Here is a 72,089-nt window from a genome sequence, read left to right as displayed (position 1 = left end):
AATAACTTCTGCCGTTGATGTAATGTCAGCAGAAGTGTCGCTCAATAACATTTGTTTTAAAAGGCAAGAAATTCTTATTAACAAATGGTTGACGGAGGTCGACGTAATTAATAATAGAATAAGTGAAGCCTGTGAAAAGCCGATATCAATTTAGAAGATAGCGGTATGTTGGAAGACGAAAAGTTACAGGCGGAGTTCGTTTACAACATATTCAAAAGGCTCACTGAACTGGAAGAGAATATTTCTCCTTCCAATAAAGAATCTGTCCTAGTACAAAATCCACAAATGCCACTCGCAGCCGCGTGCGTTTCAGCCCCACGGTTGCAGTGTGCTAAATTTAGTGGCATAAGAGCTGGTAAATTTGAATTTAAAAATTTCCTAGCTCAATTTGAGAATTGTGTGGACGCCGTACATTCAAAAAAAGCCAAATTATCACTTTTAAAAAGTTTTTTGACAGGTTACGCGGCTCAGTTAGTGTCTCACCTCTCGTTAGAAGATGAAAACTTTGAAGTGGCCATCAATTTATTGAGAAAGGAGTTTTTGGATATTCCTCTCATTATCGATGAAATTTTTAAACAACTGCTGGGTAATACTCCTAAATATGACCCAGAGTTTGCTAACATAAAAAGTTTTTTGTCAGAAATAAAGGCTGACCTAGCTGAACTAAAGACTTCGTATGGTCTGGATTTTTTTGAAGAAAACACTCCTGGCTACGAATTGATTAGCCATGTGATTTTTTCGAAATTACCCCCAACTCTTCAAAAAGAGATAATAAGAAAATTTGATAGTAACTATCCAAAAATTAATCAGATCTTTGATAGTTATAATGAGGTCATAAAAACCTTGATAAAAACGAGTTAAAAAAAAACTCCGAATTCCCACCAAGACAATTTCAAATCTAGGGAAGGAAATTATAATAAAAATAATAATGTAAGGAAGGGTGTCCCAACGCTGGAAAACTTTGCTATTAAATCTAGCAAAGTTACTAAGCATTGCAGATTTTGCAGCGTCAATGGACACACTATGAACCATTGTCCAAAATATTTTTCCCTTGAGTCGAGACGTTCTAGGTGTAGAGAAATGGGCTTATGCCTCCTTTGTACAAGTGCCAATCATAGAACAGAAGACTGCTATGGCAAAGGAAATAAATTACCTCGGAGATGTGCACATTGTAAATCCCGAGGCCACGTTACCCCACTTTGTAATGAAACAGATAAGGGTGGAAACAGTCCAACTGCTTCCACGCACGTGTGTGCTAACACTAGCATGCAGGAACAACCTTACATTTTGCCGATAGTGGCAATTACTGTTTTTAAAGGAAAACGAAAATATAGATTTAACTGCCTCTTTGATACAGGCAGTCAAAGAACCTATTTCTCCAGGAATGTTATTGAAAGATTAGGGTGTTATAAATCTCTCCTCACTCCAGTTGAATACGAGGTAAAAACCTTTTTAGGGTCGCAAACAAAAAAATTGAACCAACTTGTAGTGGGGATAGAGGTAACTAAGGGTAGTTCCTTGTCTCTACCAGTTCTTATCGATGATGAATTCGATATGAACTTAAGATTTGATAATTTTAAGTCTGTAAAGAAAAATTTAATTAATTTGAATTATACCCTGGCCTTTTTGCACGAAAAAAATGACATTCGTGTACATGGCCTTTTAGGCATTGATGTGATTCAATTCATGAAGAACATCAAAATGATAGACTGCATGCAGGGCTCTGCATGGGAGTTTCCTGCAGGCATTTCCCCGTTTGGCAATTGCCAACATTTTTTGTATGATAAACAGTGTAATCCTAAGAAGATTAAGAATAAGGATCTCCACAATTATCATGCCATAGTCTCCAAATACTCTACGTGCTCAGACATTAGGGTAAATTTTGTAATGAACCCGATAAAGAGCTACCCTGATCCCCTTGCTGAAATATTTGATGAGAGTCAAGTAGAAAGAAATTTAGAGAAAATGTTTGATGTAGATTCTCTAGGTATATCATCGGAAGACGAGGCTACTTGTAATTATGACAGAAGTAAAATTATGGAATTTGAAAATTCCATTGAATTTAAAAATAATGCGTATCATGTAAAACTCCCGTGGCATGATGACAAAATCAAGTCTGTACCTTCCAATCACAGAATTGCACTTTCAGTGCTAAACGGAGTAGTTTATGCTGCAAATTCAAAATCTTCTAATGATGTACCAAATACTAATAGCTCATCTGTTCCAATGAAACAACGTCCTAAAAGGACTAAAAATTTAAAAGGTAGTAAAAACTCTCTTACTAACCCCTATATATACTATTAAATTCAGTTTATCTAAAACAATCTTCACATACCTTAGCTTATAGGTACTTATTGTAAAAAAGAAGAAAAAATAATAACTGTTAATGATATCCTACCTTATTATTGAAGGGATGAAATCTCTATAGTCCTATTGGTGCACCAAAATGAGAATTTTTACATACAAAATAAATCACTACACTCACTTCTTTCAAACCTTTAAGCTCTTTGTGAATACAATCTTCACCTCTTCTATATTCTAGTATGTTTGCCTTAAAAAAAAAAAATCAATTTTCCTGTGAACTTTATTATTGGCTATGTTTGCCTTTAAAAAACTCTATTTTTCCTGTGGACTTTATTATTGGCTATGTTTGCCTTCAAAAAACAAAATCAATTTTCCTGTGAACTTTATTATTGGCTATGTTTGCCTTGGAAAAAAAAAATCAATTTTCCTATGAACTTTATTATTGGCTATGTTTGCCTTAAAAAAAAAAATCTTTTTCCTGTGAACTTTATTATTGGCTATGTTTGCCTTAAAAAAATCAATTTTCCTGTGAACCTTATTATTGGCTATGTTGGCCTTAAAAAAAATCAATTTTCCTATGAACTTTATTATTGGCTATGTTTGCCTTAAAAAATCAATTTTCCTGTGAACTTTATTATTGGCTATGTTTGCCTTAAAAAAATCAATTTTCCTGTGAACTTTATTATTGGCTATGTTGCCTTAAAAAAAAAATCAATTTTCCTGTGAACCTTATTATTGGCTATGTTTGCCTTAAAAAAAAATCAATTTTCCTATGAACTTTACTATGGGCCGTATTTGCCTTCAAAGGGAGGCAAATCCAAGTTTCTGCGACCTTTCATTATGGGATAGTTTGCCTTACAATAAGCCTGCTATGAACCTCCAGCTTAAAAGCATAAGGACCTGTAACTGCAGAGAATTATGTTGCAATGATTTCATATTGCAATTTTGTTTTGGGGGAGAATATTGGAATTATTACGGAGTCACTAGTGTGGTGCCCTGTGATTGGATGAAAAACAACCAATCACGGGCTGCCATTCTAGTTTCCTCCCCGACCCCTATTTGCGCGGCCCCTTCGAACTTTCGGCCTCTTTTGCGGTTGGGACCTGATTGCGAGTACATCCATTTCGCCAGCTCTCCGCCACCAGAAATACGGGATGCACGTGGAGTCCAAGCCGTAATAGCAGCACAGAATAAGGCCGCACCTTTTCTCTTTCATACCAACTAAGGACACAGGAAAGATTTAATTGATAAACGGACACATCACATTTGTGAGATAAGTTTCCCGCAAACCCAATTGTTTGCAACACCTTTATTTTCCTTTTTGTAAATACAGTTTTTTATAACATTTAACTCTGTGTTTGTGTTTCCTTTCTTCTTGACGTCGTCACATTACTTTGTTACCTCAAACGTTTGGGAAATCCCAATACCCTTGGCACGTCACTGTTATTCGTGGCCTTGAACGATGCATTTTGAAGGTGCAAGCAATGGCCTGTTCTCATAACTTAGATCAGTAGAGAGCATGAGTTATACAGTGGCGCATCTCCAATCTCACTTATTGGACATTGTGTCACTTTCAGAAATGATAGAAGTCGCCTAACGCTCTTTGGATTTGTACTTAACTGACCAACTAGTGGATGGTCTGCACAAATAATAGAAAACCGGGTTTCATCAAACGGAAATGGAATCATGTCTTCTTTTCTAGGGCGACAATTTTATCATTCCATCCTATAATATTTCATTTATAATTGAACCAAACATATACAAAAACAGTCGAATCGTCATTAAATTGACATTCTTTATGTTTATCATAACATTTTGACAAATTTTGAATAAAAAAAATATTTTCAGTTAAAGTTATAATTATTTTTAACTTAGTCGGAAATACTAGTAATATAATAAAGTAATAATAAAATGAGGAACGTTATTAGAAGCACCCCAAACGATTTCCTAACATTTAGATTATATCAGGTGAAATAACTGAATCTAAAATAAAATAGGTGCTAGTGCACTTACTGATCCGCGCTATTTTTTAAATCGTATTTCCAAGTTTTAATGTTTTATGATGTTTTTTTATTCAATTGTATTGTTATAGTATAGAATAGGTACAAAACACCCTCCTCTCCCCATGTTAAGAATGGCTTTTTTAAAATAATAACGTTATGATTTCAGCACGGATCAATAAGTACACTAGTACCATAAAGTAAATTCGAAAATTTCTTTTAATAAATTTTTATTTGCCAACCAACGAATTTATTTTCTCCCGAAAGCAAAAAACGTAATTAAAAAAAAAAATCTAGAGAAGTATAGATATAAAAATAAAAGATCAAAAAACAAGGGAGACAAATCCCAGGTGTTTATTTATTATTTTTCTTTTCAAAGGTTCGTTTTATATCTTAAAAGCAAGAACAGAAAACCTTTTCATAAATACACGTTAATTGCTTTGTTTACTAGTCATCGGAATATTCATTGAAATGAAAATAAAATAAAAACTAAAATTAATTTTTGTTAAAGAAAATGTGTATATTACAGTTGAAATGATTACACTCTAAAATAGTTCGTTAAAAAAATGTTAGCTTCTTTTATTTATATTTTCTTCTTTTTTTCTTTTAGAATTTTTCGAGATGAGGCTTCATAATTTGTGTATTCATTTTTTTTTGTTTTGCAGACTGTTATCCTCATCTTCATAACTGTTGTTTCATCAGATTTCGGGCAACTCATCCTCTGGCCTTCTTTAAGCGGTTAACTGCTATAACATTGCTGAGTTTTATAACTGTATCCCCAGTAATTACTGCCTTCCATAATTGTCGTCTCATCACAGGCCCCTTGTGGCACAGTGGATAGTGGCATTGAATCTCTATGATTCCAAGTGAGCATTGTCTGAAGCGGTTCAATCCCACCCAAAATAGGCCAGAGGATTAGTTGGCAAAAACATAGTGAGAAAGCAACAACTATGGAAGGCAGTACTTACTAGAGATAAGTTACAAGACTTAGCATTCCTATCCTGTTGCGATAACCTGCCGCCTATTTCTCTGATGTCAAACAACTTTAAGGTAACAAAGTTTCCTCATTTCAAAGTAGACAAGTAGACGACGCATTTATTTCAGTTGTGTAAACTGCACAAGTGTTCAAATGAACGTTGTTAGTATGAGCACAGTTCATAAACACGTCGAATTTCTTTTCAAATTTCGACACTTGTGTAGTTTACACGATTTTAACGTTTAACGTCTTTTTATATTTTATTATACTGTTAGAAAGCCAGCCAACAAATATTACCGTGACAATTGTGCAGTTTATAAACCGTGCTGTTCAGAGAATAAGGTGTCCAAAACATGGTGAAACAACAATGAAGATGAGGGTAACAGTCCAAAGAATGAATTCTTTTATTTAAACAAGTACTTTATTGTACAAAAGAGGAGACATTGAGCAAGTTCCCATGGAACTTCCATGGAGTCCACAATAACTCGTATAATTAGTCGTATAAAATAGTTATCCATGGAAATAAATTTAATTGTATTTTTTAATTCCTAAATAATAAATTGTTGTTTTTGTAATTGTTTTAAAAGTTGTCAATCATATAAGATCAGATTTAGATTAGTTGAATATTTACAGAATTTAATCCAAAAAGAATTATTAGCGTTGTGCTTTGTACCATATGAATTCCTGTCACTAGAATATATGCAGAGCACGTACGGCATATTTAATTAACATCGCTAGCATGTAGTATTGTGAATACGTCTTCTGCTTGTTCCCCTACTTAATAAAGTAACTTGCAATTTTATCTGTTTACTGTTCTTTTCGGTGCAAAATGACTGATTGATGACAGAAGGATTCCACTTTATTACGAACCAACTAAAAATCTAGAACATAAGAATTAAAACGAGAAAAAATAACGTTTCTTAATTTTTTAGATCAGGATTGGTTATTCACATTATTTGAATTAATCAAACTTTTCGACCATTCTTGGCCTTTTGGACAAGATCAAAGTGTAGTATCTGTTCTTCAGATGCTGCACTTCATTTTCTTGTTCTCTTTTGGTGGAGGAGAAATCCTTCACGACTGAGACAATTTTTATTTTTGTACCTTTTCTCCACGTTAAAAAACGACCCTGGTGTCTAACTCTGTCCAGTGGGGAGGCATAGTAAATAGGTACAATGTTTTGGTTGATGTAACCCCCGACCTTTTTCAGGTGTATCTTGTCAAACTCAGGAATTTTTCTGTTGAACTTGGGAATTTGAATGGGATTTCGAATGGAACCCTTTATTTACTTCGTGGGGATAGCATTCTCTTGCTCCATCAGGATAGAGGTCTGTAGCTTCTGCCTATAGGTGTTAAGTAATTTGAAATTCTACTGTTTGGTCGCCTTCACTGAGAATTGAACCTTGAATATTCTCCTGGAGGTTGAAGGTTCAATTCACAGTGTGGGCAACCTAAAAATACAATTGCAAATTACTTAACACCTATAACCAGTCATGGTTGATGCAACAAGAGCATACTACCCTCGGGAAGTAAATAAAGGGTTCTGTCTGAAATTCCATCCAAATTCCTGAGTTTGACAGAAATTTCCCAAGTTTGACAAGATACACCTGAAGGTCAGAGGTTACATCGACTGAAATGTTGTGAAAATCACACTCAAGATGAGAACAGTAGTCTGATGAATCCAAATAATACAAGAATATGTTAAAAAATTAAAGATATTTTACAAAAAGCAAAAATAATAGAGGATTTTAAAAATTAATGACAATAAAAAAAACTTACTTGAAAAATTAATGATGGAATTTTTAAAACAACAAGAGAAATTACTTCAAAAGTGGAAAAGTTAGAGAAAGAATGCCAACAAGATTTCAGAAACCTTCAAGAAAATATTGAATAACAGGAAAAAAGATTTGAGAAACTGCTATAACAGTTTAGCAAAAATGGAAATGATTCAACCAACTCGATAATAAGTTCAGTCTGTAATTTTATTTACAAACCATAAGTTACATTTGAAGCATACTTCCACAGATACCAAGATATTTTTTAAAAGACTTTAAAAACTAGATCATCAAGAATAAAATAGTTTCATATTAGGAAAATTTGGGCTAGTAAAACATAAAAAATTTGCAAAATTTCTCCTGTCAAGAAACAATAAAAATATTAATGCAAAAAAGCTCACTATTTAATACTTGTTGGCAATGCCTTAAGCTAATGAAAAAGATTTGCCTGATTACACACCAAAGGCCAGTGAACAGACGCCATGAATAGTTCTGGTTAAATGAGATAAAGTTCGACATGTTTAATATTCATACTAGTCTTAAATCAGAGAAAAACAAAGATGGAGAAGAATCAAAATATTATTTTCTAAAATTTTACAGAATGCCAAAGAATTCTAAATTTGAGAGTTGGCAATGTAAAAATCGAAAGAACATATTGTAATAAGGCACGAGGTAATAAAAATACTTATTTTAAAATTATCTGTGTTATGGCTGTGCGAAACAATGTTTATGTCAAGATTGTCCATATAAAAACAAAGAATTGTATGCTTGTGGATTCCAAGGACATAAATTCTCTCACTGTAGGCACAAAGCAAATCATAAAAACATTATGAGAGAATAGGTTAAAAATAGAAAAACATATATTAATATCGGTCGCATGAATAAAATATATTAATATTAGTCTCAATAATAAAACATTAATATTGGTCTTAATAATAATACATATGAATATTGGTCTCAATAATAATACATATGAATATCAGTCTCAGTAATAATACATATGAATATCAGTCTCAGTAATAATACATATTAATATCGGTCTCAGTAATAATACACATTACTATCAGTCTCAATAATAAAACATTAATATTGGTTTCAATAGTAACACATATTAATATTGGTCTCAATAATAATATATATTAATATCGGTCTCAATAAAAAAACATTAATATCAGTCTCAATACTAATATATATTAATATCGGTCTCAATAATAAAACATATATAAACATCGGTCTCCATAAAAACATTAATAATAAAACGTTTATTAATATCGGTTCCAATGAAACATATATTAATATCGGTCGTCAGTGGAAGAGAAAAAGAATTTAAAGTGTTTGTCATGTGAAATTCACAGAATTAATTGCAAACAAATTGGAATGAAGACTTCGATCTATTTAACATTTCAAGAAGTAATTTCTGCAATAAAATAGATGATATTGATAAATTCAGATAAGCTAAAAGAGAGTTAAAAGAAAGGTTCTCAAAATTTATTTCAGAAGTACTTGGATTTTGTTATAAATCTAAAGCAAAGTTCGAATACCCTATATGTTGGTAGAAACAATTGATAAGGAAGTAGAACGACTAGAAAAGTAGAGTGTAATAGAAAAATACACTATAACACCTACTGTGTATGTATTGAAAATACTAAAATCAGAATTTGTGCTGATTATTCTACTGATCTTAATAATTGCTTGAAAGAAACAATCCTCACCCAACATTTTTACAAAACAATGGTGGACGAATATTTTCTAAATTACATTTGTCAGAAGTATGTTATTAAATTCCATCGAAAAAAAGTGTGTCAAATTAGCAACCATTAATACACATAAAAGAATTATTTCATGACTACAAAAGTGGAGTGTAATAGAAAAACACTACAGCTCTTGTGCAGCCCCTAATATGTATGTAAAGAAAAAAAATCAAATCAGAATTTGTATTGATTATTCTACTGATCTTAGTGATTGTTTGAAATAAATTATTCCCTCCCAACAGCAGAAGACATTTTTACAAAACAAAACGATGGACAAATATTTTCTAAATTACATTTGTCAGAGGCATTTTTTTTTTCAAATTCTATGGAAGAAAAGTATGTCGAATTAGCAACCATTAACAGACATAAAAGAATCATTTAAAATAAAAAAAAATTCAATATAGAATTAAAAGTTGAAACTGCCACCTTCCAACAAACGATGGATACACTGTTAGTGAACTTCTCAATCACTTATTTAGATAATATTCTAATAAAAAGCGAAAATTATGCAAAGTATGTCATGGAAGTATTAAAAAATAAAAGAATTTAATTTCAAACTGAGTATGGAAAATGTAAATTTCTACAAAAAATCAAATATCAAGGACAATAATTGATGAAAACAGTAGGACTCCTTATTCAAAATAAGAAAACACAATAAAGTAAATGCTGGCACTAACGTGGCATCATTACCATATTTGGATTTAGCAAATTAATATAATAGCTATATACCAAAGAGCCATATTTTATCAACCCCATAGAATCATTTGCTAAAAAAATAGGAAGTGGTGTTGGACAGTCAAAAGATATTTGTTCAATTAAAAACTGCATTAACGTCAGATTTTGCTTTAACACATTTCAACCCCAATAAAAATATGTTGGAAGTGATGCAAAAAATTTGGGTTTAAGGGCAGTTTTGTTACACAAAAAAGATAATATCAAATTAAAACCGATCCAACACGTTTCCAGGGTGCTACTCCTGCTGAAGGCATGAGAACTACAAAATAATACATAAATGACACTCTGTACAAGAATACGTTTTTCCCTAGAGTATGTTTGCATATAGAAAACCAAGTTTAACTGGTTAGGTTAAAATTTTATCATGTAGTTAAGTTTTGATGTAGAACATTTTTTTTTACTTTATTACTCCTGGTGAAAGCATGAGTACTACAAACATATAAATGACACACTCTACAAGAAAATATTCTTTAGCATGTGTGTCCTCATAATTAATTAATCTATAAGAATGTGGCTTTATATATTATTTTTTATTTGAATACTTTGAGGAGTAATTTGCGTATTTATTTGTGCACTGTTGTTCATAATTTCTGTTGTTTCCCCACGTTTCGGCCAACTCATCCCCTAGCCTTCTTCAGGTGATTAATTGTAATGGGATAAAAATACTGCATCTCATAACTGTACCCACAGTAATTACTGCCTTCCATAGTTGTTGTTGTATCACATTTTGGCCAACTAAACTTTAGGCATGCTTTGGATGCGATTGAAACTGCTATCTTCAAACAATATTCACCTGGAACTGTAGATATTCAACGCCTCTATCCACTGCGCCATGGGTCTCAAAGCGCAATCAAGATTAGATTTTTGGTTTTATAAGTCCAAGTTTCGATTCTTATCTGATCTTCTTTTGTTGGGGCTGCACTGAATGGTATTAAATGGTATTATATATTATTTTTTTATTGGCATCCTTTTGAGATGAGTATTTTGTGTATTTTATTTATTTATTTGTAGGCTTATCCTCATCTTCATAGTTGTTGTTTCCCCACATTTAAGCCAACTTATCCTATTGCTTTCTTCAGGTGATTAAATAATCACGCGATAAGAATGCTATTCCTTGCAACTGTATCCCCAATAATTACTGCCTTCCATAGTTGTTGTTTCAACAATAATGTGGCTATTCACTAGAGTGCATTCTCATATGATTAACTAGTGTTGATTTCCAACTAAATGCAGAACCACAAACATTACAAGAATATGGCGTTTCTCGACTGTGTGTTCGCATATGTGCAACTAAATTTGATGATCTGTTAAAAGACGAACCACATACTTCACAAGAATATGGTTTTTCTCCAGTATGTGTTCGCATATGTGTAACTAATGTTGATGATCGACTGAAAGACGAACCACAAACATTACAAGAATATGGCTTTTCTCCACTATGTGTTCTCATATGATTAACCAAGGTTATTTTCTTGCTGAACGAAGATCCACAAACATTACAAGAATATGGCTTTTCACCAGTGTGTGTTCTCATATGCTCAACTAAGTTGTCCTTAACACTAAAAGATGAATTACACACTGTACATGAATATGGTTTTTCTCCACTATGTGTACGTGCATGCTTCATTAAATTTCCTTTCTCACTGAAAGCCAAATCGCAAACCGTACAAGAATATCGCTTTTCACCAGTGTGTGTTCGTGCATGTCTTAACAAAGTTGCTTTCTGACTAAAAGATGAATCACATACTGTACAATGATATGGTTTTTCTCCAGTGTGTATTCGCAAATGTTTAACTAAATTTCCCTTCTCACTAAAAGAAGCAGAACAGACTTCACAAGAAAATGGCTTGTGTCCAGTATGTGTTCGCATGTGTGATAACAGATTTGCATTTTGATTAAAGGAAGCAGCACATACAGTGCAAGAATATGGTTTCTCTCCAGTGTGTATTCGTATATGTTTGACTAAATTTCCATTATCACTAAAAGAAGCAGCACAAACTGTACAAGAAAATGGCCTTTCTCCGGTGTGCGCCCGCATGTGTCTCAACAAATGTGCTTTCTGATTAAAAGACGAATCACACACTTCACAAGAATATGGTTTTTCTCCCGTGTGTATTCGCGTATGTGCAACTAAATGTGATGACCTATTAAAGTTCGAGCCACACACAGTACAGGAAAACGACTTTTCTTCAGTATTTCTTTGCATGTCTGCAACTGATGTATGATTCATTGACGTTTTGTACCAGAATGTTTGTTACATATGAACCTCTTTCTTTTCTTGCTAATACAACATTCACACTATGAAATACGTATTCAAATATTAAAGGTTTACACCTATTAATCATTGAATTAGTAAAAAAGTTGACAACATAATTTTCATCTCTACAATTGACCAGTTAAATATGTTATTGGACATCTTTTTTTGTAGTCTTACCAGATTCCAGTAGAAGAATTGGTCAAGCCTAACAAAATATCTACGAGAGAAAACAGCACTTGAAGAAACTGTACAATTCTTTGCATAAGCCAGCGTGTAGCTATAACAAGGATATCTTATTTGGGTATTGAATATTTAATCAGAGTTTGTAGATGGAAGTATTCTCATGCCAGCTTGTCGTGAAAAAGAGAAACATCAGACAGTGTCTAGTAGGCATTTAAAATTCAGTCTCCACTGTGTATTTAAATATGTTGGAACAAATTTGCTTTGTGACTAAAATAGTGACACAATCTTCACATGAATATGGCAGAGTGTGTTTGTATAAGTGCGAAAATGTTGGATTCAGTTGAATCAGAAAGTCCACATATTTGACAAGAATATGGATTCTTCTATCTTTTCTGCCAAATTTGACTCATAGTTAAGAGTTTTATGTGATGTGTATTTGCTTGTTTTGTCTTACTTAGAGGTTTTTGAAAAGGTCGATCAAAAAGGTTTCATATGCAGGTTGTTTCTGTAGAGATATTTAAGCCATTTGATACTTTACCATGATGAACGTTCATAAACATATGCAATGGTATGAATAGTAAGAAAAGATAAACATTCTTCATTGCCATAATAATATGGATGTTCAAGAAAAGGCATGTATTGTACAAGAATAAGCTTTTTCTCCAGTATATATTGTCGCCATGGAATTAAGCGATTATTTGGGTATATTTTTATAGCATATCAACCATTTTCGGATTATTTAATGCTATTAATATTGGAAAAAACTTGTAATGCTTAAGGTTATTTATATCTTTAGTTATTTATTCGTCAAGTTCCATTTTATTTTGTAGATAGAAAATTGTTTTCGTGTTTTAATTTTGCAGAACATGACTGACTTTTGCAAGGGGAAATGAAAAAACAATAACATTAATAAATCAGGAAGCCAGTATCATAAGACAATGATCTCGTAGCACAAGTTGAATTAATTGAAAGCAATCATATTGTCTCTGTTACATTCATAGAGATAGTGCTTGAATCTTTTTGTGGTAGATTGATAAAGTTGTTACTTGTTATTATATGCACAATAATTTCCTCATTGTAATCTTTGACATTCTTCTCATGTTTTGACAAAAACGATGATCCATTAGAATTCCCCAAGAATATAATATTCATCAAACAGGAACATCTGTAAGAAAAGAATGCAATTTCATTATTTACAATCCGATTCATATATTCAGTTTATTATAATCATCATGAATTTGAAATCAATGTCACAATTTGATGTTTATTCTAACAAATTATACTAAATTGTTTAAGTGAGAAAAATATTTTATGCTATTTTTGTTATTGATGTAATATAATTCCTATTTATTATTATTGTCATTTTTAACATAACTCTTTTACTATATTCATAATTATTATTATAATTCTTATTTATTATAATCATAATATTTACTTATTATCATAATTTTTATTTACTATAATCAATTTTATTATAATTATAACTCTTATTTATTATACTTATAATTCTTATAATCATTTTTTACATAATTTTTATTAATTATCAAAATTTTTATTACTATCATAATTCTTATTATAATCATAATTTTATTTATTACAATCATAATTTTTATTTATTTTAATCATGATTCTTATTCTAATCAAAATTCTTCTTGAAGAATTTCATTTCAAAACGTATTTTAATCATGATTCTTCTTCTTATTATTATCAAAATTCTTAGGTATAATAATAATTCTTCAACTGACCAGGAATTAACTCTAGAAAATTATACTAAACTGTTTAATTGTGCAGGGTATAGCGAATAAAATTGTTAATTACAAAATATTAAAGAGTCCATAATACTGACACACGTTAAACTTAATACATTACATTAAATTAACTTAAGGTTAATGTGCGTAAGGTGGTAGTGTAGTGATCATTAACAGTGTAGATTGGGTAGAATTTGGATTATTTAAGGGGAGAGCTCAACAAGAACTTGTTCACATTGGACTTGAAGGCTACCATATTGCAATCGGCCAGGAAGCATGCTAATGGAAAAATATTCCACAGGTGGGCAGTTCTAGGAAGAAAACTTTGTTCATGTAATCTGCGCTTAGATTTAGCAGCAAATAGAGAGTGGGGAAAATTGTTAGTAGTGGTTGTAGTTTGGCATGGGAGAGCATAGAATGGAGCTCAGACGAGTACTTGCCATGAAAATAATGATAGAGTAGAGACAGGCTCACAATGTCTCTTCTGTGGGAAAGAGGTTGCAAGGAAAAGAAAAGCACATCACTTACTAGGTTTCAAAGCTAGTTTTGAACTCTATCAAAGCTAGTTTTGAACTCTATCTGACCAAATGTGGCAACAGTACTCCATTTTAGAATGTGTGTCATCATTCTTTTAAGCTCAAAGCAGAAATACATCTTTTCTATAAATTTGTGGTTTCTCGTCCATGTGTCATGATTGAATTGCAGAGTGATTCTTACAAATGATAAAATGCAAATGACTATGATTAATGATGATGAAAACACTTGACATTTTTTTGTGTGAGAATTTTTTTTATTCTGTGCCGATTTCTTGAAACTGACTCCACAACCTTGTTTCTTGTCTAAATTTTGACAAAAATTACCTCTTGGATTTTAAGTACCATGTTATATCGCCAACGATAGAAATCTAAAACAAAAATGTTCTTCTCCACTTGAATTTGACTTGCTTCAACCCAAGACAAAGCTCAGGACAAATTAAAAGAGTTGTGTAGATCGAAAAATATAGTAATATTGAATATTTAACGATAGCAACTAGTGCAATGAGTTTAGATATGGAGACGTATAAGAAGGTTATAGCAATACAGGAAACCCACTGTTATATTGATGTAACGTATGAGCAAAAATGGACAAACAAAAGAAGTTCTTATTTATAATGTAATTTTATTCAACTTCATATATCCATTTATTTTTCAAGATAATCACAATATAAATCAGTAAATATGAACTTACTGTTTGATATAACCGGGATGGTGGAGGTCTTAATATTTCGAAGATTATCATCTCTTTTTCAAAAGAAAAGTGATCAAAGAATGTCCTTAAAAGAAAAAGAATCTAAATACCATAAGGTAGAAATGGATGTGGGAGTGGGACAGCTGTAAAGCAGAAAAGGATTTTGCTTTATTTAGATTACGATAGATCATTCCATTTTTTTTATTTATTCATTTATTTCATTTAATCTTTTTTATTATCTTTATAAATTATTTACTGATTTATTTCCTATGATTTTAGCAAATGCACTATTGGTTATTATTTAAATTCTTACGGAAACTGTGTGGTGCTGTGAATCTGTAATGGATACTGTTTAATGTTAAACCTATTAAGTCTTTATATGTGTGCATCAATAAAATATGCTGATCTCATTCATATATATATATATATATATATATATATATATATATATATATATTGAATCAGTTAAAATCTCTGTGTTTCAATTGTAATATGCTATTCAATGTTTATAGAATGGCCGTTGTCATAGCAATATGTTATGAAATTAATTTAATCTAATAATGAGTTTATTTTAGTATGCTTGAATGAGCTGGTTGAATACTTGACAGAGTTCGTCTTTTCTGATAGTATGTTTCAGTCTTTCTACTTTCTTTTTTAAGCAGTGATTTTTCCATGTAAACATAATAATTTAATATATTCAATCACCAAATTGTTGACAACGAGAGGGATAACTTTAAAATGGTAATAATATTGAATATTTGAACAAGGTGATGTGTTAATCTCTTGATAGAGTTTGTTTTCTGAAAGTTGTTTAAAAGGTCAAAAAAAATTAAATTAAGTTCCATAAGTATCACAAACATTTTCGATTTTTTAGAAATAAATTTTAAAGTTAAAAATACTTGAACCTCTCTACATAAAAAGTCGACAACCTGCAATTAATAATATTGCCTAACAACCTAGTAATCCAGTCAAAATATGGTTTGACCCTGAATAAATTCCAAGAAAGCGTTTTATGATTTTTTTTATTACTATTATAGGTGGGGGACAATATACTAAAGGTTTTCCAAAATCTGATCACTGCAAAGGTCCTAACTATGACGTCATAAAACAATGACAGCCAGTGCACTAAAAATAACCAATATTTCAAAACTGTAACAGTTCCTTACAGAAGTGTTTGCATTTTTTATACTATATATTTTGATATAACAACTTTTATACAAAGTTTTATACTAACTACATGAACAGACAAGGTCATGACATCATCATTGGTGTCATGACATACATGTACATTTCTAATTATAGAATACACAGTGCATTTTAAGACATATCTCATCACTGAATAACCCTGTCAGTTCAACAGTCACTATTTTCATCATCAATCACTGCTTCTTCATTCATATCGTAACAATGCCCTTCTTGACATGATCCACACCCTGTGAACAGATAAGCAAATGTCTTTTACAAGTGTACAGAGGTGTACTACAGCCACCAAAACAGTTGAGCAAATTATTTTCAGAAGTGTTTCTGGCACAGGTGAAGTATCTATCATCACTGGAACTGGAATTGTTCTGCAATTCTCATACCCATGGCCTCGCTATTATCTATCCAAAGCATCACTTGGAGGTAACTCCAAAGGGCATGCTACTTTGTTGCAAAGGAGATCAGTAGCAGTCGTTCAGGTGTAACAAAGCTTTTGGCTGAACCAACATTTTGACAGAGACTAGAATACTTCATTGCAGATAGATTGTCTCTAGGCTTGCCCTCAAACAATGACTCCATCGCTTTACACCCCACATCTTCAATTTCAGCTGCTTTTTCTTAGGTGTGAAAAAAATCTTAGCACAGTTCTTTAAGACAGTCTCCCTTCAAAACCTTGTGTAGAGCAGATGTTTTTTTTTTTATTCCAAAAACCGTGAAAGTGGTAATGTATCCAGTGAATGCATGTAGGAACAGAATACTGTTGCAGACATCATATCCACTCAACTTCTTCATAACCTTTATGTCATATACTGCTGCAGGACTCCCTTTGAGAAAGGCTAAAGCTTGTTATCATCAGTTATTGACATATGATGAAGTAACACTACCAATAGATCTGTATCTTCACCAAGGACATTAGTACTTTTGTTAGATGACATTGGCACTGCTGTCTTAAAAATCTCCACATTTGCATACCCCTTTAATTGTATGATGTGGCAAGCTTTCTCCTTCATGCATTGTGAAATGAGATTGATAAGAGACTGTTTTTCACATTCCTAAGAAAATCTTGCTTTTTTCTGACACATTTTATTCCTTTGCCAGTGTTCACTTTGTTACTTGTTCGATTTTAGCAGCATTCCAGATGGGTAATGTCCTCAGAGTTTGGTCCTCCAATGTAACCATCAAATTTTATCATAGCCCTACCATAGTGCTTTAGTGTGACAGAGGCATAGTCATCAGCAATTAAACAATGCCTTTCCTTCTGACCAGTTCAGTCGGAAGAGAACCTCCATCAAGAACGTTATGTTCCACTTCTGGTAAATCCTTGAGTAATGCATCATTTAAACGCTGTTCTTTTATAGCAGCCATCAGTTGTGCTTTGATTTGTGTGACAGATATTTTGCCTCAAAGAGGGATGGTAGTTAAAGGTAGGCGGACTTCACATAGTTCCCATGCCCAGCAGCTGCAAAAATGGGCAAATATCCGGCTACAGCATGAAGGTGCATCAGCCAGGATCCTGTATGATCAGCCTAGATAAGCTCTCTTGCAATTCCTACCATATGTTGATAATTCAGCTATAGTTTACTGGTGAGAGAGTGAGTGGATAATTCATTTCTTTTGGTGGACAAGAGGTGAACAATTTCATTAAAACAGGTAGAAGTGATGACCGAATTCAAGTTACTATCTCATGTCAGTGTTTGAGCATACAACTGCTCAAGGTCTTGCAAAACTACGATAACAGCAAAGTACTTTGCAACTTGTGCAAGACACTGATTAAGGAAATGATTGTGAACTGCACACTGAACTGCCTTTCCAGTTATGATGTGTTCAACAGACTTTTCAGCATAAATTGTTCCCAAGATCTCTTTGATTCCACTCCCATCGAATAACGTTCCTATGGCACCCATAAGATTCATCAATGTGTGGAAATTCTTGAGCATCAGGACAACATCTCAAACTGGGTTATCTTCATGTTTGATTTCTGACGCTTTCCAGTAGAGTAGCTGATTGAATGTAACAACTGCAGCAGACTGGTGTTTATCAGCAAGGTTGCATAGATACTCAAGAGTGGAGAAGCTGCATAACTTATCTCCAGAATACATGTTAATATGGGCAGGAAAATTACTGAAGATGACCCTGGATGATCAGTTTTTATGTAGTATGTGCATCATTCCATTCCAGCTCAGTGCAGGCTGTTCAAAGCATAAAGGCATCTTCCACAATACATCAACCTGATGGTCAATGGCACCGAGAAATGGCAAGGGCTTAAATGTTATGTTTCAGTGCCTGTGTTTTGCGAAATGGTATTCCCTTACATCAACTCTGCATTGTTTAACTATCTCATAGTCTAAAGTCTTCCATCGGAGTGCCTTCCTGAAGTTACAGTAGCTACCATCCCCATGTTGTGGAATATCCACCTCCCATTTAACGTGATAATATTACAGCAGTCTGTCTATGGTACCCCTGAGTACATCCTGGTAAACTTTTAGTGTTTTTCCCAACATGCAATACTATAAAAAGAAAAAAAAAGAAAATGCGTTCTTGGAATTTGTTCAGAGTAAAAGTTTTTTTCATATTTTGACTGGACAATATTAATAATATTTTCAAATGTTTAGCATAATAGCATATTTATGATGTGACTCTAATTCTGACAATTTCTCTCTCTATCTCTGCCTAATTCTAAACTAAAATTAAGCTGTAAACATTCCCATGGCCAATATGGCATGTCTCCAAATTCTGCCTTGTATCTGTTTTGAGATTCCTTGCTCTTTTATCTTTTTTGTTCATTCACCTTTTTCTTTGGTGTTCTGTTTTAAATTCCCAATTCTGATACCATTTCTAATTTTTTTTTTTTTAACTTTCTCAATATTTAATTAGAGATTTGTTACTTGAAAAACATGTTTTTTAAATACTGTAGAACCCTATGTGATATCCTTATTTACTTTTGCAAAATGTAAAATGTACACTGGGGATTGGGGGGGGGGACATATCTTACATGAATAAATCTTTCCAAATATTTTAAAGGATGTAGTCAATTTTGTTTGTTTAAAAATCTTGGTTGTGTTAATGGTCCTGATCAAAATTTAGTATAAAAAATGTCATTGTGAAAAGTCATACAAAACAGTAAGATCATAATTTTTATCTTATTAAAACGACAATTTTGTTTTAAATCAACATCAATGCATAAAACCCTTAAAATATCTTTAAGTTTCCTATTTTGGTTAATACTTATCCCAAAGACCTAGGAATTAGTTTACATTTTATTTAAATTTTTAGTTTCATTTTATTTTTTAAAAAATACAAACTAACTACTGACATATAGCCGAGTGGTCCTAGACGTTGTATCAAAGTTTACAGTAACCCAAAGGTGCTGAGCTCAATCCTGAACGAAGGCAGTGAAAAGTAACATTCAAAACAGAGAATCAGCAACTATGTCCCAGAGCCTAGCTGGAGTCTGAACACGGTACCCCCGTAATAATAAAGGGTTGGGTTCGAGACTCCTAACAAACGGTTCCCCAGTTCGATACAAAACACCTGATGAAGGCCGGAGGGCAAAATGGCCGAAACGTTGTGACGATAACAACCAATATGAGGAAGTCAGTCCGACAATCTCAAAGAATACAAACTGTATTAAATTCTGAGTATAATGATCACAGAGCTTGTACTCCAGCCTCATAAGTTTCCTCTTACCATTTGTTAAAATCTTTGAATCATTGATAAATCCAGAGATAGTTTACCTCGTTAATGCTAAACATCTTTCTGGCCAACAAAATTGGTTTAGTCAAGCTCGTTCAATTACTAATGTTCATATTTGAATGCATACACCATTTAGTTGAATGAAAAAGATAAATTAACTAGTTTTAAAGAAATCTACAAACAAAAAAAATCAATTATAAAAATACAATATTAACAGAAATAATAAACACTAAACATTTTTACAATTTCGATTCAAAAATAGTGTAACATAAAATCTACTTTCTCTAAAGGTTAGGAAGTGGTTTGAGATTTTTTATATCTGCAGTTTCGATTTTGTGGAATAAGTTTGTAAAATAATAAAAATGTGAATGGAGTTGGGATTTCTTATTGTTAAAAAAGTATTAAGTTCTAATCAAATTTCATGTGTTTTTACTTGAACATAAATATAAATTTAGATTAAAATAATATTATTACAAATCAAAATATTTGAAGCTAAGATTAAAATAATTATTCAACATTGAAGTGAAAAACTATCGAATTACGTCAAAAGAAATACTAGTTTACAAAATGACAAAAATAAATAGTGGAATGTGTTACCGATTTGTACTTACAATTTTCTGAATTCTTGTGATTGTTCTGAAAAATGGTAAAAACTATACAAACATTCACGATAGGAATGTACGGATTCATGGCTAGGAAAAAAAGAACATCAGCACTCCCTACCTCCCTTCAACTATCTAATGTCATTTTCATACAGCCTTTCGACTTTCTGATATTTTGGGCTTCCATAGAATGCATTCTTAGATGACTTCGTTTGGTTTGTTTGTACAGTCAGAATATCACTTTGAGGGGCTAATTAGCTATTTTGTTACAAATAAGGTGTTTTTTTTTTATTTAATTTAATATCTTGGATTTTACTAATTGTCTTTGAAATAGACCCAGAAAATTAATATTTATCTTTTAAAGGATTTTTAAAATGAATTTATTTAGCTTAAAAATTTAGCTGAACTTGTCAGTTTCCAAATGTTGCCGTGAAAACATTTTTCATTATAACTTGTGTTTTCATGCATACAAATATTTATTTCATTTGGAAATACTTTAGGCTTTAATCTTTCAAAAGATAATCGGAAACCTATAAAAAATTATAATAAACCAGCTTTCAAAACTATGCCCCCCTATCTTTTATCTGCCATTATTGCCTATACCTTGCAGTTCAGTAATAAATATTAGTAATAATACAAATTACATGGCAATATATATATATATATATATATATATATATATATATATATATATAGGATCTGCCAAACGATTATGAAAAATGGACCACATGTTTCCATGACGTCAGAGTTCTGTTAACTATACGAACTATAGAAAAGCAGAAGCGACTTAATCATTTTTTTAAAACCTTTGTTTATCTTCTTCAAACTGCAATTAATAATTAATCTTTGTTATAATTTTGTTAGGTTTTAAGATTTACACAGTTTAATGATTAATAATATTATAAACATTTGTATATTAAATATGAAATACGGTTTTACTGAATGTTCATTTGGTTACCTAGAGGCTTCCATATTTTGTTTGGTAAAAAGAGACAAACAAAATATGAGGGTGAGGGGGGGGGCTACAAAATACATAATATTTGTGCAATAATATTTTCAAATTGGTTAAAATAGCTGACAAGAGCCATGTTTATGTATAAACTTAATATTTAAAAAAATTTAAACACAATTAATTAAAAATCTATGTTATAATGGAACATTTCGAAATAATGGAATTTTAATCGTCTTAATCTTTTAAAAATTAATTAATTCTTAGGAAGTTTCTTTTGCTTGGCAGTTCAACTGATTATAGTATGTATTACTTCGAAAAAAGCTCTTTATAAAAACATAATATTAAATTTAAATCATTTTTTTAATTGCAACTTCACGGTAATTTTTTGTTCAATACGTGTATTTAAATTTTTAAAAAATAAATATGTATAACTTATTTGAACTCTTATGTTTCATAATAAATAGAAATGTCGATAGATTTAAATATATTTTGTTAAAATTTTGAAAAAATAAATATGGAGGGACACGCACTAAAAAAAAATATTTTTCCTTGTATATTTCACGGAAACTGCATTTTATATGTAATTTAATTCTAAAATGGATAAGTATTGAAAATTTTACGAAAATCTGACCATTAGTTGATTTTTGCTAGATTTATTAAACACGGGTATGTTTTCACATTTGAAATGCTTACGACATGGGAACATTATTTTAAAACGCCAATTATGTAAACACAATTTTCGTCTCGCAACTTCATTATTTTTGTACGATGAAAATATTTTTTTAATTATTACTAGTTTATTTTGCCTTTCTTTTAAATGGTACAAAAGTTATATTGATAATATTAATTTATAATAAAGTTACATCGTTTTACATATAGGGGGTGTAATTCTGTGGTAAGTTTTGGAGGTGCCTACATTTATATATATACACCATTCGGTACGGACCAAACTATGAAAGATCAGATAATAAATAAATATGAATTTATAAGACCAAAAAAATTCAACCTTGATCACTCTTCAGTGTTGCAGTGGATAGAGACGTTGAACCTCTATGATTTCAGTTGAGAATTGTCTGAAGATAGCGGTTTCAATCCTACCCAAAGCTGGCCAGAGGCTTACTTGGCTAAAAACGTGGTGAGATGACAACAACTATGGATGGCAGTAATTGCTGAGAATGCAGTTAGGAGATTTGAAGTTCCTATCCCATCGCAGTTACAAAGGCCAGAGAAATAGTTGGCCAAAATGTTGTGAAAAAATGATTAAAAAAGATGAGGATAATAGTCCGCAATTAATAAAATTATATGGAAGTAGAAAAAGATTAATTACCGTGACAGTAGGAACCAATTGTAAAAAGAGAAAGGGTAGCCAAGCTTGTCAGAAACAATCCATTTTATAACATGGTCCAAAGACCACATGATTACCCATTAATATAAAAACAATCACAACGAAGAAGGCGCTTTTGCATCTGTCTCTCCAAACCAGAAGCCATTGAATTTAAGTAAGTCTTTCTTATATAAATGGGATAAGGATGGGTTTCTAAATAATAAGTTTATTATTTCAGCACGGTCTGTATTCTGCATTAGTGCCAAAAAAGGAAATTTGCAAAAACATTCAAAGGCCAAATTAAATAACAAGAAAGTACAAAAATTAAATATTAACTTGTTTACATTTTGTTTTTACCAAAAGAAAAGATTAATTGCATGCTTGAAATAGAAGTCAATGAAAATCCAGGCTGACTAGTGCATCATTTATAAAACAAAGAAATTGCTATCAATATTGAAAATTTATTTTAAATTGTGTAATGGATTTATTTTTATGTGATGTTTTAAGTGTATCAGAATTGGCCAATAATGCCGTATATGAAACTTACTATCTTTCGAAGCTTATAACTACTTGAAAAATGTAAATCAAACCCTATTTTTTTTAAATAATAAGTTTAATAGCAAATCATGCAATATTTGTTTTTTTTTTAAATCGGTTTTCTTTAAAAATATTTAAAGAAAATCAACGAAATGTTGCTTACTTCAATTATCAAAAATATATATAAATTCCAAAAAATCACTTACCTATAAAAAATTCTATTCAATGTGTATTTCCATTGCTCATTGTTAAAAATTTATCCATATTTATACTTATAGTCCATGTCCTTTTTAAATAAAATACTTTTTTAAACAAGGATTTAAAAAAAAAATGCCAACTCAGATTTTTTTAATGTTCTAATAAAGGGAGACAAATCTGATTTTTTTCACGATTATCTTACGGTGACATTTAAACGCCATAATTAATATCTCTTTTTATTGCGTGCTGTTAACCAAAATTAGTATTTTTGAGTCTCCGTAGGTGAAAAAAGCACACATTCACTTATAAGTTTTTGCCGTTAATCGAAAAAACCCAATCGACTGAATTTTTTAATGAAATACACCAGTTTTTGATTATTATATTTTATTTCTACTTTATCAAGTGAATTTTTTTTTAATATCTAAAAAAAGAAAACATTAAATGAAATAGAAAAAATTCTCGTCAGCATCCGATATTTACTTGACGATATAAGCATAACATCAGCTTTCATGTAAAAAAAAAAAAAAAAGAGAAAATCAACATGGTTTAAAAAAAACAAGGCTGATAGCCATTAGTCGTGTGCTCTCATGTAATGAATGAATGCGTGAATGTAGGATCGACATTAAATTCTTAAAGATAAACTAAAATGACCGAAAAATGGGCTGAAATGACTTAAATAAATAAAAAGTAAATGATTTAGAATGACTTTAATGAACTTAAGGATGAATTGAATGACCTTAAGAATGACTTGAATGCTTAAAAAATAAGTAGAATCCTTCAAAAACAACTTGAAGGATCTGGAGAATGACTTGAATGGCTTTGAGACTGACTGGTTGTAAAATGAGTGATCATTTTACATTAAATAAATACGGAAAAGTGATCTCCCACTTTATATCACAAAGTTACAAACATAAGTACAGCATGTAGTAAGAAAAGGGTATTTATTTGCTCCCCCACCAAGCAAATTAGGCACTAGGCCGATTTTTAATGTGAGGAGTGAAGGGGAAATGGGGACTAGCTCCCCAGGGGCTTGGGGAGCTGGATAGTGACGATTGGTATGAAGGGTTGCACCTACATTGACCAATGTCTTATATGTGGGGTTGCCCCTACATATGGTTTTTGCTTGCAGTATCTGCCGGAACAGATACTACAATTTGATCTTTATATTTAATTTATTTTGTTTAAAGAAAAAATTACAATTAAAAAAATTCAGATATAAAATTAAAAAATTTAAAAAAGTAAAATCTCCAAAAGACAAAACAAATTTAGGCACAAGGCCCTATAAGATCTGGGGAGGGGAGTGTTGCAGGGTCTTTGTAGCTAAAGTAAAAATTGGAGTCTTTGGCGACTTTACTCTTGACTGGCAACATTTACCACAATACCTCATTCACTCTGTGGACTCTAAACTAACTAATGAAAACCCGAACGTTTTTGCAAAAAAGATTTATATACAATTTCTGTGTGTGTGTGTGTGTGTGTGTGTGTGTGTGCATTTTTTTTTAAATAAAATGTGTGTGTGTGTGTGTGTGTGTGTGTGTGTGTGTGAAAAAAGTACAATTCATTGGAAAATAAAAAGTTCTTGAATTTGGAAGAAAAAAACCGTTTGTGTTGGGGAGTGGGAAATCTAGAAGAAATATACATAAAATAAGATTTCCTAGTGCATTGTTAGTAAGGTCCCTCCCTGAGCTAATCTAGAAAGTTAGATTGCCTACTGTTTTCCGGGGCACCGAAAACAAGCGGGAAGATCCCTAGTGGGGATTGGGAAGAATTCATATCGGGTGTAGGGAGTAAAATAAATAGATTGTTAAAAAAAAGGGGAATATATTAGGTGGTGACCTTCGAGTAGGGGTTGACCAGGGGGGGAAAAAACAAAAAGATAGGGGGGGGGTAGTGGTAGGGTAGCCTCGGAAGGTTCTCTAGTGCCAAAAAACAATTAATCGGGGGACAGGATCTCATTTGTACCACCAGTCAAGAGTCTCTTTACTTTTTATTTGTCTAACCTAGCGGGATGGGCTCCGTAGGACCCAGTACCGCATGTGCCATGCCTATGGTGGTAACACAAATTCAAACTTGGCGCCTCGTCAGATGCACAAGCTAGCATCATGCACCCACCTTTTGTCAAAGGCCACTTGAGGCAACCTCTTCCAATCGCATCTGATCTTTACTTTAAGCAGATGTTTAAAGTAGACGATCAGATCCCGATCCAGAACAGATATCCCTTCGCAGACTTGCTTGAGGCGTGCGATCCATATGACCATCCTCGCTACTGCTAGTATCGCTAGAAAAAACATTCTTTTCTCCCTAGGCAGCAGCGGATCAATGTTCTCCACAAAATATGATTCGTCAAGTTCAAGCTAGCACTTAGCATCGATGCGAGCCGTTACCTCATTGACGTACTCTAGGAGGGTCTTGAGCCTGCTGCAGCGGAAAAAGGCATGACCGGCCGTTTCTCTCATGTCTTCATCGCAGCACAGGCAGTAGACCCGGGTTTCTTCATTGTAAAGGTTGAGTTCCTCAAGGAGGGGCAGTGCGTTCCGGACAAGTCGCCAGGTAAGGGAAAATTCCGAATTTGTAAGAAAGTCCCCTCCCGGCGCCCAACTCCACTGGGAGCGAACCTCCTCCAACAACATCCCCGTCCATTTCACTAGCGGTTCCTTTTTGCTACGCCCCCACTAGCTCCCGATAGGCCTGTTCCTAGACTGTTTGAGGACACTGGTCCCCGGCAATGCTCCAAGTGCAGACCAGCATTCAGCATAGAATATTTGTTCCCCCCTCGGTCGAAGCACGGTGGAGACCGAGGGGTCAGGTGTGAGATTGGAAAATGAACTTTCAACCGCAGTGACCCATGGAACATCTACGTACAACGAACGGCTCAGGAAGGCCAACCTCTCTGCGTGCTTGTGACACAGGAGATCAGGCAGTCCTAAGCCTCCCTCGCTCAGATTTCAAACACAGACCTCTCTGCAAACATAATGCTTACCCTCGTTCCACAAGAGTGTGTCGAGGTGCTCCTGTAAGCTGATTCGGCATTTTGCAGGGAAGGGAAGTAGAGACAGACGGTAAAGGATGAGCAGAAAGACGTATGTAGCACACGCCTCTGCCCAACCCTTCAAGGACAATTTCCTTCGAACCCAAGTCTTAACAGAGGATTCGACCTTGGCCTCTACTTCCGACCAGTTTTTCTTCAGCTGGAGAACCGGTCCGAACCACACACCAAGGATCCGGACCGGGCCGTCGGTCCAACTGAAGATGCCTGGAAGCAAATTTATTCCAGTCCAGGCACCCAACCGCAGACCCACCAACTTACTGCGATTAAAGACGGCCCCCGTAACTTCTTCGTATCAAGCGAGCGCCTCGGTGACCACTTGAATGTCCGTGGGGCAAGACACGAACACGGTGACGTCATCGGCAAATGCGGAAACTCTGGCCCGTGTGCCTCCAGGAAGAGCTATCCTGTGCAGGACTGGTGTAGTCGCCTCGTCCCTTAGCTTGCGAAGGAGGGGTTCCAACGCCAGGACGTACAAGAGAGGCGACTGCGGACAACCCTGTCGTACCGACCGGGAGACGGCGAAAGACTCCAACAGCTTACCGTTGATCTGCACCGCTACCATCGGCCTGTCGTACAGTACAGAGATCCACTTGCGGAAGTCCGGATTAAATCCGGCGGCCTCCAGCACAGATCCCAGGAACCTATGATCCACCCTATCGAAAGCCTTGAACTGATCCAAACTGATCAGCAGGGCCTCTGCGTCGTCTTCTGTCCCCTCTATGATCGTGCGTATCAGATGAAGATTGTCCTGAATCGATCTCCCCTTCACAGCATAGCTCTGGTCTGGTTTGATCAAGTCAGTGATGACAACCTGCAACCGATTCGCAAGAACCTTGTCCAAAATCTTTAACTCTGTGTTTAGCAGAGTCAAGGGCCTAAAATCATCTAAATCTTCTTCCCCACCATGTTGTTGACCTTTCCTCAGCAATGTGATCACTCCCTTGGTCACCTGCCCAGGGATGGAGCCCTGAACAAACCAATGGTTGAACATATCCTTCAGAATAGGGACCAACAATGGCGACAGCCTCAAGTAGAATTCATAGGGTAGACCATCAAGCCCCGGGGACTTGTTGCAGCCGACCTGCTTCAACGCAGTAATGATCTCATGTTCCGCGACAAGACCATCACAGCTAGCCGCTCGAGCCGCCATGAGGCGGGGCGAGTCGGCTAAATAGCTGCCAAACTCTTCGACCCTGAGTCTGGGTAGTTGGGTGAAGCGCACCGATAGATGCTTTCGAAACCCCTCACAAATCTCCCGCGTCGACATAAGGGCGTGCCCTTCCAGGTCGTTTACCTTTCGAATGTACCTGTCCGAGCCACGCCTTAGAGCAGCCTTACGCTCAACAGCATCTACATTAACAGCCTCGTTCGAGACTTTCATTAGCCTAGCCCTAACTATCTGGCCCTTGTACTGCTCGCTAGCCAAGCGGTTGAGGTCTTGTTTTGCTAGCGCTATCTCTAGGGGGTCCCCCCCTCCACTGCCCGGGTCAGCCTATTCTCTATATGCTTCTTGGCCTTAGCCTTATCTAGTGCGAGGCGTTGGCTGTACTGGACTGAGAAGCGTCTAATCTTAGCCTTGAGACTAACACACCACTTATTCCCGGTAACCGCCCCCACTAATGCCCGTTGGATTATCTCTGTAACCTTCAACCGGTAGTCCTCCAGCTCCAACAAGGTGCTATTGAACTTCCAGTATCCGGCCAGTCTAGGCCTATAGCTCAAGTTCAGACGGGCCATAACTATTTTATGGTCTGAATGTCCTAAAAAGTGGAACATGGGGCAAGATAGGAAATCTATATTGCCTCTTCTGACTAACATCCGATCCAAGTAAGTACTTGGATAGGAAGGCTTATTAGGATGCCACGTCCACATCTCCTGCCCCGGGTGATCCAGGCGAAATCTATCGACCAGGTCGCATGAAGCCATCAGGTCAGACAGACTGCTGTCGCACCACACTGACCCGCTAGTCCCCCCGATCTTATCTATCTTGGGATCAAGGATGGCATTCCAATCACCCATTAAGACTACCCTCTCCGGATCATCTATAAAACCCTCCACCCGTCGAAAGAAGGAAGCCCTCTCCACAGCGGAATTAGGCGCGTAAACTGCGATTATCCGAAACACACTGCTATTCACGGCAACACTTTGATCTTGGTCAAAAGGCCAAGAAAAGCTTAAAAAGCTAAGAACAGCATCTATTAACAACAGACCTTTGATCTTAACCAAAAAGGCCAAGCACAAAAGTGTTACGGACAGACCGACCGACCGACCGACCGACTTATAGAGTCGCTTGCACATGACTAAAAAAAGGTTTTACACTTTAGACTCTACAGGTAAATTTTCAAAAACACTTCTTTTTTTTGTTGTTGTTTTAAATTAGAATATTTTATTTATTGATCTTTTATCTTCAATTTGTGATATATAAAACTTCGGTGGGTAAATTAATTATTTAAATTTTAATAGACATTTCAAAATGGGGGGGTTACAAAAAAAAGTTTTTCTAAAATATTATAATCAGTTTATTGGAAAGAACATAAAATTTCACATTGACCCTGAAAATATCGTAAAAATTGAACGAATAGAAGAATTTTGATAAATTTTTAAATTTTAAAAATTGAAAAAAAATTCACTCGTAAAATTCAATTGATTTAATATGTAAAAAAAAAATGGCTGGTTGAACACGCACCGGCATTGGTAAATTTATACAAATACCGTGACAGCGAATTAGTAGAAAAAAATGTACCCTAACCCTAACCCTAACCCAGTTTTCAGATTCGTGTTCAGCACACCGAAACGTAACAGAATACTACGTAAAAGATTTTACTAATTCGCTGTCACGGTGTTTGTATAATAATACCCCGGCATTTTGTAAACACTGTTTTTTTTTTTAATGAAAATAATATTTCTATTATTTTTTAAACAACTTTAATAGTTTATTTTGGAAGTATATTCCATACAGAAAATAAACAATCCACTTTAAAAAGAGAAATTACGATTTTTTTTTTAAATATTTTATTCGCAGTTTTCTGTTAGGGTGCAAAAAATTCCCAAAAAATTTTGATACACATCTTCTTGGCCTTGGGACAAGCTGCACTTCTATTTCTTGTTCTCTTTCGTTGGAGGAGAAATCCTTCACGACTGAGACAATTTTTATTTTTGTACCTTTTCTCCACGTTAAAAAACGACCCTGGTGTCTAACTCTGTCCCGTGGGGAGGCATAGTAAATAGGTACACCTAGTGATGTTTTAAGTATGGGGTTATCTTAATCACATACATCTCACAAACGTTTTGTACATATTTTAGGTCATTACATTTAAACTTAAAGTACATAATAACCAAACTGCGTATTTGTAACGATTTCTAATGTCAATATTGTCCGCAGGGTATAGATAAAACCAAAAAAAAAAAAAAAGAAGAAAAAATTGACTGAAAACGACTATATAAAATTACCAGTCTTTGTTTACATTTAAACTTGTGGTGTTGACTCATTATCAAAAGTAATAAAATGGCTTAGATGTGCCGTTGTATATATAAAAAAAAGAACATCAAAAAGCAATAAAATTTAAGTAATACTTACCTTTTATTTAGCAAACAGGAAAAACCCGTTTATAAGATTGCTTAAATAAAACGAAACGTGTTTCATGAGTGAAAGTCTAAAGTTTAGATGGCGGCCGGGAAAGTAGGTTCGCATAAAATTAAAGCGCAGCTACGTATTGGCAACGACTTTTAATGTAAAATTCTTCGCATTGCAAAGATTTATTTTTTAAATTCGATTGATGACGATTGTATAAAATTATTTATTTATTTAAAAATTTTTTTTTTTTTTTTTTTACAAAGGTGTCACCACTTATTAAGGCGCGAAAGCCACTCGAGGATAAGGGTTAATAAGCGTACAGTAGTCAATGGGACAATATCCTAGTAATCATTAGTAGTGGAAATTTGGTAAATTGGATTACTTTAGGGGATGGCTCACCAAGAACTTGTTTACGTTGGACTTGAAGACTACCATATTGTAGTCAGCTGGAAAGAGACTTAGCCGTGCCCGCGTGCAGTTCAAAGAGAGACGTTAACTTATTTTTATATAAAAAACAAAGGTAATCATAATGGCTCCGACCTTGTAAGAAAACGAGATGAATTCAAAAATTCAGTATACAGAGTTAAGAAGACTCAGTTTAGCTAAATATGGAACGGAACTAACTAAGGATGAAACGAAATACGAAACCATATGAAAACACTCATTGTTTTATCACGGAACAGTAAAAGAATAAACCTTTTTTAATATATATTTCTGTAAATATATATTTTTTTAATATGTAAAACGGTACCTGTACAGTTTAATCGAGACATTAAAAAAATGAAAATATCGAAAAAAGTTTAAATTGTACATATCCGTTATGGAATGAAGTTCTCCGGAAAAAAATTTCACTTAATTTCATCAAGTAGTTCTTTTTTTTTTTTTTTTTTTACAGCGAAAAAACAATTTGTTATTATACCAAGCAATGGGTTCAATTTTTAGGAAGAAAAGTTAGTATTAAAGATGGGGAGGGAGTGTCGGCGCTTTACATTGAGTTATCTCCCTGTGGCATATTTGTGGAGAAAGTGGCTACTAAGAATCAAGATGGCGCCCGCATGCGTTTATGTGGAAAAAAGTCTCGTGGAATCTTGGGGAATCTCAGAGAATCTCGTACGCTGATTCGATAAATAACGAGAAGAGGAGAGCGGGAAGAGAGACGAGTTTGAGTCACTAAAGCGAACGGACGTGCGTAAAAGAAGAGGTAGAAGAAAAGAGTGTGGTGAATGAAACAAACAACGACTCGGTTGAAAGTAGAGTTGTAACGAACACAAGCTATTCCGGCATGACGTCAGGATTTGACCCCAAGCTAATTCCCCTGTTTGATGGCAGTAGCACTGATCACTCAGTGCAGGAATGGGTGGAAAAAGCAGAATTAATATGTCAGCTCAGTGGGGTGAAGCGTATAGAATGCGTGGTGCCAATGCGCCTCACTGGGGGAGCATATGCAGTATACCAGCAGTTGGCTGATGAGGAAAAAACAGATTTTGCCTGCATCAAGCGCGCCCTTTTTACAGCATTTGCATTAGATCCAATTACTGCATGGAAGGAATTCATGGCCGGAAAATTACATCCCGGGGAAACAGTGGATGTGTATCTGGCTGAGCTAAAAAAGCTATCGGTCCTCTTTGGAGGGATGTCAGACAAAGGCTTGGTGTGCGCCTTTGTTGCAGGATTACCTAAGAGTGTGGAAGATCTGCTCCATGCCTCATCCCAAGTGGACGAGATGGACATATCAGATGTATTGGCGTGGGCACGAGCAATACTAAAGAAAAGCCCTAACACTATAAACCAAGTGGCAGCTGTACAACCATCACAGGTTGGATGAGAGGACCCAACCATTTGGCCCGTGATTGTCTTTTGTCACGTCAACCAACTCGGAAACTTGACGGGCCGCAGTGCTACAAGTGCAAAAAACGTGGACACCTGGCCCGCACCTGTCCGGGAAACGGGCAAGGGGAAGAAGTTACAGCGCCAGTCTTCTCCCCAGATCGTCATTGAGCAGGGCGCTACCCACTGTAAGCATACACATTAATGGAAGCGAGCGCCTCGCGCTTGTGGACACTGGGTGCACCCAGACTCTCGTAAGCAAGATATGCTGTGCCACTTGGAAAGTAGAGAGAATTCCGGTACTAACTGTAGGTGGAGGTTCACTAGCCTCTTGTGGGGTGAGCATTATCCGTGCAAGCATCAACGACGGGCCTGCAGTAGCCGTGCGAGCCCTGGTGATGGAGGGAGAGCTTCTCGGGTACGACCTACTCCTAGGTATGGACTTGATTACACAACTGGGTGGAATTACCGTGGACAGAACCGGCAAGGTACAGTTCTCCCGATGTGAGGAACATGTTTGTGCTGCCATAACTCTCGACGAGCCTGACTTTCATGCAGAGTATGATAGAAACACCAATGCATGGACGGCGTCTTGGAAGTGGTCAAACGATCACCCACCAATATCCTTGCGAAACCGGTTATCGGAATATCCCCCACCCATGTGGCTAAGGGAACAGTATGAAGAAGAATTGCAAACGTGGATCGACAATGGCTGGCTTCTTCCATACCCAGAGGATGAGCTTGGCCCCCCACGAGGGCTGATTCCCTTGATGGCCATTGTACAAGAGACCAAACAAAAGGTCCGCCCCGTCCTAGACTACCGTGAGCTCAATGAGCATGTCAGCCCATATACAGCAAGGGCTGATGTGTGTGCACTCAAATTAAGGGAGTGGCGACAGCAGGGATCGAACGTGGCAACTCTGAACCTACGCAGGGTCTATCTGCAAATACGCATTGAGAAGAAATTGTGGCCATTTCAGACTGTGGAAATTAGAGGAACCCGATATTGTTTAACCAGGCTAGGGTTCGGTCTAAATGTGGCCCCAGGCATTATGACAGCAATCATGCATGTTATCCGGCAGCAAGATGAGGCAGTGCAACAGACAACATTCTCATACATCGATGATATATTCGTCAATGAGAACCTCATGTCAGCGCAATCGGTTAGAATGCACTTTGAAAGCTTTGGACTTACATGTAAGGAACCAGAGCGTCTGTGTGATGGAGCAAAAGTTCTCAGCCTGCACATGCGCAATAGCAAGGAGGGACTTTGCTGGAGAAGAGGAAGTCACATTCCCAAGGTCCCATCAAACATCACTCGACGAACAGTGTTTTCACTTTGTGGAAAGATGGTAGGCCATTTCCCTGTGTGCGGTTGGCTCAGGGTGGCCGTGGAAGCCATAAAGAGACATGCAACAGCCGTGTCGTCGGGATGGGACGATGCAGTCCACAATGTCACCCTAAAGAGCATGTTGACAGAGACTGTGCCCAGAGTGACCAGTGATGACCCCGTTCAGGGAAAGTGGTGCGTCAGCGGGAATGAGTTCACGGTCTGGGTGGATGCTAGTTCACTGGCCCTTGGAGTTGCCCTTGCAGTTAATGATTCCATTATTGAAGATGCCTGTTGGCTTCGGCCAGAGAATGATTTGAGGCACATAAACCTGGCCGAACTTGATGCCACATTGAAGGGCGTTAACTTGGTGCTTCAATGGCACGCCAAGGTTCTACATATCATGACTGACTCGGCATGCACTCATCGGTGGATAACCGATGCATTAAGTGGAAGAGCACGGCTGACGACACGAGCATCGAGTGAGATGTTAATTTGAAGACGGCTTGCCACCTTGGTCGACACCATCACAGAGTACGACCTGACTGTGGACATAATGTTGATCAGGTCTGCGCTCAGCAGAGCAGATGCTTTGACAAGAGTCCCTCAATGATGGCTTCTGGCTGGTGCTCGGAGAGATGCTGATAATCTGCAAAACACATATGCAGCAGTTGTGTGTAATGTGGATGCAGTGCACATAATGGACATTCATCGACAGTGTGGACATCCTGGCATCAAGCGGACACTGTACTTTGTCAAGATGATTGATCCAGGAGTAGGAAAAAAAGATATCCGAAGAGTGGTGGAAAGTTGCGAGGCCTGCCAATCCATGGACCCAGCTCCAGCACGATGGAAGAAAGGGGAGTTAGGAGTGAGTGGTAACTGGCAGAGAGTGGGCATGGACATCACACACTACGGTGGCAACCACTTCCTTACCCTCATCGATTGTGGGCCTACACGTTTCGCAGTCTGGAGACTCCTCGGGCGCCAGGACTCTTGCAACATTATTTGCCAGCTGTCATCCGTGTTCTGTGAAAGAGGTGCGCCCGATGAAGTGCTGACGGACAACGACCCAGCCTTTTGCAGCCATCAGATGTTCTTACAAGAATGGGGTGTGCGGCTGCGGCTTAGATGCGCTTATGTGCCTTCTGGCAATGGTATAGCTGAGAGAAGCCATCGCAGCATCAAAACAATTGCAGCCAGGAAGCAGTGCACATTCGCAGAAGCTGTGTACTGGTATAATCTCATGCCAAAGGATGGCGTCTCTCCAGGAACGGCACTTGCAAACGCAATCTATCAGTACCGTGTCCGAGAAAAAGGAATCCACCCCGATACAACTGTGGCCACTGAGATAGAACGGAATCGATATGCCAAAGGGGATGCTGTCTGGGTGAACCCGCCAGGAAACTGATGTACTGACAAGTATAAGCGAGGCACAGTGACCGATGTGGTGAGTCAGCAGTATGTCCAGGTTGATGGCGTACCCCGTCACGTTAGGGACCTACAGCCGGCGACACATGTACCACCTCCAGTGAACGATGAGAGTGATTCTGACTCTGAGACGAGTGGGTCATCGCTTTGGTTTGCACCATCCCTATCAAGCAGTGACTCTGATATCAGTAACCTCCACGGAAATGAAGCCTTCCCCGACCATCAGGCGGTGGATGAGAGCGCACGCAAAGATGAGAGCAGCACTGTCCCCCTTCCTAGAAGCACCCGACGGTGGCGATCACCACCCCCTGTCGTCTCTGTGATCATGAGATCAGGGGGGAGTGTGAAGAAAGTGGCTACTAAGAATCAAGATGGCGCCCGCATGCGTTTATGTGGAAAAAAGTCTCGTGGAATCTCGGGGAATCTCGGAGAATCTCGTACGCTGATTCGATAAGTAACGAGAAGAGGAGAGTGGGAATAGAGACGAGTTTGAGTTACGAAAACGAACGGACGTGTGTAAAAGAAGAGGTAGAAGAAAAAAGTGTGGTGAACGAAACAAACAACGACTTGGTTGAAAGTAGAGTTGTAACGAACACATTTTATTCGACTAGAAGAACACACGGTATTCAAGATGGCGACTCGGTATATCAAACAAAGGGAAACAATCTCCAAGAAAGGGGCAGACTACTCTCAAGTGATTATTATTTTACCAAATATATATATATATATATATATATATATATATATAACAGTACTGTATGTGAATGACTATACAGTATAATCGCTTTGATACACCGGTTCTTGTCAGATCACCGAAGTTAAGCAACGTTGAGCCTGGTTAGTACCAGATGGGTGACCGTTTGGGAATTCTAGGCGCTGTATGTGCTCTCCACTCATCTCGGCATTTGTTTCCAGTCATTCTGAACATATACTTTACTTACCACTGGTATTTAACAATGTCGACTCAGGAGAGGTGTCGTTGGAGATTGCGCGCCTTTTGCCACAAAAATTTCACACGCAGGTATACCTACTTGGATATCCACAGTCTGTCGAAGACTGAAGGAACCTGTGTATGTGGATGACTATAAATCTCACTATATTGGTATGCGCATATTGAGGAACGAAGTAGCAAGCTGCCACTCGCGTAAAAAGCAGTGCACTTTGTGTAAACAAATAGAGCTTAGGCGTTTGGTAAAATGATTTGACAGAGAGCGATTTGGTTCTCGCTTACCGAAGTTAGACTGAGATAAAGATAATATTTGCACGGAATTAAATAGAAAAATAACAAAGAAAGTCTTTGCAAAACTGATTTTGTTTGCGGCTTTTGAAGTCCAACTATAATTGCAGAAAGTTCTTTTACCCCCAAGAAGAGACGGATTTTAAAATGTTCAAATAGGTAGTGAAATTTATTAAAGGAGAAGAAGGTTTTTACTTGTTGACAGCTTGGTCTCATATTCGAAAAAAAGGAATAACAGGGGCTTTTTGCATTTAACTTGACAACTATAATGTCAACTGATTGGTCAATGAGAAACGCCTTGGCCAATCGAATAGTGTCTTTATTTTAGAATAGGCGGAGTGGGCAAGAAGAGATTTTTTATGGGATAAAGAAAAGTAACCATTTTTATATTGGACAACGGTTAAAACATTGTCATTCCGCGCACCTAACTTAGTGTAGCAGACGATAATAGCAACAAACACAAACAGGAGCTAATTATCGCGGCTCGAGATTTTAAATCTACTTTCTTCTTGACTTCTCCAATCACAAATCGGCTCTCAGTCACGTGACCGAGTATATAAAACGTGAAACCAGCAACAAGCTCTCCTTCTTTTTCTTCCTGCTCTGGCTGGCAGCAGACATCGGCTTTGATCCTGGACTAGCGTGAGTACAAACAAGTCAACATGGCTATCTTCAAAGACGAACTTACTTCCATATGCGGTGCTCATACGGACTTCCTTTTCCATTTAACCGGCCTGTCTTATCTACGTCTCAGGACTGTCTTGCAAGCGCCTACTACCGACTACAACACGTGTACACTGAACTATTCTCACCAGGCCTGTATAATATTCAATCTACGTTTCTACACAAGAATTCTTTCAGTTACTAACCAGTTTCTCTCATATATTCTTACTAACCAGTATAACTAATAGCTTCGAAGTTAATTTTTTTAAATTGACTTCGATGCTTCAAATAAAAGTCAAATATGAACAGGTAAAAATTATAAAGGAAAAAAGGCGAATCAAATGAGGTTGTTTAAATAGTTACATTCAATTTAGCTTAAATTTGTGGTTTTTGAAAAAATGGCAAGTGCGGACTTTCCTTTTGGCGCCACTGTATATATCGATATTTTTTATATATTAATATCTTAATTTAAAAAGTTGTTTATGTACTTCATAATCATCAAGATATCACTAAAAAAAGCTTGGAATAAAACACCTTATAAATCCTATTAGCACAAAACAACAAACAATTCTTGATAGCCATACTAAGTTCTATAAATTCACAATTTCAACTAATATATTAAAGACAACAGATTTAATAATACGCAAATAGATAATTACCAACTTCCCAAACTAGTAAGACATTATAAATCGAGATATGCTATTGTTTGTACAGAATAGTCAAGACATATAAACGTAATTGTTTTCGCCAATATATTGCAGCCCAAGCAATATATTCAATAACAAAAGCCCTACATTGACGTATCAGCTCGTATCTAACCAGTAAATCTCATGCAATCAAATGCAACTAAACTGAAGATTAGATGAAAAGGCATTTAAAAATATTATAAACCGATACATATCTCCTATTGACAAAATAATAAAATACGAAGTGCATTACATAAGTTTCCAGGTGTTTTTTTTTTTGTACAGGCATTTTAAATTGTAGTAGACTCTTGAAAATTGAGTATGTTGTAGCTGTACACATCTTATGAGATGACTGTCCAAATTTTATGATTTCAGATTCAAATGAACAGCTACAACAGGAATTGGGATACACTCTATTAAAACCTGATTGTCACAGCTGATGAATTTCAAAAATGTAATCTAGACGTCAGGGCACTTTAAAAAAAACGAAATGAAAGGAAAATTCTGTTTTAAACTTGGTAAAAATGACACAGAAACGGATGGAATGCTTTAGACTGCTTTGGGGCTATCTTGCATGAATCGAGCATCAGTTTTTTGAGTAGCATAAATGATTTCAGGACGGCAGGGAGTCTGTGAGGGATGATGAGAGGTGTGAAAGGTGTAAGGAAGTCAGAACACCAGAGTTGAATGGGCAAATAAAGAGTTTCATTGATTTCGTGTGTTTATAGATAAAATAAGTGCACAGTTTGATGTTAGTGTGGGAACTGTAGTAACTGTACACACAATTATTTGTGAGGAATTGAAAATGCAGAAGATTTGAAGTCCACCATCCTTATCATAGACTATTTGATCAAGAAAGGCAGAACTTCCTCCCTGTGACTTTTGGTTATTCCCTAAGCCCAGGAAAACCTTAGAGACTGCCGTTATGAGACAATTGAGGAGATGAAAGAGGCCATGACGAGGGTCATTGACATGATCACACAAGGGAACTTCCATGGCGCTTTCCAGAAGTTGTTGGAATGGTACAACAAGTGCATTGCAGCCGGATGAGATTACTTTGATGGGGACTGAAGTTTCATGTGTGTATTATCAATAAAAATTCCCATACGAAAAAAGTCTGGAAACTTATTGAAAGCACTTCGTAAGAGTTATTTACTACAATAGATTTAAGACTTAATTGATACATCAGACGTTGGAATTCGAATCTTGAACAAAATTTCTTCCCTAATAGTTGTTCGTTAATATTGCTGTTCATTGTTTTTCACTATATTCTTTACAGTAAATTTATTTAATAAAAGTATTATATTATTTTTTCTCATTTTATTTTTCATTTTATTTTAAATTTAACTGTTTATTCATTAAAAAAATTCTTTCATATTTTATCTCGTAGCTACTGACAACTGTAAAAACATTTCTGTATGTACGCAGTGTATTAAAGTAAAGGAAAAGTTTGAAAAAAAAAATAACAACAAAATTGTTTTTTTACCAAATGCAAGAAAATATAATTTTCAATTAGTCTACGTAGGTTAAGTTAGGATTTCTTAATATATTTTGTGATTAACTCATATACTTCTAGGCTGAGGCTTTTTTTTTTATCGTATTAGAAAAATATCAGCCCAACAAATGAATAAATACATAAAAATGTAATATAATTATATATATATATATATATATATATATATATATATATATATATATATATATATATATATATATATATATATATATAATTTACAACTCATATAGGAATCAACATAGTACAAGGAGAGAACTTGAATGCCTATTTGAGAGAACTTAAATGCTTACTAGACACTGTCCTAGAGAGTTTAAAGTATCTCTGTACAGGGTTTTTTTTTTTAGGACAAACTGGTATGAGAATTCGTTTCCCTATAAGTAACCTTGGTTAAATATTTAAATTCACATTGTATTCACACAGTCTAAATAAGATACACAATGGCTTATACGAGGAATTGTGCACTTTCTCCAAGTGATCTTGCCTTTAGTAATAACACTAAGCTGGATACTCTACCAGAGTAGATGAATTCTTGTCCTGAAATCCAGTAAAATCAAAAGACTATACGAAACATTTACTATGATATATTTAACTGGTTAATTGAAAGGTGGAAAATCGATATTCTTAACTTCTTGTCTACCCCAGTGTTTAAGAGGTGGGGGAGATTTTATGGAGTATTCGAGATCAAGTGTTAGCCTCAAGGAAGGAGCTCCTTGATTTTTGAGAAATTCGACTGAAGTAAAATAAAATGGAAAGAAAAACATTTCTTTTAATTGGCTCCAAACCAATATAATTTTAGAGGTCCTGAACTTTTTGGCAAGGAAATGCTTCAATTCTCACATGCCAAAGTTGGAAAATGTTGATATATATATTTTATCTTGCATTTTATGACAAACCAAAACGAAAGAATAAACTCATAATCATAAGAAACTCAACAATTCTCTGTTAAAAGTTTTATTCCATGAAAAATAAAGGATAAAATATTTTTTGTGAATTTATTTGGTTTCGTCGTTCAACGGTTTGTATACTGGTTTTTGGTGTTGAAAATTAGCTTGACATTGTGTGCTCCAGTTCTATCGGTGTTCTTTGTAGTTTTCAGTTATCCCCTGAAGCGGCGATGATGCATCCAGTTTCGTCTCTGTTTACGAAACCTTCCTGAAAAGCATAAAGAAAAAAATAATGTAATCTTTATTGAAATGTTTAGCAATAGAAGTAGAAGATGAGAGAAAAAATACAGAAGATATAAGCAAGGATATGGAGATAATTGGCAATATGTTGGCAGAGTCGACAAAGAGAAAAAGGGTGAAAGAAAAACATATATGATAAAAACATTATTTAATCTCCTAAGATGATAACACCCTAACAGGACACCTTCGCCATAAATCTGTTATCATAAGGAATATATGAAATTCCAGGCTGTTAAATAGGACATGTTAAATGTATGTGGCGTTCGATATCAGTAAAAGAAGGAAAGTTCACACGCGGAGACGGGTTATCAACGTCTTTATCTGGAGAAGGTTAACACCGGAAAGAAAGAAACATGACTCCTTATGGGGAGAGTTCTCAAACCAAAGGGGCATAACTCAGGATGTTACGGCATACTCTCTTAACACCCGCGCTTAAACTTTACATCCTGATAATTTTTATTTTACACAGTCCATGCGGGTCCTCGCCAGGGGTTTTGTGAAGCAGTCTGCTGTATTTTTATCGGTAGGCACATAATTCAGTTCGGTTATACCACCGTTTATTTTGTCCCGCATGTAGTGATATTTTATGTCTATGTGTTTTACCCGCTGTGATTTGTGATAGAGTTTTTTTGCAATGCAGATTGCGCTCTGGTTGTCAGAATATATTGTTGCTTGCTTCCATTCTTTTGTATTGTTCATATCGCTTATTAATTGCAGTAGATATTGTGCTTCCTGTATGGCCGGTGTCATTGCCGTATGTTCAGCCTCACATGTGGATATAGCTACAGTAGACTGTTTTTTTACTTTTCCAGGCAATAACAGGTCCTTCTTCATTTAGGGAAAAACAATACTTCGACGTCTTTTTATTTACAGCAGATAGATTGAGACCCGACCAACAACAAGAAGTACACCCTCAACATCAGAGATTCCCTCATCAGCATCGGTAAATCCTGTTAACTTCAGGCCGCCTTCACATTTCTTAAAAGATAAATACAAGTTTAAAGTCCCTTTCAGATATCTGAATACATGCTTCACTGCATTCCAGTGTTCAACTGTGGGGGTTTGGTTGTACTCTGATAATTTATTTACGACCCATGAAATATCGGGTCTGGTGTAAGTAGATAAGTAAACCAGGCTTCCTATAGTCTCTCTGTACCTTGTGGAATCAAAGGACTTTGCTTCCTCAGAGAAAGTTAATTTCTGTTCACAGGGTGTTAGTCTGAGTTTGCAGCCTAGCATATTAAAATTTTTCTAATACTTTTTCAGTATATGTCCGTTGATTCATTTCTATTTCATTTGGTTTAACTATGAAGTCCACACCAAGAAATCCTAAGATTTGACTTAAATCTTTCATGTCAAATTTTTGTTTGAGTAGGGTTTTGACTTCCGTTACTGTGTCAAAGTTATTTGCTGCAATCAAGATATCATCAACCCATACGAGAATAATAATTCTTTTATTTTTATCAACTTTTTCAAACATGCATGGGTCGATAGTGATTTTATTACATTTTTCTTGTAGGACTTCTTTACTCAGTAGATCGTTCCAATTTTTACCGATCTGTTTTAGACCATAGAGTAATTTGTTTACTTTCCAAACAAGCCAATCATTGCCTAGAGCAATGTATCCTTCGGGTTGTTGAGTGAAAATATCACAGTCTATTTTAGCGTTTAGGTATGCTGATTTGATATCCACCTGGTGAATTATCAAATCATACTGCACAGCAAATTGCATTAGAAATCGGATGGTGGTCATTTTGTGGTGGTGCATGTTTCATGTCGTTTATCTGACTGTACTCCTTGGCAACATATTTAGCTTTGTATTTTTCGTTATTTTTGTTATCTTTTTTTTATATTATGCACCCATTTTCCCCCAACTAATTTTTTGTTTTCATGGGAGGGTTGTCAGAATGAAAGTGTTATTTTCCTTAAAGAAATTCATCTCCTTCTCCATTGTCAGTTTCCATTTGTCAGCCTCTATGACTTTTAATGTGTTGAAGGTAGGCGGCAACCTCTTGAGTAGCATAGCTGTCGCTAATGCGTCTGAAATTGTCTCTCCATCATTTCGTAAAGCAGCTATAGTTTTTTCAGCACGTATGACGTAGCCGGTAACATCTTTGTTCTCGAGTTTTTGGAGGGTAGACAGTTCGGTACACAAGGTAATTATTTTTGGTTTGCCTTGGGCCAAATAATGTTCTCTTAAAATTTTTGAAGCTTTACTTCCATCATCTTTCACGTCTCGCATGATTAATGTCAAATTTCTTTCATCTAGAAATTGGATAAGTTCTGCGAATATATCCTCGTTTCTCTGTGGGTCAATTTCATCATCTTCCTTTTTTAACCCGGCTTTTAATTTTAGCCTGTGAAGGTGTCCCATAATTTAATTTCGAACATCTCATAATTATTTTCATAGCCATCAAACATTAGTCGGCTGGGGCCATAACCTGTTAAATGAGTCATGTTAAATGTATGTGGCGGTCGATATCAGTAAAAGAAGGAAGGTCCACACGCGGAGAGGGGTTATTAACATATTTATCTTAAGAAGGTTAACACCGGAAAGAAAGAAACATGACTCCTTATGGGGAGCGTTTTCAAACCAAAGGGGCATAACTCTGGATGCTAAGGTTTACTCTCTTAACACAGGCAGATGGCCAAAGAAGTGCAAGGAGTTAGATAATGGAGGGGGGGGTTATATGAAGCGATGAGAGATTGAGAAAATCTAGGAAACTCTGAAAGAGAAATAAGGACACGATTGTCTTTGATAATCGCATTAATAAATGAATATTTTTCGTGTTTTTGCACCACTGATTTTATGGTTCAATATTTCTTGAAGAAACGGTAAAAAGTAGGAAAGTATTAAATTTTCTTACCAAATCGACATTGTTGTCGTTTTCGTTGGTTGGTGCCAAAACAAATGGCTTTGCATCGACCACAAGCCGATTCTCTGGAGAAAATAAAACAGAAATAATAATAATAATAATAATAATAATAATAATAATAATAATAATAATAATAATAATAATGGTGGTGGTGGCGGTAGTAATGATTATTATTGGCTCACAAGGAGCTTTCACACGTCATCAAAGATCTCTTGTTGAAAACAGCCTGTGGTGTTCCCTGGAAGCTGAGTGGCAACAAGTCTCCCAGGATTTCTAGTACTCTCCGCCTCTTTCGAAAACATTTGCAAATAATTTTACATTATCGCAACAGCTACTTGCCACTGATTTTTCGTTGGCAGTGGCTATTGGTCTTCACTGGAATTTGAGTGGCAATAAGCCTCCCCAAGGTCCCAATTCTCTTCAACTTCCTAGCATTTTCATTGTTATTGTTGAAAAGAAGTGTTGTTGTTCCTTTAATGTTGTGTTCTCAATTAAATATATTTTATTAGGGGTAAAGCATTACCTTCTAAAATATATTTAATTAAGAACGCAGAAGTCCTTGTGTAACGTTACACAGTACACGTTGTGTGCAGTTTTCGTCGCGAAGTAGACCAAGACAAAGAATAGGAAATAACTCGCTTGTTCTTTGTATTAGGTTGGTGCAAAAATTATGTCGTTTTTTTATATTTAATTTCAAAGGATCATAACTCCTTTCATAATAAACTTTATTAATCGAAATAAGAACCATTCGAATCGACACATTTTTGTCAACGAGAAACAATTTTATTTATCCCATTAGCATAGAAATCCGGAGCTCTGAAAGCGATGAATTCATTAAAGGCCGATTCAGCATCATCTCGGCTTTTGAAGCATTTTTTGCACAGGAAGTTGTCGAAATGCTTGAAAAAGTAATAATCGGTGAGCGTGAGGTCCAGGGAATATAGCGAATGAGGCAAAGTCTCGTAGTCCAATTCATTAAGCTTCTGCAGGATCAGTTGAGGAACATGCGGCGAGCGTTGTCATGAAGGAGAATTGGTCCCTTCATATTGACCAATCTCGGGCTCATACGTTGGAGCTTCTGGTGCATTTCGTCAATTTGTCGACAGTACTTAGCCGCTCGTCTTGCTCAAATTCAATAAATTGTGATGGATGAGACTGCCAGAAGACCACCAAACAATCACCATAACTTTTTCTGATGCAATTTCGGCTTCGGGAAGTGTTGTGGAGCTTCTCCGGCATCAAACCACTGTGCCGAACATCGCCAGTTGTCATAGAGGATCCACTTCTCATTACACAATCTGTTCGAGAAATGGACCGTTTTTGTTGTGCAGAAGGAGCGTAGAAGACACCTCAAAACGACGATTTTTTTTTTATTATTGTTCAATTCATGCGTCGAGTTCAACAGCAACTTCTCGTGTGATTTTGCCAGGATTGGTTTCAATTAAGGCTTTCAAATGTTCCTCATCAACCGCAGTCGGCCGGCAGTGACAGTCTTCATCTTTGAGGCTCTCATCACCATTGCGAAATTTCTTGAACCACCGTTGTTCCACCTGTTCATAAGTTGTTTCTGGACCAAACGCATCATTGATATCACGAGCTGTCTCGACAGCTTTTCGGCCTAATTTGAACTGGAACAAGAAAATTGTGCAGATTTGAATTTGTCTATGCTGTTCAAAACCTGCAAAAAAATGAATTAAAAACAGGGATAAGGGTTATTGCAAGTACATTATGTTAGTGTGGAGATTTGATGAAGTGTTTACTTAAGGGGGCGGTTCATTAGGAATTTGTTAACGTTGGACTTGAAGACATCCAAGTTGTAGTCAGGTGGGCAGCAGGCAGACGGAACAGAGTTTCACAGGCGTGCAGTTCTAAGAAAGAAGCTTTGTTCATGGAATCCACGTTTTGATTTAGGCACAGATAAAGAGTGGGGAAAATTTTTCACAGTGGATTCGGCTAGACGGGTGTTTTTCGTGAAAGATTGGCGAGGGGGGGACCAGAGATTGGAGTTCAGACGAGCACCTGCCATGGAAATAACGATAAAACAAGGATAGGCTCGCAACGTCTCTTCTGTGGGAGAGAGGTTGCAGGGTAGAGAAAAGGGCATCCCCCACTAAGCCACGAAGTCTATTTTGTACTCTGTCAAGGCAGGATAGGCTGTTTTTAGCAGCTCCTGCCCAGATATGGCAGCAGTATTCCATCCTTGGTTTTGAATACGATTCTATTACTGCAGAAAACCATATTCTCTGCGACACCTATTTATTAACAAATATCTCCCTAACCACAAAGTAACGGAACATCTTCTGAGGAATTAAATCTTAGCAAACAGGGAAACATTATCTTCATCCATCTGGAGATCTTGGTTGACGAACCGGCCCAAGCTGAAAATGAACATTTCTTTTAAAGAAACGACCAGAACTCACTGGCTATATTTTCGGACAACTTTTATTCCAAATGTTTTCCAGTTATAAGATTGCATGCATCTTTAGATTTTACTTTTCTCCCAGACAGGACCATTACAGGCTTTGTCTCCAACGCTCTAACCCTCTTCTTCTTTCTAACCCTCTCCCTAACTCTCTCCTCTTTTTAACTCCTACCTCTGTTTGTATATATCCAGACTAATCTTAGCTATGACGTAGTTCAACTTACATCTTTTACCATGTGACTTTGAATCACGTTTATCTATCTAAATTTATTGTTTTTATCCCTAGATGTGAAACTCTGTTTTGTTTATGCCTACCGCATACTTTTCTTTGTTATTGTTTCTAAGTTAACCTAAATATTTTACTAAACATTCCTTTCTTTCATCACATTCTCTCAGCATACCTTTTTCTACATAACAGTTAACAAAATTATAATAATAATGTTCGTTAGCTAACATTTTAACTTTTTTCATAATAATAATCGATTTAGAAAAATCGACTACCAGCAAGGCCATCCGCTGTCGCTCCAGTATAATCTAACACAAAATAAGATCTCAGTAAGGATAACGCTGGAGAGATGGTGTATTTTCTCCAAGTAACGTTACCTCAGGTAAAACAACGAAGCTGGATAATCCATCAGACTAGATGAATTCTTGTCCTGGAATTTAGTACATCAGGAGATCACAAGAAAGGTATACTATAAAATATTTAAATAGTCGATTGGGAAAGGGAAAAATATATTCTTCACTTCGCCACTGTTTCACATATAAAGGGGAACTTTAATAGAACGTTTAAATATCTCATATAGAGATCAAGCGTTAGCCCCCAAAAGTTATACCTTGATCTTTGAGAACATCGACTGAAGTTAAATGAAACAATATATATATATATATATATATATATATATATATATATATATATATATATATATATATATGTGGGGGGAGAAAAAAAACCTGTAGCATTAGAAAAATATAAATGTTTTGTCCCCTTTGGGGGGGCTTCTTCAGAATGATAAAATGGGAACAATTAAGTTAAACCATAATGAGCAATATGATCTTCGTGCTTCCTTTCTTCAGAGGAGATTATAATTAAATTTTTCTCAATCATTGTTTTTTTTACATAGGCATCACCACATTATCAAGGCCAAGAGGCCACTCGAGGATAACGGTTAAAGAGTGTACAGTAGAAATTGGACAATATAGTAACCGTTAGTAATGGAGATTCGGTAAATTTGTTAACTTATATGGAACGGCTCATCAAAAACTTGTTTACGTTAGACTTTAAGACTACCATATTGTAGTCAGCTGGAAATCAGGAAAACGGAAGATAATTCCACAGGCGTGCAGTTCTAAGAAAGAAGCTTTGCTCATGGACTCTACACTTAGGTTTAGATAAAGAGTGGGGGAAACTAGTGATAGTGTTTTTTGCTAGATGGGTGTTTCTTGTGAAAGTTTGGCGAGGGGGGACCATAGAATGGAGCTCAGCCGAGCACCTGCCATGAAAATAACGATAAAATAGAGACAAACTCGCAACATCTCTTCTGTGAGAAAGAGGTTGCAGGGAAGAGAAAAGAACATCCCCCACAAGGCTATGAAGTCTATTTTAAACTCTATCAAGGCAGGATAAGTCTTTCTAGCAGCTCCCACCCAGATGTGGCACGAAAAACACCCGTCTAGCTGAATCCACTGTGAAAAATTTCCCCCAATCTATATCTGTGCCTAAATCAAAACGCAGATTCCATGAACAAAGCTTCTTTCTTAGAACTGCACGCCTGTGGAACTCTGTTCCGTCTGCCTGCTTCCCTCCGGACTACAACTTGGATGTTTTCAAGTCCAATGTTAACAAATTCCTAATGAACCGCCACCTTAAGTAAACACTTCATCAAATCTCCACACTAACGTAATGTACTTGCAATAACCCTTATCCCTGAGTGGCTTCCGGGCCTTGATAAGTGGTGATCACTGTGTAAGAAAAAAAAAAGTACTCCATCCTTGAACGTACCTGGCTCTTATATAGATAGAGAATTGCATCAGCAGTGAGATATCTACTAGATCGATAGAAGAATCCCACTATTTTTCCAGTGGCCTTGGCAATGGATTTAATGTATTAAATGTAGTAAAGTTTAATGTATTAAATGTAGTAAAGGTCAAACCCAGAAGCTTGTCAAAACATGTGGCCTCCCCAAGACGAGAACTCATTTCAATTGATGCCAGATGGGGATCAGAGCGTTGATGATGTAAAGATAAAAGCTTGGTTTTAGATGCATTAAAAGTAACAAGCCACCTCTTTCCCCATTGTACCACTTGCTCAAGATCAGAGGAGAGAGAATCAGAGAGAACTTGGTAATTTACGGTCTTAGATGTGCTACCTTAGATAGTAGTTTCATCAGCATAGATGTCTACGAATGATGTAAAGATGTGATTTGAAAGATCATTAATATAGATAAGAAAGAGAGTTGGGACCGGGATGGACCCCTGAGGGACTCCAGCATTAATACTAAGAGCTTCTAATTTCTGCCCATCAACCTCTACTCTTATGAACCTATCAGAGAGAAATGATTTGATAGTTAAGAAGACATTTCCAGCTATACCGTAGCTGGAGATCTTGTGAAGTAAACCTTTATGCCATACTCTATCAAAGGCCTTTGATATGTCAAGAGCAATTGCCCTAGAAAGGTAGCCTCCGTCGAGAGATTTGCTAATTGTATCATCATAAAAAAGTCCCCCCAGAATGGGGGCGACATTTTGATATTTTTCTAATGGGCTTTTCTTTTCTCTTCCCCCATAATTTCATACCATCGTATCCATTTTTCTTCACACACACACACACACACACACACACACACACACACACACACACACACACACACATATATATATAAAGTATTAGGATGTTAATATATATATATATATATATATATATATATATATATATATATATATATATATATATATATATATATATATATATATATATGGATATATAACATGCTAACACTATATATAGTCATCCACGTACAGTACTGTTTCGCAGCTCATCAATGCGTCTAGACAAGCAACTACCTCAAGCCAGGATCGAAACCCTACCGGCCAAATGACAATCAGAGATTCTAACCGTAACGCTATTCGGCTATCTATCTATATATCTATCTATCTCTCTCTCTCTCTCTCTCTATGTGTGTGTGTGTGTGTGTGTGTGTGTGTGTGTGTGTGTGTGTGTGTGTGTGTGTGTGTGTGTGTGTGTGTGTGTGTGATCGTATGCACATATTCATACAAAGAATGTATATCTCATTACAAGCATACAATATTCTTTCAACTTCAAATACTAAACAGCAATGATATCTTTTTAGGGTCTGTGGTCTGAATTTCCAGAACACTTTGAAGGCAATTACAAGTTAAACAAAGCGTATCTATTCGTCTTCTCTCATACGTTTTTACTTACTTGCAATATGGATTCAAAACACCTCTGCAAGGCGGTACAGTGCATCTAACAATCCGTTGACCAGGCGGACACCGAATTCCTGAAATCAAATAAAATCAATATTATACAGTTGGATCCTTACTTTCTGTTCTAAGAAAGGTTCTAATATCGATAAGAAACCTTATAAAATCGCTCAGTCGATCTGTCAAATGCTCATTTTAAAAAGCAGCTTTTTACAATTGACTAGCAGGGAGACCCGATGTTACCGGGGATTGAGTGATTATCAAAGAATATTTCAAATTTCCATTATTTTATTTTCATTGAAATCGGTGAGCTCGAACATTTTTCAGTCAATTCGATTGTCTGCTCTACTTGGGGACCATTCGTGGTGTGCAGGGAAGAAGTTTCACATGCCTCCCAACAGTGATTTATTCCACTGAACATTTTAGTCTACATTGCACTGTAGAGAACCTACTGTTGATTTTATAAATTTATTTTTATATATAATGGCTTAAATTTAAGTTTAAATTTAAAAAATCACGTATCATGGTCTAATTGTGCTCTAAAAAGAAACATTCATTTAAACGCGCCTCTGGCATATCAAAGAAAAAGAAATGGTATCTTTTGTAATAATATATTTATGTCTTTCACGAGTTTTATCACAGAAGTGATGGATAAAAGTAAATAATGTAGTAAAATAATAAAATAAATAATAATGTATGAATGTTAGAATTTTTTTGTACCAATAATTGTACATCCTTCTATATGCATTTATTATATTTTTAATCTGGTTCTTATATTTGATTTTCTGTATTTCATATCTTTATTGATCTTAGTTTCATATATTTTGGGTTCGTACGAGACTCCCTTTAATTTAAATGGGAGGGCGATGCTAGCTTCCTGATGATGACGTCACGAGTCCCAGCGCGAAAATCGGCCTCTTTTGGATTCCAGCGACATAGATATTGGACGTGAATTCATTGCCCGACGCAGATATGGAATTTCCCGAGCCTCCTTCAAAGAAGTATAACCCGACAGAGAATACCCGGTCGCGACGAAGTGAACTTCTGAAGACTTTATTTACGTGACTACAGTTTGCACGTATTTAGAAGGAGAGTAATTTTTAAAGGACTTTAAATTGAGAAAAAAAGCACATGTACTATTTTATTCATTATCCCCCTTTTTATTTCATCCTTTTATGTTTTTTTCTGCAGGCTAGTATTTTCGCATCGAATTTATCTGAAACAGGGTAAATTCCCGACATGAAATAATAAAATAAACAATAATATATGAAATAATAAAATAATTAATAATGTATAAAATAATAAAATAAATAAAAATGTATGAAATAATAAGAGAAATAATAATGTATAAAATTAATAAAATAAATAATTATGTATGAAATTAATAAAAAAATAATAATGTATGAAAATAATAAAATAAACAATAATGTATGAAATAATAAAATAATTAATAATGTATGAAATAAAAAAATAATTAATAATGTATGAAATAATAAAATGAATAATAATGTATGAAATAATAAAATAAACAATAATGTATGAAATTAATAAAACAAATAATAATGTATGAAATAATAATATAAACAATAATGTATGAAATAATAAAATAATTAATAATGTATGAAATAATAAAATAAATAATAATGTATGAAATAATAAAATAAACAATAATGCATGAAATAACAAAATAAACAATAATGTATGAAATTAATAAAATAAACAATAATGCATGAAATAATAAAATAAATAATAATGTATAAAATAATAAAATAACTAATAATGTATGAAATAATGAAGTAAACAATAATGTATGAAATAATAAAATAAATAATAATGTATGAAATAATAAAATAAACAATAATGAATTAAATAATAAAATAATGAATGAAATAATAAAATAAATAATAATGTATAAAGATAATAAAATAAACAATAATGTATGAAATAATAAAATAACCAATAATGTATGAAATAATAAATAACTAATGATGAATGAATTAATAAAATAAACAATAATGTATGAAACAATAATATAACCAATAATGTATGAAATAATAAAATAACTAATAATGTGTTAAATAATAAAATAAACTATAATGTATGAAATAATAAATAAACAATAATGTATAAAATTAATAGAATAAACAATAATGTATGAAATAATAAAATAAACAATAATGTATGAAATAATAAAATAAACAATAATGTATTAAATCAATAAAATAAAATAAATAATGTAATAAAGTTTTTTTATTAATACTTCTTGTTTTATCCAAAAAAACTTATTTTAAACATTTATATAAAAATATAATTAAGGCAGTTTCGGTTTCGTAATCTAGTTGAAGCTACTTTGTTTTATGATACATTATTTCTGACAAAATTATGTGATAAAATTTATGAAAAATTTAATTATTTCAATATGAATATATTTTAAATATTTAGAAAATTATTTATAGAAATGTAAACTATGAAAATTTAAATTACTTTATTTTAAATAAAATTTTTCCATATTTTAAATATTAAAAAAAATATTTATAGAAATGTAAAAATAAACGTTTATTATTTATTTATTTATTTATTTATTCATTGTAATGATAAAACAAAAAGTGGTTCCATATAGTTTCGTATTTCGTTTCATATTTACTGACTTTTGAGTGGGCTCACAATAGTCGAATAACTCAGGAGATTATTTAAACCATAGAATATAGCTCATAAAACCTGCTATGCTTTCAAAAAACCTTGTTAACTGGGGGCAAAGAGGGGCAAAAAAGGCTGCGTTGTCGCAAGCATGGAAGACCTCTACATAAACAAAAATCGAAATTGTTAGCAACTTCCATTTTACGCTTGCATTCCCATAAAGTAACGAAATGGTCAATACACAACTCTCCCAATATCAATCGAACACCGAGAGCATGCTATTTGTGCATCGGGAGTGAGTACATGTGGTCACGTCTGATACCCAAAGTCAACACGTGAGAAAAATCTATTCGGACTTAAAAACATTCCTCAATGTGTGAATTGCCAGGGCATCCTATCTCTATCGCTTCTCGACCTTTTCAAAACAAATCACTCTATCTGATATCAAAATTTCACTAATTAATTTCCGCCTTTGTTTGAAAAATCCTAAACATTACCTATCACTTATGATTATTGGCCTTCCGCCAACACAACATACAACAACCCGCCACTTTCACACAAGGAGACCATCCTCCCTGTACACTAATACAATGGAAGCAAGAAAATCAATGCTAATATCAACAACAGCTTGATTACTACCACCTTTCTTTGTTTTTTCTATAACAGTTTTGTTTGTGTTTTCAATAAACCCCACTTACAATATTTAGATTATTCACCACTAGTACTCATTACCGAGTTACTCTTAAGTAAAAAAAAACAAAAAAAAACATTAGGATAAATAAATAAAAAATACATTTCAAATTCCACCCCGAATTTACATATTTGCCTTTTGGGGGGAAATATTTCCCGAATCCATTGTACGCGCGAGATGTTATAACAATTTTTGTGAGATAGCGAGACTTCAAATCGTCTTTCTCTTCTCTTTTGATCACTCTCCTCCCATTTCTATTGCAGTTTTTTCATTGTCAAAGACTTTAATCAAACCAACCCCTTGTAAACTATATAATCCAATCGCACATATATTGATGAGATAACGAAATGTAGTTCCATTCTATATTTTAAACAAACTTTATTTGTTATCTTCGTTAGTAGAGTCTACAGAAAGAAACGGGTTAGTAGGTTGAAGTGTTTTTGTGTGAAGATAGAATTAACATATTGCCGGCTTGTTGATGAGAGAATAGTTCAGTTCATACGTGTTTATAGCTAGTAGTCGCCGGAACAAAGGAAGCTGATTAAAGGAGAAATAAAGGGCAAAGTCTGCAGTGTCTTGCGTGTTGTCGTGCGTGAGTGTGAGTTGTATGTTATTTAGCATGACAAAGAATGTTCGTTTGCGTACATCACGTGGAAATAAATGGTAGAAGAGAGCCATTGTTAGCTTGTAGTACTCACGTTCTGCCGAAGCCCCAGACGATGTGTACTGCTGGACAAGCAGTGAGAAAAAGGGTTAAAGCTTCGTGATTTCGCCTTTTATATACTCGGTCACGTGATAAAGAGGTGGTTTGTGATTGGACAAGCCAGGAGGAAATCAATTTCAAATCTCGTCGAGAGAAGTAGCTATTGACTGTGGTGTAGCGGGTGTCGGCTGCTACACACACCACCACTAGGATACGTGACTCTTTCTCTCTCTTTCAGTGAATACTTTTTACGAAACAAAAACATAAAAATAACATAATAAACCCTCCTCCTTAACCTTTTTCTCCATGTTTGTGTGTGTGTGTGTGTGTGTGTCTTCCGATTCGTTCTCTCTTTTCACTTTCATGTTATGATCTTGCATTCTATTATTTTGTGTCCATGTTCTTTCTTATTTTTTTCATTCTTTCTCACTCATTTTTTTCTTTCGCTTCTTTTTACAGAAATTTGCGCGATTGTTCTTTCGTTTTTTTTTCTGTTTTCATATGAGTTATACTGTTTTTTTAATTTCTTCAGATTTTCTTCTTCTTAAAGTCGATTTCGGTCAAACAGCGTGCATCTTTCAGAGTCTCAATCCGATGGTTGCGGGCACCAATTTTGACACCACATCTCCCCCGCTCGAAAGCTCGCCGACCTCAACGTTGGGTCGTGAATTTTTCTTTCATTTTCTCTTGTTCTGGTTCAAGCTGTGTCGTCGTCTTTTACACACTAGCATCTGTAGGGGACTAGGATATATAAATACCCCAATCCCGTTACAAAAGAATAATGAAACGAATGGGAATTGAAGGAAACAAAGACTCAATTAATGGATCAGATAAACGTCGTTTATTTGCTGTTGAAAGAAATGAACGTTTTAGTTATAATATGTCCGCGCGTATGGAACCAATGTTCGTTGCAGGACTGGTGTTGTAGCAAGAAAAGGAAATGTGTTTTCATCTCAAGTTCGGGTCACTATTGCTTGTTCGCGCGTGGGAAGAGAAATAAATGTTGTAGGAAAATTGAGAATGGTAGTCCAGCGTGTGTATGCATTGATAAGGAATGAACTTTTGTAGGTTTGTATAATTAAACAAAGAGTGAATGCTCGTAAGCGTACTTATCTTTTCGGACGACGGGGGTGGTAAGTGAGTGGCCGGTCGTGCTACTTCGGTGATATGTGTCCAGGCTTTTAATTTGAAAGCGGCGACTACTTTCATCAACAACTAGCAGCGCGGCGTCTTCGCCTCCTGTGTTTTTCTTCTTCTTTTTCTTCTTTGGTTTGTGTGAAATAGGCATTGTTAGAATTGAAGGCGTCTTGGCCCATAACGCGAGAGCGGAGTTGGCTTCAGTTCACTGGTGCCTTATTTCTTCTTCTTCTTCTTCTTCTTCTTCTTCATCTCTTTAGGTCGGGTGGGAGAATCTCCGTGCGTTCACTGACGCAGCTGGGCGAATCTCTCTTTTCTTTTCCTTTTCTTCTTCATTTCTTTAGGTCGGGTGGGAGAATCTCCGTGCGTTCACTGACGCAGCTGGGCGAATCTCTTTTCTTTTCTTTCTGGTCCCCTCATTTTATAGTCGTAAACCGGCTCCCAGCGACTGTGATATTTTAGGCCTTTATTTTCGGCGCGGAGCTCTGCCATTGGTTGATAATTCTTTTATGGTTATCTTATTTTTCTTTTTCCAAACGGAAGCGATGCGTGGAGCCATGTGCAAACGACGATTTTTTATTTTGTCTCTTATGCTGGAGACGTTAGCATCCGGTTGGCATGTTCCCACACATCTATCGGTGAGATGCGCACGTGTTCACAAGTATAAAAATAAAACAAAACAAAACTCTAAAAAAAACACACAGATTCCGGTAATTTCTATACATATTCGTTGCGTGTGTGTGACACGATCGACCCTCCAAATGCTAAAGTCCACATCTACGTCTACTGTCGAGGCTGTGATTGTAAGCTGGTTGATCAATTCATTTCATTATTTGCTCGGAGTCCCGAAGTATCTTCAATTGTCCTCAACTCTACACTCAATTATGTTGCCAAGAGCCCATTGCCCTCCTAAACATCGTCAACGCGACAGGCGTCAACTGGAGTGTCATAACAACGTCGCAAAATATTAGTCTTCAATCCCCAATAACTTAATTGCATTTTTCTTCTATCAGTAATTTCTTATCTATTTCCTTCTTCTTTCGTTCCAGCTCCCTTGACTCGTTGGGCTATTATTTTTCATCAATTCACTGTTTTTGAAGAACCACAAACTTATTAAAATCTCCTTCTCCTCTGAAAGTTTAATCTTATTCTTTAAAAGACTAAGGTTAATAGGAATGCCCTGTATTTGAGATAAACATCTTTTCATCTCATTACAGCGGGTGACGATAAAATTGTTGCCCTAGAAAAGAGGACAGTATTCCACTTCCGTTTAATGAAAACCGGTTTTCTTTTTTGTTGTTGTTGTTGTTATAGACCATCTACTAGGTACCAGTTGTGTACAAATCCCAAGTTCCCCCCTGTAGCTCCTTGCATGAAGTGGCTTTTCACTTTGTCTGGAGCGATTTCAATAAAATTTCCGTTTTTTACAAATAACATCTAGCAATCGTTTTGTTTATTACCCACTAATCCAGACAATCCTAAAAATATCTAAAATAAATGTTTTTCATTTATTTTCGATTATTTTAAGATCCTTTTTCATATTCTTACAGTCATAATTTAATTCACATGTTCTAATGTTCTAAAGCAATAAAAGGGAGTTATCCCATCACGGTAATAATTGATATTTAGCGCATATCATTTACCAAATAGGACAGATATTATATCTCCACTTAAATCTTAATCTAATAAACATCTTTCCAACTTTTTATTATATCCGTCTTTAAGAATCACACCATTGTATACTACGTTTCAGAAATATTCATAAAATAGTGTCGATAGCATAAAGCGATTGCCTAGATAATTGGGGGTTATTATAAGCAGGTTCTGTAAGAAAAATCATCAACACTTACGTGATAAGTGATAGGTCATTGTTAAAACACATAAAGCAGAGAGAATGACGATTTTAAACATCATGCTTGTGGGTTGTTTGCTGCAAGACAAAAAAAAACATTAAAGAGACAATGTTTTTAAAAACAGATTTTTTTAATAAGATTCGACAAGCAATAAAACGGTAATTCAAATTTAAATATGACAGACTAAAAGGAAAAACGAAAAAAAAAATTACAGAGAATTTTTACAACATGGAACAGGTTTTGCGTGGTTTGATATGTATTAATTTTCATATGAATAAGACATATATTACTAGTAAAGATACCAACACTTTGCACTGAATTTTGTGTGTACGCTCGAATATCCACTTTGCGGGCACCTTGCAGTAAGTGAATGTTGTAAGAGCAACTATTGTTTAAGGTGGCGAACCACAACTTCGTCTGCACCATCCTTAGGTGAGAGAGTTTATGATAAGCCGTACCAAATATGACCTTAATTTTGGACTTTTACCTTGAAAATGGTGTGCACCATTCCTAGGCCAGAGACCATCATAATGTCAGGTTTCGGTCGAGTGGTATGGACTATAGGGGAGTTGTACACGCGCGCGCGCGCGCGCGAACGAATGAACGCTACTATAAAGATTTTTCGGGGCCCTTGGCGCAGTGGATATATGCGTTGATTATCTATGGTTCTAGCTGAGCATTGTTTGAAAATAGCAGTTTCAGTCCTACCCAAAGCAGGCCAGAGGGTTCGTTGGCCAAAACTTGGAGAAACAACAATCAGTCAATAATTACTAGATACATTTACAAGTCTCAGCAGCATTCCTATACCATTGCGGTTAACCACATGAAGAAGGCAAGATGATTAGTTGGCTGAAACGTGGTGGAGCAACAGCAGCTATGGAGATAGTAACAGTCATCAAAAACTGAATACTCGAAAAAATTAGACGTTATAAAAAGACCGAATTGGAGAGGACACTTTAATCGACTGTTTCTCACTTGCTGCAGTAATAATTCAGGGAAGATGTTAAAAGTAAACCTTCGCACCCTGAGTTACGTCCCTTTTAATTGGAACTCTATCCCTTTGGAGTCATGATTTTATGTGGTTAACTATTTTTAAATAAGCACGTTTTAATCTATCTCCTGTTGTCTCAACTTTCCTTATCAATAATCTTAACCGCCATATATATTCAAACATGTCTAACTAAACTTGAATATCTTTCCAGATAAATATCTATAATATATTATTAATATTCAATTATTATTGAAAATATGTTTTCATATTGTAAAATTGTGAATTAAAATTTCATTTCTAGCTTGAATTAGAGTTATCTATTTGTTCTTGAACAAAAAGGTCACAAGAATATATTTCGATTGCGCCACTATTATAAAATTGAACTAATGTTATTTTTAAAGAAAGAAGTTTTGTACTTACTTTAGAATACGTATCTCTTCATAGTATTGGTTAATTTGACTGGATTCTTGACTTTTGTCGGTATAATCAATTTAATGACGCTTTTATAATTGCAAGGGCCTTTCTTTTTAGAGTGTCAACTTCTGGAGAATGCAGGTGTCGTTTAAAAGACAGAAAGAGAGAGGGGGAGAGGGGGAGAGAAAGAGAAATTAATATTTCGCTCCAACTACTTTAATTATTCCAACCAATCAAATTGGCTGCCTCCTTTCTATCTTCTTTCTATTTGACGACTAAACTGATAAAAAATTTACTTTATCTTTTTCCTCGTCACTTGAAATAAATGTCAATTAAAACAAACGAAAAGACGTAAGTCTCATCATTGATTGATGCGACACTCCCGTCAGATGGGTTTGCATTTGTCAGTGACATGAGGCCATTATTTTGACTTTTATGTTTGAAATACGACATAACCATGTTGGCAAACCAGTTCCAGTTAGATCAGCGCAGTTGGGCGACGATAAGCTCGGTTAAGCGACGTTAAGCGTAGCATGGGTGACCATGTGATAATACCAAGTCCTGTATGTTTTCTGTAGCGACGGAAGGGTGGGCGCCGCCTGGTTATTCTTGTCTAAAACACGCTGCATGAAATAATGTGCTTGAAATATTTGTTAGTACGAATAAGTTATAATAAGGAGAAGAAATAACGAGACGTCATTGAGCTACAAGAGCCATTTTATTATTCCTCTAGGGGACGTAACTCATACAGCTAAATAACAGAATATGATAAAATAATCCGTATTATGACACGTCCCAAGGATACTGGAAAGTTAAGTGACTCTCGGATCTGAAATACAGAAGTACACCAGTCACCATCATCTCTTTCTATATAGGCCTATGTGAGAAAATGAAAAACAAAATGCTTTGTTGATTAATCCCTCTCGGGTTTTCATTTTGAAAGAAGTATTGGTATTTTTAGTGAACTATTTCATTAGCGTGACGGTGGTGATACAGGTGTATTATGGCCAGTCGTTTAATCTACTAATGCTTCTGAATAATAGTGATTGGAAAAAGGTTTACATTATCCCAGATGAATTACAATGAACAGCGGTTGTAATGATAATAACAATTGATTGAGTGAAAGATGAAATACACATATGAAAATTGTTCAAGGAATTGCTTGTTAGGGGTTCATGTACGTTTCTCAATGTGATGTCTTTTATTGTCAAAATTTATTATCATATTGAGCAAAACATCAAATAAATGGATAGATGTAGTGGACTGGTGGATATATTATACATCCACCAGTCGTACAAAATATGAAAAATGATTTGAATTGGGAAAGGAAAAATTAATTGCTTTGAGGAAGGAACGAACAACGCGTTTACTTGAATTAAACGAACTAGAATTTATTTCGTGAAGAAACAAATGAAAGAGAAGGATACAACACGTGTTCATGCCCGCGTTCGTCTCTCGCTGTTTACTGGTGAGAAGGAAAGTCTATTGTAGTATATATAGAGAGAAAATGAGAAAAAGTCAATCCAGTTTGGTGTGCGTCTCTCGTTATTAGCTGGTGAGAAGGAAAGTCTATTGTAGTATAGAGGGAGAGAGAGAGAGAGAGAGAGAGAGAGAGAGAGAGAGAGAGAGAAAATGAGAAAAAGTCAATTCAGGCCATGGAGATAGAAAACGTGTAAGGTGTATGTACAGTCTGTTAGCTCTTGTCCCACGTAGTAGCAAGTGGCGTGAGGCACGCGCCTACCAAAAGAGAGGCGGCTGGTTCGTCGAACCTCTCAGCTCGAGAGCTGGTCCGAAAAGGGAGATGCTGCTTATTGCTCTTGCTTTTATAATTGTTTCCGGTGTTTTTGCGCATCTGTGGATTTCCTTTGAAAGGGAAATGACGTTGTCCATCTGTGCATACATGTGTGTACGTTAGCATTTGCGCGTATGTATATGACAAGTAATATAGCTTGAGATGTGAACGCGTGTTTTTGTGTGGTCAAAACAGGTCAAAAGCATCACAATAAAACAGAAATATAAAAAAGAGGATATAACTTTATCCAACAAGGTTAAACATTCCCATAACAAATGAATAGAATAGACCTTCTACAATAGGCTCAAAATATTACATTGATAAATGAATAAAACAATGTTATTAAAAATTCAAAAACACTACGATAATAAATGATCTGAACATGACACTGGAAAAGTTAGAACATGAATTGTATAAAAACTTCACCGAAATAAATGAAGAGAAAATAATTTATCATTAAGTTCAAAACATGGTGAACATTTAAAAAAAAACATAACACATCATGCAATGAGTTCCGTCGTCCTGACATATAAATGCTGCAACAAATAAACTGTGATTTTTATGGAATATTAACCTTAACATCAGATTATTAGTTTACGAATTAGTTATTTAAGTAAAACTAGTGTTGAAAATTTTCAAAACAATGGCAAGGTCTAATTTACGTGAGTTGATAACGCATTGCTTTCTGATGAAAAACAAAAGTGATTAAACAAAGCATTCAATTTATCAATGCTAATCGAATTTTGAACCAACAGTTAATAAATGCTGACTTTAAACGCAGTCGTACAGTCACAAATGATGTGGAACGCTTAGGTTGCCCACATTTGGCAATTTTCCAGGAAAACGTTTTTTGCAAAAGTGACAACGAGAAGTTAAATAGATGAATATAGAGAAGATTAATCATTTTGCATGAACATTAGTCAATGAGAACGGTGTGTTTAAAGTGGGTACCGCATTTACTCACAGTAAATGGGAAAACAATACGAAAACAATTTAGAACTTGTCTACAGGTATTTGAATGTAAGAAAATAAGTTTATCTCAACAATTTCTCAGAATTAAAACAATAAGAGGCACCAGGTGAAACTATGTTACGTCTCTGTGGTAAAAGTGGGGTGAAGGATGGTGTCTGCTAATATTGCGACAATGTTCATATTTACGCCACCTCAGACCTTTTTGAAGGATTTATAAAATGGAAGCAGAAACGTACCTTTTTATATTTTCGTCGCATCTATAATGTATTTGTTTATTGTTAATTGATTATGTTTTTTACATTTTACATATCAAGTCAAATATCAAACATTTTCTTTTTAGGGAAATTCGACTTGATTCATAAGCATAATTTTAAAATAATAAATGGATAATAAAGTTTCTATTATTTGAGGACTTTTTGTAGAACAATATTTGCAACTTGTGGCCACTACTAGGAAGGAATCATTTTTTTTTTTTTTTTTTTTCAGTTGGGGCATAGGGAGAGTGCATAGCAAGGGCAGACTGTGGAAATTGAAATTACCAGGCAAACTCGATTATCGCCCTTTAACTCTAGTAACCAGAGAGCGACATAGTCACGTCACTTCCTGTTCTGTATATCTCTCCCTCTTTCGCGCTGAACTCTCAATAAGTCAAGATATAACAATAATGCGCTCTGGTTTCCATTAGCCAGCCAACTAATGTTGTGTTGTATCATAAAGGGGATCTGTGTGATCGTCTAGTCAGAGTTAACGTTGTGTGATCGCCTAGTTGTTCTGTCTAGTTGTTCATATGCCGTTGTGTGTGTGTGTGTTTGTGTGTGTGTGTGTGCGTGTGTGTGTGTGTGTGTGTGTGTGTGTGTGTGGTACATGTCATGTATTTTCGGACATACCTTCTGCGTCGTGGATGTTGGTCCATCTGAATTCATCTCATCTTGGAGGGAGACTGGTATCTGTTTTGGGGACGAAGATTCATTTCACTCCAAACGATGAATTGGTTTTATAGTTTATTTCACTTTCCAGATGTCTCGCAGATATTTCTATACTGTTCCAGGCTTGAGTTTTTCGGCAACAGCCAGAACCATACAGAAGTCACCCTCCAATTTTCGATTATGGTCAAGGCTGAATTTCTAGAGATCATTCTTTAAAGGTCCCTTGCAAACCCTTTTGATGGTTTTCGAACGTACTAAGCCAGTTCAAAAACATGAAGGTCTTGTAACAGCCTCTATTTTCTGGGAGGAGAAGAGGGTATTTAATTATCTTTTGTTCTATCGTTTATATTTTGCAACCAGCAACAGTCGTGATTTCCCTCATCAGTGATTTTTCTTATATAGAAATAAAGAACCTTATTATTTATCATCTTATTTACATGTGTGTTTATGGTATACCCACATATGTAAATTAGATGACAATGCTGAACACTAAATCATAAAAAATGCGATACGAATAAATAATACACAAACACTCCAAAAACTCTCTCTGCATATATATATATATATATATATATATATATATATATATATATATATATATATATATATATATATATTATTTTATACTTGTTTTCTTTACTTTACGAGTCATTTTATTAAGTGTCCATGTTCATTGAGTCAATACTCGTCAGAGATGAGAAGGGCATAAAGTCAAGGCTTGAGTGTTTCAGCAACAGCCAGAGCCATATGAAAGCCCTTCCCTAATTTTAGATTATGGCAGAGTTTCTGTAGGCCATTCTTTAAAGAACGGCTTCCTTTGCTTTTGAAAATGAAAATGATGAACAAAATTAATTAATATAAGGAATAAAAACAATGAATTATAAATTGAAATAATCGTTTAAAAGTGCAAATTTCGCTGGCTCTAACTCTGAGAAAATTCGACCAGAGATTGCTTAAAATGCAAAATAGAGCTCTCCTGATAGAGATTGTCTCTTGCAAACGTTTTGATTGTTCTCAAACGTTATAAGTCATTTGAAAAAGAGGAAGGTCTTATCACAGCCTCCCTTTTCTGGAAGGAGAGGGGATATTTATTTTGTGTTTAATCGTTTACTTTCTTCGGCCATCAACTATAGTGATTTCCCTCATCAATGATAGAAAGCACACCCTTCTCCCTTATTCTGTGGGATCCAATCCTACTTTGCGTTTAAAAAGAATGGTGTTGGAATTCAAAATTATAGCCAACAAAATGGTAACAATTTGTGCACAGAATTCAAAAGAAGAATGATTATTCGGAAGATGTGTACATTTAAATTGTGTAGTTAGCTATATAACTACATTTTATATATTTTTTTAGGTACGGACAATAACGGCGGGAAAAGCCGGTTTTATCATAATTTTTTGTAAGTTTCTGACTACTTTATGATTGTATTTAAAAGATCAAAACCTAAAGTTAATTTTAAAAAGGAAGAAGATATTTGTACACGTGTAAAAAAATTTATAATGAAAAATGTTTTCACGGCGACATTCGGAAACTGACAAGTTCAGCTAAATTTTAAACTTAAATAAATTCATCGTAAAAATCCCTTGAGAGATAAATATTAGTTTTCTATGTCTATTTCAAAGATAATTAGTAAAGTCCTAAGATATTGAATTAAATTTTAAAAAACACTTTGTTTGTACAAAACAAATAGCTTAATTAACCCCCAAAATGAGAGATTCTTGCTCCGCGCAAAAAAAAATAAAATGAAGTCGTCTAAGCATGGAATTTACGGAAGCCCAAAATGTCAAAAACTCAAAATGTGTCTGAAAATGACGTCAGGTCGTTGGAAGGAGAGGGAGTACGTGTTTTCTTATTTTCCGGCCGTGTATCTGTATATTCCTATTCTGAACGTTTGTATAATTTTTACGATTTTTTTATTTGATTATTTTTCTATGTTCCTGCTTTATAATCTTTTCAATTATTTTATTTTTCAAGATTATATAAAAATTATGTTATGGTGGAATCGCATGTTCATTAAGGCAAGAAAAAAAAAGGAAATATTTTTTTAAAATTATATTTTTGTGTGAAAATATTAAATAAACAATGCTTAATTCAATGATAATATCGGCCGTTCGAGAAATTAATTTTTCTTCGAGTTATATCAAATGTAACAATAAAAAAGAAATTGTTTTAGGAACATTACGAAAAAACATTTATTTTTTATTGCTACATTTTACGATGCTTTATTTTCATAAAAAAACAAAAATAAATTCATTCATTATTTACTACTTAAAACCATAACTTTATTAAAGGTGTTTTTATTTAAACAAAATAATACATTTACACTAAGATTCAACTAAGAATAATTGGTTCATTATATTCCGTGATCATCATTTGATAAATTTTGAAAACTTGCTGATTTTAATACTCGAATTTTTAATCGACCTTTATTTTTAATCGACTTTTCATCAACTCTATATATTTTAACTTATCGCCGTTTACTGTATATTTTAGTTTTCACTTTTAATTCTAATTTTCGCTCCTTCGGACTTTTACTTCAACACCTGACGATGATTCGTGGACGAATCGAAAGCGCTCGTGATAGCAACAACTATGGAACTTTTATTAATATTTTTGATTTTGATACAAAAAAGATTATACGGAAAATCGACAAATTAAAAAACAAAAAGAGTCATAAAGCAAAGTGTCTCTGTTGGTTTTCATAATAATAATAATAATAATAATAATAATAATAATAATAATAATAATAATAAATACATACATACATATATACATATATAAAACATATAAACATATATATATATACGTATATATACTATATATACATATATATATATATACATATATATAAACATATAGACATATATATATACACACATACACACACACATATATATATATATATATATATATATATACTGTATTATCAAAACCAAGACTTCAAAAAAAAGAATTGATAGCAAAAAAAAGTGTAATTCATTGTTAGTTACAATTGTTTCAAGACTAATTGGACAAATTCTAACATTATGGTGTTTGAAAATTTTCACATAACCAGCCTCTCTTCAGACTTATTGAAGAAAAAACACTTTAACAATAGAACAATATGTAAAGACAGTTCCCTTAAAAGAAATAAAGCATGCGAAAACATTTATCCCGGACGCATCTTTGTCAGGAGCTTATTTAAATATTTTTATATCACCTAATTTTCGTATTACTATTTAAAACTTGTTAGAAGAAGTTACCAAAAAAAAAAACTGTAGCCATTTGATATCTTTTAATAATAATACTATTCGTTTATTCCTTAAATTAGATTTCTATATTTCTTTATTTCACATAACTTATTTTTTTAAAAAATCTAGAATTTTCTTTTTTTATTTATAATATGGCCGGATCAACTAAGCTAAAACGTTACGGTTATGTTAGTTTCGTATTCAACCTATGCTCGCTACTTACTATCGGCTAACTTATTTTTTAGATTTAAGACCAGTTTTAGGTTAATATTTTATTTAATAGGGACATAAAGCCCAAACGTTACCTTATACTTATTTAATCCTCATTCATCATTCAAGGTAATTGATCCCATTCTATTTTTTATTCCATTATTCTCTTTCATTCTCATCTATTGGGATTGGCAAATATCGGGTATTCTTAGCTACGGGTATTCTTAGCTACGAAAGGGAGATAATCCCGCTCGTTATTAATTTTAAAAAATTAGCTGAAATTATGGGAACCCAAGATTGCCGTAAGTACTTATAACAGTTAAAGGGAGACAACCAGAGCCGTTTGATATTTCTAGTTTGGTAAACCCTAAAATGTGTCTATGATTTATTAATTAATTAAACAGATACAGAAAAAGCTAAGCTAGCTTATTCAACAAATTAAGATTTTAAAGTATATTTTTAATCTTGAAGCTTATGATATCCCCAAGGGTTTAACCTACGTCTGTCATCCATCCATAATCTGCTGGGGTATTCATGGCTCCAGAACCAAAATTACAACACGTGAATTGTGTTCTTGGATACCTAAATAAAATAATATATATATCCCATTAATAATTATTCTGATAATAAAACCAGTCTATAGCTCCAAGTTTGTTATACTCAGATAATGTGATGTTTACCCTTATACATATATATATCAATATATACATATATATGCATACATATATATATGTGTGTGTGTGTGTGTGTGTGTGTGTGTGCGTGTGTGTGTGGGGGGGGAGATTCATATCACGTAGGTAAGTGCAAAATGAATGCAGGTGCTCAAAATGTATGAACATTTTGAGCACCTCGCTTTACTTAAAAATTCACCAAATATCAGGAAATTAACCAATTTTAATGAAATTTTCAGTATTTATCAAATAATGATCACAGAATATAATGAACCCATTATTTTTATTTATATCTTAGTGGAAATGTATTTGTTACGTAGCGAGAAGCAGGGAGAACACAAAGCCGATATTGGGTTAAGACTATGTCACAGCTTTATTCAATAACTCATGGTAGCCTGCGAAGCTAGTCGTGTTTTCACATGCACAGTTTCGCAGGAGGTTGTAGTCGTAGCTACGTACTTCATAACACCCCCCCTTTTCCCCATTGGTTCTTGGTTTGACTAAACGGGATGTGTGGTGTGTTATAGTCGGTGTGTGTGGTGTGTGTGTGTGTGTGTGTGTGTGTGTGTGTGTGTGTGTGTGTGTGTGTGTGTGTGTGTGTGTGTGGTTTCTCAGTCATGCTGATCATGTTCGATCACCCGGTTAGATCTACGAAGTTGTTTCTCATGTGTTGGGGATCGTTGTGTTCCTGGGTTTACCTGAAAGCTCTTTGTCTCAGTGGCTGCGGCATGAAGGCTTATTTTGGTATGGAGTGTAGTGTACACCAGTTGGGAGAGTAGTTGGGTGATGGATGTGGGTTATGTTTCTTCTATAACATCTTCCGTTTACTTCGACCCCATAACTGCGTGTTACTACTTTATTAATGACTGTGTCCGATTACCAGTTGCTGTTAGGGATTTGTGGGTGGCATTTCACCCTTACAGGCTGTCCTACGGTGAGATTGGGTAGTGGCTTGGTATGACGATCATAATATGTTTTTGCCGTTTATCGTTTTTTTATGAGGCTATCTTGTACCTCTGCTTGCACTTGCGGTGTGTAATCTGTGGTTTTGCAGGGTAGCATGAAGCGAGTGCGCATGGAAAAGAACCTTTGTGCTGGTGAGCTATGCATACCGGGTGTGGTAGCATGGCACCATTCCAGTATGGCTTTCCACATGTCTATGCCTTCCTTTACTTCACTCAGCTGTCGCACACATTCTGTGTTAAAAGCTATTAGCTTCAGTGCAGAGCTAGCCCGTCCAGAAAGTAATAATGGTGAGTTGCTATCCACGACTTGGAAGGTGACCTTTTTTTTTTTTTATTCCCTTAACTTCAAAGTGGAGTGTTATTGAGCCTAAAGGTTGAAGTATAGAGTTGTCATACAGTTTCAACTTTGTGAGAGACGTTGTAGCGGTGCTTCAATAATGCGTTTGTAGTCAGCAAAGGCCAAGGTACTGCAGCTAGCCCCAGTGTCGATTTGCCTGATAGTTTTTGCGATCTGTGAGACTTCTCAGGGCATAAATGCTTTCGTCACTGCTGACTGCTTCTGTTTCCACGTAGCGCACTTTTGCACTTCGCTGGGTTGAGGATTTATTTTGCCTTTGTGATGGGATGGGTTGCGCTTGTGATTGGCATACTCTGGCAATATGGTTGCGCTTTAAGCAGATAGCACATGTGAGTCCATAAACCTGACACTTTCCTTTGTCATGGCTCTGTCCACAGAATTTGCAGTCGTTTATGAATTCTCGTGGCTTTTTCTTATCTCCCTTGGTGTAGTGGATCGTTTCTGTTGGGTTGTTCAGTTTGTCGAGCTGTTGTTCAGCCTGTTCGGTGCTCCTGCAAATATCTATCGCCCTGTCTAGGGTGAGTCCAGATTCACTGAGGAGCCTGGCCCCAACATTATTATTAACTGGATGTTCTGTTTGAGTTCAAAGTACTCTGCCAGTCTTTCCAAAATGTTGTTTATGTCTGCTCGTTCCTCTGCCGACATCGGCAAGTTTTTGTATATTTGCAGACATTCCTTGCCGATTAGTGAAAGAAGTGTGCCTACCTGTACGTTTGTAGCTTTTTCCCCAATTTCCGTCGCGTCCCATGTTAGTTTGAAAAGCACCCAGTTTTCTCGCAAATCGCCATCCATTTCCATATTTTGCTGGTGGTGGAATTTCATACGCCATGTTTATTGATGAATAGGTTTTGTCAAAATTCCGAGCTTGTTTGAAATCCACGTGGTTCAATAAATGTCTCTTCCATACGGAGACAAGGGCGTATGTAAAACTAGAGTTTAGAGTATTATACTGCGTGGGTTTTGCCGAACATGTGTTGGAAGTGTTCACTGAGTGTATATGGGTAATTCCGAAGAGAGAAATTCTGCTGGCACCATGTTACATAGCGAGAAGCAGGGAGAACACAAAGCCGATATTGGGTTAAGAATATGCCACAGCTTTATTCGCTGATTCATGGTGGCCTGTGAAGCTAGTCGTGTTTTCACATGCACAGTTTCGCACGAGGTTGTAGTCGTAGCTATGTACTTTGTTGTAGCCGCAGCTACGTACTTCATAACAGCATTACTTCAGTTAAACAAAAATACTTTTACTAAAGTTATGGTTTTCAGTAGTAAAAAAAGAATGCATGAATTTATTTTTGCTTTGTTTATGGAGATAAAGCATCGTAAATTATAACAATTAAAAAATATATATTTAATTTTTACAGGAACATTACGAAAAAATTCCCTAAATCCGTATTAGTGAATTCGGATCAAGTAAAGAATAGATACCCTGTAGCAGACGACGCCGCCTAGCGGTGACAAGCGCACATTTCAACTAACACCGGTGATTCGACCTTGACATTGGCACACGCACATAGCGTCGGTTGTTTGTAAACAAGTCAAATAGCAAACATGCTCGAATATTCGCCAGCAATTTTTTTTTTAATATACTTACAAAACTTTTGAAGATTTAAAAGAAAAAATATATATTTACAAAACATTTTTTTAAAGTAAGTAATAAAATGAACGTATTTAAATAAAAGATATTTAAATAAATGGGTGTCTTCTGTTTCGGATTTTTTCGACCAAGATTGATTTTAATGTACCATGGGCTTTTTGGGGTGGTGGTGTGGGGGGGGGTCTGTGTGCGTTTTTAAGACAATTCAATATTTATTTAATTTTTCTTTAAAACATTAACTTCAGCGACAATTAATATATTTTTAAAATAATATTTTTAAATATTAAATTTTGACGAATATTCGCGAGCAATATTTTTTTTTAAATAAAAGATATTTAAATAAATGGGCGTCTTTCTGAGTGCGTTTTTAATATATTTACAGGACTTTTTAATAACTATTTTATTCTTTTTATCAAGCAAAAATAGAACTTTTATAATGACATATATATTATGGACTGTTTTTCAAACATCGAAATTTTCAAATTAAAGTTAGTTTTATTAAAAAAAAATAAATAAAAAAAAGACGAGGTGTTTTTTTTTTTCAATTAAATTATTATAAACTTTATTTGAACTTTCAACAAACTTTTACAGGCATAAAAAATAGACTTTATAGATATTTTATAATAATTTTTTAAAAATATATTTATCGAAAAGTTTTTTTTTTATTATTTCATTGTTGAATAAAATTTCAAAATAATAAATGGTGAAAAAAATATCTCGAAAAGAAAAAACACCTCGTCTTTTTCTTTTTCTTTTTTTTTAAAATAAAACTTTAATTTTAAAATTTCGATGTTTGAAAAACAGTCCATAATATAGATTTCATTATAAAAGTTCTATTTTTGTTTGATAAAAAAGAATAAAACAGTTAATAAATAAAAAAAGAAAACAAAAAAAAACAGTCCATTAAATTCAAATAAAAACTGTTTGAATAAAACTTATTAAAAAAAAAAGGTTCATTATTATTTATTATTATAATACAACTCAATATTTATTTAAATTGCGATGTATGTCGGTGGTCAGTGAAGGAGAAATCCTTCTAGGCCGAGACAATTTTTATGCATAATAAAATCACAAGTATAAACAATCGAGATTTAAAGATTTGGTCGCAAAAATCCGAAACAGAAGACACCCATTTATTTAAATATCTTTTATTTAAATACGTTCGTTTTGTTACTTACTTCAAAAAAAAAAATGTTTTGTAAATATATATTTTTTTCTTTTAAATCTTCAAAAGTTTTGTAAATATATTAAAAAAAAAAATTGCTGGCGAATATTCGAGCATGTTTGCTATTTGACTTGTTTACAAACAACCGATGATGCTATGTGCGTGTGCCAATGTCAAGGTCGAATCACCGGTGTTAGTTGAAATGTGCGCTTGTCACCGCCAGGCGGCGGCGTCTGCTACAGGGTATCTATTCTTTACTTGATCCGTGAATTTGGTATAGCTCGAAGAAAAATTAATTTCTTGAACTACAGATATTATCATTGAATTAATCACTGTTCATTTATTATTTTCACACAAAAAATCATAATTGCAAAACATATTTCTACTTTTTGTTTTTAAATTAAGGTGTCGCATAATTTTTATATGTAAGATTCTAATATTTTCCGGCGTAACATAATTTTTACATAATCTTGAAAAATAAAAATAAAAAATTAATTTAAAACAGGAACATAGAAAAATAATTAAATAAAAAATGGTAAAAATGATACAAACATTTAGGATAGGAATGTACGGATGCGCGTCTGGGGAAAAAAAGAAAGCCAGCACCCCTTACCTCTTTTTAATTACATGACATCATTTTCAGACAGCCTTTCGACTGTCTCAGATTTGGAGCTTTCGTATAATCGATGTTTACAAAATTTCCGTTTGTTGCGAATTTTGCGAAAGGCAGAATCTATCGATTTGGGGAGGGCTAATTAAGTATTTTTGTGCAAACAAAGCGTTCTTTTTATTATTAAATTCAATATCATAGGGCTTTACTAATTATCTTTGAATAGACCAACAAAATTAAAATTTATCTGCCAAAGAATATCACAATGAACTTATTTAACTTTCAAAATTTAGCTGAATTGTTTAGCTCGCTGTGAAAACATTTTTCATAAATGTAATATATTGGACAGGATTATCTCCCTTGCACTTCAATGAACTACGGATTATCTCCCTTGCACTTCAATGAACTACCACTAGTGGGCGCGACAGTCTTGAAATCTTTTCTTTTTGTAAATAAAAGGACCGGGACGAGACGTAGCGTCTGCCGATATATCTATAATGTTATTTTGCCTTGTGCATTTTTATTCATTATGCATTGTTAATGTTGATATACTTCAATAAACATTTTATTTTTCACGTGTACAAGTATTTTTTCTCTTTCCCCCCCCCCCTTTTAGGAAATTAACTTTAGTCTTTAATCTTTCAAATACAATCAAACAGTAGTTGAAAACCTACAAAAAATTATGATAAATCGGCTTTCAAAACTATGTCCGCCTATCTTTATTCGACCATTTTTTGCCCGTACCTAATATCCAGGGCACATAAATCGGATATTATGTTTACAAAACAAGACTGAATACTTTTAAAACAATTTTTTACATTCAATAAATTTGAAAGTAAAATTTCAATAAACAGTAATTATCTGCTTCGTTAATTCCATGCACTTATGATTCATTTATCATTGAAGATAAATGCAAATGGTATTTACTATCGCGCTCAGTTTACTAGTTTTATTATCTAATTCCCTATAGACGTAGAAACGGCTGGGCTGATGCTTTTTTTTTAATTTCACACAAATGTACTTCATGTATCTGGGAATGTTCTAAGATTTTCTATCGATAATCGATAAAATCCGATTAAAGAAGAAACAGTTCGATTTCGACCAAAGTCAAGACCTTAAATAACCTAATATCACAAGTGCATTGCATCTGAGAAGTTTTATTACCGCACAAGCAGAAAGACCCGACGTATAAAATCAATAGTAGGTTCTTTGATATGATAGGGATGCGTTCAAAAGGAATATTTCTTTTAGAGCATTTTTACATTTCAAACTTTAATCAAAGCCACCGCACAAGCAGAAGAGTTCGACGTATAAAATCAACAGTAGTTTCTTGGATAAGACAGGGATGTTTTCGACATGAATATTTTTGTTTAGAACACAATTAAACCATAATATTTGATATTTGCATCTTACACTTTAATTCAAGCTATTATATCTATTATATAATAAAATAATTTTATAATATTAACATTATATTCTCTACAGTGCAATGTAGCTTACAATGCATTATAGTCTAAGAAACTGGTGGGGGCCATGTGAAACTTTTAAATGTATCGAGGTAGGACCCCAACTAGAGCAGACTTGGAGGGTGGCTAAATGGGGGGGGGGGGGCAAATGATGGACTTACTCATTTCATTTCCTTTTTTTTTTCTTTTTTTTTTGCGTAGTGCAGAACTTCATGTCGGCCACCTGTCATCCATCTGTATAAAAAGTTTGATAACAAAAACTTTACATAATTATTCAATCAATCAGATTCAATTACGCATTCTTATTACAAAATGTAAATGATGCTTATTTATTTATTTTTTATTTTTTTAACTGCAAGGTGCGGTATTGACTTGGCTTAAGAACAAGAAAAGAACAATAATATTTGACGTTGTTCGATAAGTAATAATAATAATAATAATAATAATAATAATAATAATAATAATAATAATAATAATAATAATAATGTTGTTATTCATTTATCATGATCCAGATGTTGGTGCAAACATCTTATGCATTTTTTTATTTATTTAATGATGAATAATGTCTGTTAACACGATGGCATTTAGAAGACGTGTTTCAAGACCGATGATGGTGATCGAATTTACTTAAAGACAGAAGATAAATACGACCAATATAAAGAATCGTTTATTAGATCGCAACAGTGTATGCGATGGTGTGGGACGGCTGGGACGCTGCAGGAAAAGTAGATAATCAGTGGAAGTGCCCGAACAGTTCAGTTTTAAGATGTTGACGTCTTTGGTATTGGATGGAACGGAGCGAAAGATCTGGTCATCGCATAAATATTTCGCCAAATAAAGATATTTCGTCGAGTCTGGGGAATCGACTGACAGTCTCTAAAGAAAGAGTTATGACTCGTCGTCTGATTACTTTCCTTAAAAAAAAGCTGTATGCCTGTGGGATTTGGGAGACCATTTTTACACAAGTTTCTTTTATCTTTTGTGTAAAATTTTGTTTAT

The 72,089-nt window shown here is 34.9% G+C and overlaps 1 long non-coding RNA gene and 1 pseudogene across 1 annotated transcript; one reads left to right on the top strand and one right to left on the bottom strand.

The window, feature by feature from the left end:
- Nucleotides 1-35,441: 35,441 nt before the first annotated feature.
- LOC145297098 (5S ribosomal RNA) lies at nt 35,442-35,558 on the top strand (annotated as a pseudogene).
- A 4,152-nt stretch (nt 35,559-39,710) lies between these two features.
- Nucleotides 39,711-58,594, bottom strand: LOC145296970 (uncharacterized). Its single transcript, XR_013870087.1, has 5 exons — nt 57,134-58,594; nt 55,720-55,799; nt 48,700-48,778; nt 42,827-42,900; nt 39,711-39,927 (listed from the first exon to the last, which is right to left on the bottom strand). It is a non-coding gene; the product is annotated as an uncharacterized LOC145296970 (long non-coding RNA).
- Between the last annotated feature and the right edge of the window lie 13,495 nt (nt 58,595-72,089).

The sequence above is a fragment of the Euprymna scolopes genome, chromosome 17 (genome assembly GCF_053919585.1).
Source record: "Euprymna scolopes isolate OS-2025 chromosome 17, ASM5391958v1, whole genome shotgun sequence".
Classification (NCBI taxonomy): domain Eukaryota; kingdom Metazoa; phylum Mollusca; class Cephalopoda; order Sepiida; family Sepiolidae; genus Euprymna; species Euprymna scolopes.
Note: the sequence above shows the minus strand (reverse complement) of the source record. Positions and strands in the feature narration are given on the sequence as shown.